Source organism: Sarcophilus harrisii, chromosome 1 (assembly GCF_902635505.1).
Source record: "Sarcophilus harrisii chromosome 1, mSarHar1.11, whole genome shotgun sequence".
Lineage (NCBI taxonomy): Eukaryota > Metazoa > Chordata > Mammalia > Dasyuromorphia > Dasyuridae > Sarcophilus > Sarcophilus harrisii.
Window position 1 is genome coordinate 168613839 of NC_045426.1, and position 72089 is coordinate 168685927.

General features: G+C 36.2%; 1 protein-coding gene across 1 annotated transcript; it reads right to left on the bottom strand.

The window, feature by feature from the left end:
* Positions 1–30767: 30767 nt before the first annotated feature.
* TMEM174 (transmembrane protein 174) lies at positions 30768–32396 on the bottom strand. Its single transcript, XM_003759458.4, has 2 exons — positions 31696–32396; positions 30768–31531 (listed from the first exon to the last, which is right to left on the bottom strand). The coding sequence occupies exons 1-2, from the start codon at positions 32325–32327 to the stop codon at positions 31426–31428; spliced, it is 738 nt and encodes a 245-aa protein (XP_003759506.1). The 5' UTR covers positions 32328–32396; the 3' UTR covers positions 30768–31425.
* Between the last annotated feature and the right edge of the window lie 39693 nt (positions 32397–72089).

Sequence of the window (72089 nt, forward strand, 5' to 3'; positions counted from 1 at the left end):
TGTTTTGAAAATAAAAAGTTTTATTACAAAAAAAGAAAACTATCTTTATGTGTATTTGGAAAAATAAAATACTATTGAGGGAAAAAAATAATAGTAGATTGTTGTTGTATCATTCAATTGTGTCCAACTCTTTGTGATCCTGTGGACTATAGCACGCCAGGTCTTACTGTTAGACACCTACCAACCTAAGGGACTCATATCTCCTGCCATTTTAAATTACTGTCTGTGAGGTTTTCTTGGCAAAGATAGAGAGTGGTTTGCCATTTCATTCTTCAGTAGATTACCTTTTGTCAGAACTCTCCACTCTGACCTATTCATTTTGGATAACCCTCCATGGCACAGCCCATTAAGCTATGAAAACTTCTCACTCTTCTAATCCCTGAGTCTGCCACAACAAGGTGGTGACCCAGGAAGGGAAAATGGATCACAGGGAATTCCAGTAATTTATTTAGTAGAAAACTAAAGCACAGTTAAATAAGGGCATTGCTATATTGTAAGCTCCCTCTGGATAGAGACTCTGTAATATCTCTTTAGGCCCCCCTTTTTAGGAGAAAATATGCTTATATATATATGTGTGTGTGTGTGTGTGTTTTCAGTAGTTACCTAATAAATATTTGTTAAATAAATAAACAAAAAAAAAAGTGTGGGAAAGATTAGCCAACAGTGTGTACTAAATAAGATCACTTTTAAGATTATATAATCTTTTAAGATTATTTTAATTATAAGATTTTAAGATTATAGATTATTTTGTTGGTCAAGCAAAAGTTAGCATTTAAGAGTTCAATGGATCTTAACATAAAAAGATTCTTAGTTGAGAAAAGGAAGTGTTGAACTAGATATGTATCATCAGTAGAACTGTTTTTAGTGTGCCCCCAGTTAAGTGGTAGCAGTTGGCGCCACAATTCAGAAATATATATAACCAACATAAGAAGAGATCTGAGCAAATTTCTCAGACAAATAGGGTAGTTTCCTGTTTCTGAAAGTCATTTCTTTGTTTAACAATGAACTTGCTCAACAGACCTAGAAATTATTACATATCCTTATATAGTCCACTTAAAAAAATAAAATTGGGAATACGTTTAGTAATCCCACTTCCCACATTAAGACAAAATTACATATGACCTACTTAAAGAACAATAGCAACATAAAGATACACTTAGTTCTATTCTGCTTTAAAAGGGCTCTGTTATTTTAATTAATGGAATTGCTCATTGCTGGATCTCATTATCTTTCTCAGAGGGCACTCCCTTAATTCTCAGAAGGATGGTGTTTTAATTACATGCTTTTGTATTCACTGGTTTTATAAAATTAATAAAACAACACACAATGTCCTGGTCCCCATCCTGTCTCCTCTGAACCCTCTAAAAGAAATGATGTCACCATCCTTGATTCTTTTCTACAGAACCTTTCACTTCAAAGGGAAGCTTCTACTGGCATTTGCTAGAAAATTGCATAGAGACTGAAATAATACCATCTTGCCTGCCTAGAAATACTTTTGGGGGGCTCTGAGCTAAGGGAATCCGTACAAATAAAATTTAAACTCAGGTTTGCCAGAATTATTCCCCTAGGTAACTATACACTGATGCAGTTACAGTAGGGTCTTGATGGTACCTATAAGGGCTAACATGGGGTCTTTTTCTTGTATATTTCAGTTGAGTTTCTCAGAAAGTGCTGAGCTGGTATTCATTCATTTAGTTGCCTGGCAGCACTAGTTATTAATTTTAGAAGAGAAAGAAACCAGATCAGCACAAGAGACAATCAGGGTAAAATAACTATATAGCCAAATGGAAAAAATACCAACTATCTGTCAACCTGGACTGTCTCAAGTGATTTCTTCAAGTCCCAGGTTTCTTTGACTTCTCTTCCCTTCCCCTTTTTTAAAATTTTCTTTTTTTTTTCATTTCTCCAAAGAAAATGGCTATTAACATTTTAAAAGGAAATAATTTAGTCCTTAGAGAGACATTTTATCAACCCACACTTTTTTTTTTAGCCAATGCTACTTTCCTAAATACTTACCTGATGTGAACTGCTGCATACCCTCAGGTTCAGAGGTGAGTGGCTATTTCCAAAGTTTGTATACTGGACCATTTCTTACTCAGTTCCTTTGCACATTAGAACCCAATAAAGAAAAAGCTTTTCAACCTACTTTTAGAAAACAGATCATTTTTTAAGAGAATAAATTCAGATCTGGAAGAGACTTTGGAGGTCCGTTATTCCAAATCTTTCATTTGACAGATAGAATAAATGAAGCACACCTTATTTAAATGAATTGGACAGTAAGCCATCAGGATCAAGGTAATACTGGTTGTACACTGAGTGGGTTTGCACTGAGGTCTTTTCATTGCAAATCTAGCAGTCTTTCCAGTACAACACACTGCCTTAGCTGATTTGGTTGAAACAGTTTCCCTAACTTATCAGCCCTTCTGAGTTTCTCTCATTTGGAACTGCTCCAGGATAAAAGAAGACAGGAGCAATTATAAGGATGTAACTTTAGCATGAAAAAGCTGGGATATAGTCAATTTTGGTTATTTTCTGCACTGTTCTGTTTCTAGGGATGAAGAAACTAGAATATACAATTTCAGTTATTGCCTGGACTGTTCTGTTCCTAAAGTGTAAGCTTCTTGAGGGCAGGAACTCTTGCCTGTTTTTGTATTCCCAGTGCTTACCACAGGAGCTGGCACCTAGTAGGACTTTAGTAAATGTTTATTGACTGACTGTCTTACCATTCACCTTATTTGGGACTCTAAAGGAAAAAAATGATAAGCAGAAGTAGTGTAATAAAAAAAAGAGATCATGCAGTCAAGGTAGTATGGGACAAGTGGGTAGTACAATGGACAGAGTGCTGGACCTGGAGTCAGGAATTTTCATCTTTGTAGGTTCAAATCTAGCCTCAAATACTTACTAGCTGTGTGATTCTAGCCAAGTCACTTAATCCTGTTTCCTCCATTCTCAATCTGTAAAATGAACCAAAGAAGGAAAAAACAAACCATTCCAGTACTCATCCAGCCAATAAAACCCAAATTGGGGTCGTGAAAAGTCAGATATGACTGAAAAACCACTACAAAGTTTGGTTGAGTGATCAGAACACTGGATTCATAATAGCTAGAATTTACATGATGCTTTAAGGCTCACAAAGAGCTTTTCAATACCATCTCACTTGGTCTTACAACCAGGGGAAGTAGATGTTATTACCGTCCTCATTTTACAGATGAGATTTTACCCAATAGTGAGACCAGCACAAGAGCTCTGTAGACCTTCAGTTTGGTAATCAGATTATTCCTTCTCCTCTTCTCCGATGCTTTCCTTCGGAATCTCCCAAACACTGAACTAACTCTGGCAATGAGTAGGCCAGTCTCATTATCAATGTGTCATCCCTGGAAAGTATACTATCAAGGTCAGAGAACTCATCCACGGTATTCAAAACTTCTTTATTTGCTGTAACCAGTGGTTCCATTGTTGGGTGCCTGTGAATCCTGGACAGTATACCAGCTCTGTGCCAGGTAACTGAATCATTTCCATTTAAATTGTCAGGAAGTTTCTGGAGATGAATTGGCCATTGAAATTCTTTTCAAATTAAACTGCCAACCATTCAAACTCTACTGCACAGAGCTCATCGTGGATGGGCTGGCCACGTTGTTCAAATTTTACAGAGAACACAGAGAAAGTTCTCATATGGTAGTCAGAAAAGGCAATCCAAGAGAGACTTAGGTCTCTCTTAAGAAGTTTGGAATCGATTGTATGATATGGGAAACACTGGCATAGGCCCTAGCATTCCCTGATCAGAGAAGGGATTGTGTTCTATAAGTAAAAGAGAATTGAAATAGCTCAAAAGAAATGTGGGATATGCAAATTTAGAGAATCCAAATGTTCACATGGATTATTTGTGCCTGGACTGTGGTAGACCATGCAAAGCTCATATTGGTCTGGTCAGCCACAGTGAAACATATTGTAACTTGACTCTTACATAGCAATCTCATTTTGATCCACTTCAAGGAAAATTAATGTTTTTCCTCCATAGAAGTCAAGGATCATCTGGACTTTTCATTAATCTTCAAGATTCTATGGGTACTCATACTTCAGCAGACAGTTTCATGAGTTGCTCTACTCAAAAAGGTAAAACTGGTGACTAGCCCTTTGATAATGAGGTGCTAGGCTAATTCTAGAATGATAGATACACAATCTGTTATTAAGCTCTATACTTGAGTACATTTCAGCTTAATATGGTCTATTGGAGTTTACATACAACTGTCACAATTGTTGAGGATGAGGGGTCATCTCCACAACATAATGAGGCATCAGAGTGTGACTGTGGTGGAGGACACATTGGTATATGAAGATTATTTACTAAGTAAAATTCATACAAAAAAGAAGAATAGAGACTAGAGGAAGATAGTCAAGATTAACAATAGGTCACTGAAGCATTTTTTGGTGGATTTCAAAAGAGGAATTTCAGAAAATGCTAGAATTTCATCACAAAGAGAGTTTTGAGAACTTAACACATGTATACCAGACATTCCCAACTTCTTATCAGTAATGAGGATAGACTAACATCAAATGGAAGTCTGAGAGAATTACCTCTTGTTTAGTTCTCTCTTATTGCTTGTCATTTCTTCTGCATTCATCTTCCTAATCAATCTGGACTCTTCATGCGCATGTGGAATTTTTTAAAACTGTCTGATTTATGATAGCAAATTGTCTTCTCAAGGAGGGAGAGGGATAAAAATGAGGGAAAGAATTTGGACACCAAAAATTTTGAAAAAAATGAATATTGAAAAATTTTTACATGTATTTGGGACATGTTTAACAAAATAAACATAATTTTAAGAAAATTAAGCAGAACTGCTGGTAGAAAATGGCTGCTGCTGTTCAATTGTTTCCAGTCATGTCCAATTCTTTGTGACCTCATTTGGGATTTTTCTTGGCAAAGATACTGGAGTGGTGTAATGGGCTGAAGCTCAAGTTGATGCATTGAGGTCCCAAGCACGCGTGAGGCTAAATAGTAATTGGACCATACTCTATTAATGTATGTGCTTGGAGAAAGAATGGTTCTCCCGCCCACTTTCTGTGCAAGTCCTGATGTGTTGTATAGGAAATGATGATTTTTGGTGGGTGGAGGCAGAGGGGCAGGAAGAGAGGCGGAGAGGGACTGCTGGCTATCTTCTTGTCGCAGCTGCTCACATTGCTATCGCGATCCCCCTTCACCTCCAATCCCCCTTCACCTCCGATACCCCTTCAGCTCCGATCCTTCTTCACCTCCACAAAGAATCAAGCTGTTGATTATTATACAGATTATACAGATGGGAAAGCATGGCTCAGAAAGACTGACATTTGGTTAGGGACACAGAGTCTGTCAGTGTCAGAGGGAGACTTGGTTCCAGGTTTCCTGATTCATTATCTATTACTATAATCATTAAATTGATTTGTTTCTGTTTGTCAAAGATAGCAATACCCAAAGCCACTCACTGTGGCTCTTAGATTAGGTGACCATAATTATTGTTGTTTGTCTTTCATTCTCAGAAAACTATAACATTAGGGAAATGATGCCATAATATGCAAATGAATCGTATTTAAGTGAAGGAGGGCTTTACATAGAGTACTGCACTTGGAGTCAGGAAGTTTTCACAGAGGAGAGAAATGGCAGATAATAAAAATTAGATTGGTCATAAGAAAGAGGCAGAGAATGGGGATTTAGCGGGGAGAGGTAAACCTAGAAGATGGAATCAGAGAATTGTTAGTAGACAGAGATTTTTTTTAATAGGATTTTTAGTTTGGCTGTTGAGAAGTGTTCATAGAAAGACAGTCATCAGAAAAGTCCATGGAAATGCTTTCAGTCCTTTAGAAAAGAGTCATTTAAGTCACAGACACCAGTGAGAAAAAAAATCTGCCATGCTGGAGTTTCTACATAGTTGTAAAAAGAACACCTTTAAAAGCTACATTTTGGCTCAGTTTTTTTTGTGGGATTTGGGATTCCTGCTGCTTCTTTCCATTTGAAAATTATTACTTGCTATGGAAACTGTGATGTTATAATTATAATTTTAGAGTTGGGAAGGGATCTTAGAGGTCATCTGCTCCAACCTCAGAGAGGTTAAATGAAATAATTGGTGTCACACAGGTTACAGTACTTGGCAGAGTCTGTGTTTGAACTTGGCTCCTCTGACTAATAAAGAATGATGATGATGATCATGATAGCTGGCCTAGATACAGTGCTTTAAAGTATGCAGACCTCTGTTATAGTGATAAGCTGGAACTGGCTTGTACGATGAGTTAGTTGTTAAATTTTCATTTTGAGCATTTATATCAGGAAAATGGGTATGTGATTCAAATACAAACTTTATTTATTCTTTTTTTTTTCTTGCTGAGGCAATTGGGGTTAAGTGACTTGCCCAGAGTTATACAGCTAGGAAGTGTTAAGTGTCTGAGATCATATTTGAACTCAGGTCCTCCTGACTTCAGGACTGGTGCTCTATCCCCTGTGTCACTTAGCTGCCCCAACTTGATTTATTCTTTTGCTCAAGGAAGAGATAGATAAATATTAATAATGCATATTAAACTTAAAAGTACGTCATGGACACATTCTTTTTTTGAATAGATTGTTCAATATTTACTAGTACACTCCTGACTATAAATGTTAATTTGTTGGATCTTAATAACAACCCTATGAAAATATATTATTTACTCCATTTTACAAATGAGAAAACTGAGACAGAGAGAGGTTGAGTGACTTGCCGTGAATTTTCAGCTAGAAAGTGACTGAGACAGGATGCAAGATCAGAGGTTCCTCACTTCAAGACCAGAACTCACTCTGCCGTGTTTAGTATAGAAGCAAGAATTTTGATACACAATATCTTGCATATACTAGAGTCTGACTCAGTCACAATCCTCTGAGTCCGTGATATATTGCACCTGACAGAAAAGACAATAGAATAGCCAAATCTTTCTAATTCTTCCACCAATCAGATGTCTTTGAACATACTCCAAGGTGGACTGAAATTGTATTTTCCTGCCCTCCTTTTTAGAAGGGTGTCAGTCAGCCTTATGAGTTATCATGGGCAACATGGAACAGAGCAAGGAGTGCTAGATTTGGGGCCAGAGGCTCCATATTCAAGTCTAAGCTGTTATTCACCACCTATACAGCTTTGGGAAGGTCACCTAGTTTCCCTGAATTAATTCCTTCATCTGTACAATGAGGGGTTTGGGCCAGATGGCCACTAACTAAACATGAAGTCCTTTACTCTCTGATCTTAGAGCTTGGTAGGCTCCAAGATCATCCACTGTATCTTGGGCTATCTCCAGTTGTCTTGAGTTTTTCCCTGCTGTTGGATTTTGATAACTGGAGGAGAGAGTAAGATTGATGACTTTATGCAACTTTACCTCATTTACCAGAAATTCATGAGCAAGTCATCACCCCACGATGCCCATTTCAAAATGAAAGACCAAACAACAATGGTTTTTATGAACAAGATCCCTGCCCTAGAGACATTTACACAGGATGTTTCAAAAATCTTAGTGTGGTTTTAAAACCTAAACTAGCTTAAAACCACACTAAGACCTTGGGGATACCCTGTGTAAACTCCCATAGTTTAACACTGCACTAAGACTTTGGGGATACCCTGCAATCTAGCTGGGGAAACACATGAAAAGAAAAATAACCATATGAAGTTGCATATGGGTTTCCTCTATGAATATGGTAAGTGCCCACTGAAGGGAGGGTCACCCATAGTCAACACTGCAGGGAACAATAAGTGCCAGCCAGGCTCCAGCATATATTTTAAAATCTATAGGGAACTAAAGGCCACATACTTACTTTGAAATGCTGAGGATTAACACATGGTCCAGATGCAGGGTGGTAGTTATTGGGTCTTAATTTTTAATTTGAGAGTCATGTATGTGTATAAATACACGCCCTATAGGATATGGGATGTTGTGGTACGTTGTAAAGTTTTTATTGTCACAAGTTTGACTCATTACTCATTAGTGGAGGAAACATGGGTTAGATATGGAAATCATCTGGAACATAAAGTTCTTCGACTTTGTGCCCCCCCCTTCGCCATTGTGTCCTTTGTTTATGGGACATATTTGTCTCATTTGGCTTAGTTTTTGTGGAACTTGGGGTTCCTGCTGCTTCTTTCCATTTGAAAATTATTACTTGCTATGGAAACTGTGATGTCAGATTAGCACAGGAGGAGCTTGGAGCCACTGACAAATGTAAGCGATTGTCTTTTCACTCCAGAGATTGTCATTTGTTGTTTGAGTGATGAAATGTCAGCTTTGTGGGCTGTCCATTATAAAGATGCATTTGATAAGGGAAAATATGGCTTATTTGCAGAGAAATGCCCATTAGCTTAATATGCACCTGTCTTTGAATCAGCAGAGTAATTTGCCCTAAACTTAGAGAAAAATATATTTGCTCAGTTTAGAGGCAGAGGATCAGGTTAAGAGTAGTGCAATACAAAGACAGGATTTGGGCTCAGAGGCCTTGGGTTCTAATTTTGCCACTTTCTATCTTGTGTGACACAGGCAAATTACCTGTCTGGGACGCCATTTCTTCATCTGTAAATTGAGGAGGTTGGACTAGATCAGGGGTTCTTCTCTTTTTGGGATCATGGACTCCTGTGAGTCCAGGAAAGCCCGTGGACCCCTTCTCAGAATAATGGGGTTTTTTACATTTATTTTTTATTTCATTTAATGTTTATTTTTCCCCAGTCAACATTTAAAATAATTTTTACAATTTTTTAAAGTTTCTTTCTTAAAATAGTATTTTATTTTTGCAAATACATGTAAAGATAGTTTTCAACATTCACCTTTGCAAAAAAAAAAAAAAACTTATGTTTCAAATTTTTCTCCCTTTCTCCCCTTCCTTTCCTCCTCCCCAAGACAGCAAGCAATCTGTCTGATATACGTTAAACATGTTAAATTCTTCTAAACCTATTTCCAAATTCATCATGCTACACACAAAAAAAAATTAGATTTAAAGGGGGGGAAACTGAGAAAGAAAAAATATAAGCAAACAGACAAAACAACAACAACAAAAGTGAAAATATAAACCAAAATAACCAACAACCAAAAGTGTTGGTCCACATTCAATCTCCATAGTTCTCTCTTTGGATGCAGATGATACGTTCTATCACATGTCTGTTGGAATTGATTTGAGTCGCCTCATAATTGAAAAGAGCCAAGTCTATCACAGTTGATCATCTCATAATCTTGTTGTTACTATGTAAAAAGTTCTCTTGGTTTTGCTCATTTTACTCAGCATCAGTTCATGTAAGTTTTTCCAGGTTTTTCTGAAATCAGTCTGTTCATCATTTCTTAAGGAACAATAATTTTCCATTACATTTATACTCTATAACCTATTTTATAACCTATTTAGTCATTCCCCAAATGATGGGTATCCACTCAATTTCCATATCCTTGCCACTACAAAAAGGGCTGCCACAAACATTTTTGCACATGGGGGGGAGGGTCCTTAAATTTTTTTTAACATTTGTTTTTAAAACTTTGAGTTAGAATATTTTTAACACTAAATCAAATACATAGGATTAAAAAGGAAATTAATTATATTGAAATAATTATTGATTTTCTAAAATTAAAATCACAGACCTCAGATTTAGAACCCATGAAGTAGATCATTTCAGCTCTAAAGCTAAGATTCTGTGGATATCTTGGGATGGGCAGTCAAGGGAAAAAGTCTATTTCCTACAAACGCCCAAATGAAAAGTATTGAAAATAACCTCTAAACCTGACTTTGGGGCATCAGGATAAGGGAATGTAAGTGCTTCTTTTGGTATATAAATGACTGAAATTGAACCATGTGACTTGTCTTTTCTGCTAAAGATGACTAAATCCTAACAGCATTGGTTTTGTGTACTATTCTATATATAACACTGACTCTCTTTAGTGAGTGATAAGTATGATACCAGAAAGGGTGAAAGAGCTCCATCTGGTGGAGTTGTATGGAAAGCTGGGATATTAAAACAAAATCCTAAGACTTGAATTCTGGATGAACGCTAGGGAGAATAATTTTATCAGATCCAAACAATAACCATGACAGCAGTAGAAATAGTAATAATAATAATAATGCTTTTTATGTCTCTAGAGAGCTAAGCACAGTGTCTGGCACATAGAAGGGGCTTAAGAAATCCATAATTGATTCTTTGACTAATAATAGCAATATGAATAGTAAGAATTTTATAATTAAGATTTGCAGGATTTGCTAAAGTGCATTTGGTATAGGTGGCTCAGGATGGTCATAGAGGTAAGTTTAGTAAAGTAAGAAGGCTTCAGTAACTCCATCTTTCAGCATCATCCCCATTGCTTTTTCTTTGATACAGTGCCTTTATAATACCTCCTCACAGTCCAGTGCCTGCTGATTTTTGTAGTATACCTCATGATGTCTCCATCCTCAGGATCTTCACTGAGCTCTTTAGTTCCATCAAAATTTACCCGATTTCTGCTCAATAGCAGGAGGAGTACAAAAAGGTTAATAATCATAAAATGAATTCCTGTCACTGTGTCCTACTGTTCTTACCTGCTACTTCTTATTGCTGTTATTTAATCATTTCAGTCATACCCAATTCTCAGTGACCCAATTTTGATGGTTTTTTGACAAGGATATTGAAGTAGTTCGGCATTTTCTTCTCCAACTCATATTATAAATGAGAAAACTAAGGCAAAAAGGGCTAAGTGATTTGCCCAGTGTCATACAGCTAGTAAGTGTCTAAGACCATATTTGAACACAGAAGACGAGTCTTTCTGTTTCTAAATCCAATGTTCTATACACTATACCGCTTAGCTGCCAGCTTGCTACTTATTTATAGAGATTAATTCAGTTAGTTTAGTTATAATAGCTAATATAATAATAAGCTTTTATACATCTATATTATTTGTTTTGAGATACACATTTGTGAGATTTATATATAATAAACTATATGTGTCTAAGTTATATGTCTCTCTCTGTATATATATATATTAATGCATACATACATGTGTGTGTATTGTGTATGTGTGTATGTATGTGTATAAATAGTAACTTTTATTATAATCATATAACTATTATCTCATTCCAGTTCTCACAAAAACCTTGGGGGGTTGTGATGGTTATTCATCCTTGTTCTCAAAGAGAACCAATAATATCAGGAGGGTGATGTCTTGACTTGAAAGTGAATTGGATTTAAGTGAAGCAGAGGTGTGCAAAGTCACTAGCCTCACTTTCTCCTCCAGAGTCATCAGAATCCAATAATAAGACAAAAGTCTAAATGACTGGTGATGGCCCAGGATGCTATAGGGGATCTTGGCCTTTTGAAGCTAAGATCTTTTCCAGGTCTTAGTTTGTCTGAGGCAATACTCATTCAGTAGATAAAAGCCAGGTAAAAATTGAGGTAAAAGATAGTCTCCTTTGCCTTCACCGAATCAGTCAAGGAGGGGAAGACTTCAGAGTTTCTGGAAAGAACAAAAATAGCAAAAAAATTGCTATTTATACTCACTCTGAGCCATTTAAACTCAAACCACTCTGGGGGAGGAGGATAGGTGTTATTATTATCGCCATTTTACAGATGAGGAAACTGAGGCAAATAGAAGTAAATGATTTGCCCAGGTCACATAGCTAGTAAGTGTCTGAAGCTGCATTTGAATTCAAATCTTCCAGATTAAGTCCAATACTCTATCCCTCTAACAGCCTCAGTCAGGTCTCAGAAAGTTATGTAAAATGGGTGTCCAGTAGCATTATTTCAGGGACCTTATCTGGAAAGCCAGAGCTATCAATGCCTGTCAGATCACACTATATAGACAGCTCTCTATTATCCCCTTCTGTTTGTGGTTTTTAAAGAGCTTCACTCTGTTAGTTTTCTTTTTCTTTTTTTTTCTTTGGTGTGCTGGCTAGGACTCACTGATTGCCTACTGATTTTTTCTCCTATCCATCTATATCCTTAAGGTACTAAGAGTGAAAATTAGAAGAAAGATTCTTTTTAGGCATGAGAGTTTTTTTTCTTTTACTTGGGACAGGGAAGGAGAGTAGATACCTGTGTAGGACAGTACCTATTGCAGTCAGTAGCTCCTACTTTTTTTTAATCAAGAGAAGGCAGGTAGTGACTGACATCTCCATAAAATTCTGTCCTGAGATTGGACACCATGGGGATTTGGAGGATATAGTTCCCTCAGTCACTCTTGTATTGTGCACATGTCAAACTCATTGAACACATCTTTGAGAACTAACCAGCTAAAGAACTGATTTAGACACGTGGAGGTTTTGATTCATTTCCCCTGGGTTTCTTGGTCTATCTGCAAATTATGGTAGTAGCAGCCTTTAACTCTTTCAAATCAAAAGACTGAACTTTAGTGAATTAGCATCTAAATTGTGTTAAATATAACCCTAGCATCCCCAAGAGTTATTTCATTCCCAAAGGTTCCTAATAGCTATTTAAGTGCTAAAAAAAAAAATTATGTTGATTTAGTCACATGTGACTCTCTGATCCCATTTGGGGTTTTCTTGGCAAAGATACCAAAGTGGTTTAGCCATTTCCTTCTCATTTTATAGATGAGGAACTGAGGCAAAGAGGGTTAAGTGGTTTGCCCAGGGTCACATAATCTAGAAAGTATCTGAGGTCAGATTTAAAGTCAGGTATTCCTGACACCAGGGTTGATGATATATCCACCTTACCATCTAGCTTTTCTGCTGTAAAATAATGGCTTCTTCAATTATAGACTCTGGGATAAACTATTTTTATTTTGTACTTGTCAATATCATCAAGTTCCACCATATGAATTTAATGCTCTTGTTTCCATAACAACTAAAGGCCTTCGAATGGAAAGATTCAGGAACTAAAAATCCCACAGAAACCTAGCAAAATAAGACAAATATGTGGTGGGCACAAAAATCCAGGGGTGTGGCCAAGTCTAAAATGGAAACCTTTGCCTCAGCAGATCTCCATAGCTCATTGATGTTCTTCTACCAATGATGGAGAGTAGATGTCATTCACTTGAAAAGTATAAATTTGTTTGTTCTCTTTGACTGAAACCTTATAACTGGCATAGTTATTTGTAATTGGCATTTCAAAGTTCATATTTTTGTACCCCAATGCCCCAGAGGGATTCAAAACAAACATTTTCTAAAACATTCCAAATTTTGAGGTATACCCTTAAAACTCTACTGTAGGGAGAGTGAGAATAGGATGTTAGACCAGGGTTAAAACCTGATAGAAAAAAAACATTTTCCAAAGTAACCTAGCATAATGGGACAAATCTCCCAAAACCAAGTTGGCCAGTCTGATTCAAAAGTCAAAATTGAGCCATATTTAACAGATGTCTGTGCTGAAAGAGATCTCTATCCCATGAACATTTTCCCAATTGCTAATCATTCTCCTACAGTCTTACACAATACAAATGGTGATAAGTATTGGGGAAGACTGGTGGGATTTTACAAAAACAGTTGTCCTTTCTTAAGTTTTTAAATACATGTGGTTTCCAAGATAGATTCCTCTGATCTTTTGTAGCTATACATTTAAATTCCTTTGGGTAGTATGTTAGGGATTGTGGAGTACCAATACTGAAAGTTCAAAGAATTTATGATGATGAAAAATGACTTGTTTGTAAGATGACAAATATTATTAAGTACTTATAATGAGTTATGCAATGGGAATCAAATAGAAATAGAACAACAGTTGTGATGGGAAAGAGTTTACATTCTAAAGAGGGAAAACAACATATAAAAAAAGCAAAAAGAGAGAAGAAAAGAAAGACAAAAGTGAGTAAGGAGGCTAGGGAAGGAGAAGGGTAAAGAAAGCCCAAAATGATGCTAATAGAGCAATGAAGACATGACTGGTCTTACCACTCTTGTTATATGGAGGTTCTGGGGTAGAGAGACCACAGGGACAGAAGTTACTGACAGATAGAAGTCTGAATTCTAGGAATGGGATGTTTCCAGGATGAAGAGTTAGAGCAATGGCAGAAATCCAAAGTACTTCCTGGAAAGGAATGGGGGGTAAAATTCACCATTTGAGGAGGGTTAGCAATATGTACAGAAATAAATATGAGCACAAGTATAGGACAATATGGCATAGCAGATAGAGGGTCTTGAGCTAGATAGAAGAATTTCAACATTACCTCAGGCACTTATTGGCTATGCTACTTTGGTCAAATCAATCATCCTTTTTCTGTCTCAGTTTTCTCATCTACCAGTAGTTTTGTCTGGTTGTTGCCAAGACAACTTTTGGCCAATGATTTGCAGAGGAGAACAAGACACGAGATGAATGCCTGCTAGCTGGGAAGAAATTGGTTTTCTCCCCCTTCCTAGACAATCCCACCCACCTAATTTCTTTCTTTCTTTTTTTAATAATAACTTTTTATTTACAAGTTATATGCACGGGTAATTTTACAGCATTGACAATTGCCAAACCTTTTATTCCAATTTTTCCCCTCCATCCCCCCACTCCTTCCCCCAGATGGCAGGATGACCAGTACACGTTAAATATATTAAAGTATAAATTAAATACAAAATAAGTATACATGACCAAACAGTTATTTTGCTGTACAAAAAGAATCGGACTCTGAAATATTGTACAATTAGCTTGTGAAGGAAATAAAAAATGCAGGTGGGCATAAATATAGGGATTGCCACCCACCTAATTTCAACTCCAACTCTAGGTCTGCCCAAATCTGGAACCAGTGTGGTTGGAATGTCATTGATAGACTAGCCCCACCCTCCTATAGGATTGTGGGAGAGTGAAATAGGATTGTGGAAGTGACTTGATGGGAAAAGGACTGCAATGGCCAGGTGTGGTGGGAAGGGAAGTGCAATTTCCAGGAGTTTATCAATACAGTGCTCCTGAACCTGAAAAATTATGATTCAATTATGCAATCATGATTGCTGGAATCAATGAAGACTCCTGAGAACAGAGTCCATAATCATTTATTCTCCCTTTCCCCTTTTTTCCTTCTTTCCTGGGATGCCAGGAGGCTTATCTCTTTTTCTTAAAAATCTGTTTATCTTTTGTTTGTACTTTGTCTCTTAAGTGGTTAACCATTGTTTTGTTACTCTAGGTGTGTAGTTTCTCAAATTATCTGATTGGGGAAATGGAGAGGAGGCAAGAGGAAAAGGGTGCTAAGTAGAGGGTGCAGGAATGAGATTTAGAACTGCATTATATTTCCAGAACACTGTTTCTGGCTGAGGGTTCAGAATTGTGTGGTGAGGGTAAGGGAGAAATATTGATTTCATTTTTACAATTTCCCAGGACAGGGATAAGTAGTTGAAAGAACCCAAAGTTAAGTTAATAAGGCAAAAGACAGCTCCTGCCTTCAAATAGCTTACACTCTGAGAAGGGAAACAGCATGCAAACAAATATACAAAGTAAACTATGTACAAGATAAATCAAGAAATAATTAACAGAGGGAAGGCAGTAGATTTCAGAAAATTCCAATAAAAGAAGGGATTTTATTTGAATCTTAAAGGAAGTTAGTGAAATCAGTTGGTATTCCCGACATAGGAGACAGCCAGCTTTGAGCAAAGATTTTTGAATCACAAACACACATGGTTTGTTCAGAGAACAACAAAGAGATCATCCTGGCTGGAGCCATAGATGCTCTGGAGGCGGTGAGGGAAAGAAACTAGGGATAGGGAGATGACTTAGGAAGCTATTGACCTGTACAACAGCTCTCACATCTACTTTTGGTTCACATGGCCACCACCCAAATCTATCCTTCATAGCCTCTTGCCTATTCTACTACAGTAGCCTCCTAATTGATCTCTGCCCCAAGTCTCTTCCCTCTCTAATCCATAATACTAAAGCTAATAACAGCTAGCATTTACATAGTGTTTACTTTGTCCCAGGAGCTTTCTCAATATTTGATTTTCACAACAACACTTGGGAGGTAGGTGCTTTACAATTAGGAAAATTGAGGCAAACAAATTTGTTTAAGGTCACATAACTAGTGTCTGAGGCTGGATTAGAGCTGGTGGTAATGAAGCAGAAAGAACCTGCCCCAAACATCCTTTGAGTAGTACATTGAGTTAGAAAATCACAAATTAGCATTATTTATGTCAGGATTTTTAAAACTTTTCCCATTCCTACCCCAAGAAATTTTTGCGTGATCTTGAGTATATAGGTTTACAAAATAGGAATACAAATCAAACATTTGTCGGTATTAAATCATAATTTTACGACCCCCCCCAAGTTCAGTTACAAGACTCTATATGGGAGTGAGAACCACAGTTTTAGAAGCTGGCATCTATGCTACAGTGTAAGACTGCTATGAAATGGATTCTTCTATTCCACATGGATGTCATAGCGATATTCCTAAAACATAGGTCTGACCATGTTAATCCATCTCTCAACTACTTCATTACCCATCAGATCAAATACAACCTCTTTTTTTTTTTTTTTTTTTTTAATTTAATAGCCTTTTATTTACAGGATATATACATGGGTAACTTTACAGCATTAACAATTGCCAAACCTCTTGTTCCAATTTTTCACCTCTTACCCCCCCACCCCCTCCCCTAAATGGCAGGATGACCAGTAGATGTTAAATATATTAAAATATAACTTAGATACATAATAAGTATACATGACCAAAACATTATTTTGCTGTACAAAAAGAATCAGACTCTGAATTATTGTACAATTAGCTTGTGAAGGAAATCAAAAATGCAGGTGTGCATAAATATAGGGATTGGGAATTCAATGTAATGGTTTTTAGTCATCCCCCAGAGTTCTTTTTCTGGGTATAGCTGGTTCAGTTCATTACTGCTCCATTAGAAATGATTTGGTTGATCTTGTTGCTGAGGATGGCCTGATCCATCAGAACTGGTCATCATCTAGTATTGTTGTTGAAGTATATAATGATCTCCTGGTCCTGCTCATTTCACTCAGCATCAGTTCGTGTAAGTCTCTCCAGGCCTTTCTGAAATCATCCTGTTGGTCATTTCTTACAGAACAGTACAAATACAACCTCTTGTTAGAAACTCTTCACAACCTTACTCAAATCAACTTTTCCAGTTTTATTTTTAAGCTTTAATAGGTTAAAACTCAGAATTTTTGGATACTCTGCAAATTATTCCTTTTTATGAATTCTTTGGTCCAGCAAAACTGGCCTTCCCAGACATTCTAGCTCCCATTCCTGTGCCTGGAATGCTCTCCATTTTCATCTTTATCTCTTGGAATACCTAGTTTTCTTTAAAGTCAAAGGTCTTTCCTGATTCCTATAAGATGCTTGTACCTACTACCCACCCACCCAATTAAAGTGCTGGCATGTAATTGCCCTTTAATAATTACTAACCAGATTATGTGATGGACTTGGCTTTTCTCAACAACACAGTAATTCAAGGAAATTCCAATGGACTTGGGATAGAAAATGCCATCAGCATCTAGAGAGAGAATTATGGAGACAAAGTGGATCGAAGCATAGTATTTTTACCTTTGTTTCTTTCTCATTGTTTTTTTTCCCTTTTTGGTCTAATTTTTTCTGGTACAGCATGACAAATATGGAGATATGTTTAGAAAAATTGCATATGTTTAACCTGTATCACACTGCTGGCTGTTTTGGGGAGGGGAGAAGTAAGGGAAGAAGGGAAAAAATTTTGGAACAAGGAGTCTGGCAAAAATGAATGTTGGCCATAGCATTCTCATTCTCTCTGTTGTTGTTGTTTGCTTGCATTGTTTTTTTCCGCAGTTTTTTTTTCTTTCTTCTTGATCCAATTTTTCTTGTGCAGCAAGATAGCTGTATAAATATGTATACATATATTAGATTTAACATATATTTTAACATATGGACTCTGCCATCTAGAGGAAGGGATGGGAGGAAGGAAAGGAAAATTTGGAACAGAAGCTTTTGCAAGGGTCAGTGTTGAAAAATTACCCAAGCATATGTTTTGTAAATAAAAAGCTTTAATAAAAAAATTTTAAATGAATGTTGGAAACTCTCTTTACATGTATTTAGAAAAATAAAATATCATTGAATCACCTCCCTATTCCTGGTAACCATGTCCCTCCCACTATAAACCAAGATTACATTAGCTTTTTTTTCTTCTTCATTGCACTCATATTAAGCTTTCTGTCCATTAAAATCCCCAGTTTATAATGCTCTCTGTTCATGCGTCCTTCACCTAATATTTGTGGAGCTAATTTTTTTGAACCCAAGTGTTAGACTTTATATTTGTACTTACTACATTTCCTCTTATTTGTTTTGGGCTGATACACTCTGGAAAATCAAGATCCTTTTGGAGGCCCTCATCCAATGCATTAGCTGTCCCTCCCAGTGTTCATTTACACATTCAATGACTGAACTCTCATGCTTGGACTTTATCCAAGTCATTGGTAAAAATATTTAACAGCACAGGGCCAAGTATAGATCCTTGGAGTCCTCCACTGGACCTCTCACTCTGGTGACATTCTGTCTACCCAGACCATTCTGAGTCCATCTGATCACAATAATCTGTAATCCATGTCTCTTCATCTTCTTCATGAGAATACTATGAGATACTCTATCAAAAGCCTTGCGAATATTTTATTAAACTATATCCAGTCCATTCCTCTAATCTTTTAATCTAGTTATTCTGTCAATAAAAGATGGCAGCATTTTCAAATACAAATGTCCTAGAAGCAGAGGTGATGGCTGAAAGTCAGATAAGAAGTTGGTGCTACAAAGAAAGAAATTTGAGATTATTATACTTACTGACCCTGGGTGTGTGTGTGTGTGTGTGTGTGTGTGTGTACAAGCATTTATTAAGTAGCTATGTGTGCTAGGCAGTGTGTCATGCATTTTACAAATATTATCTCATTTGATCTTCACAGCAACTCTGGGAAGTAGTTCTTATTATTCCCATTTTAACACCAAGAAAGCTTCCATCAGCCAGCACTACACCATCCATATGTGGAACCATTGGTTGCTGCAAATGGTGAAGTTTTGAATGCTTTAGATAAATTCATTCACCTTGGCAGTATACTTTCCAGAGATCTAGACATCGATCTAGACATAATGGTGTTTACAATTGAAGAAACAAAGATAAATAGAGGTTAAATGATTTGTCCAGGATAACACAACTAGTACTTAAATTAGGCTTAAATTAGGGGAAAAATTGGAACAAAAGGTTTGGCAATTGTCAAAGCTGTAAAATTACCCATGCATATAACTTGTAAAAGAAAAGCTATTTAAAAAATAAATAAATAGAAAGAAAGAAAGAAAACACCACCACCAAAAGTGAAAATACTGTGTTGTGATTTACATTCAGTCCCCATATTCTTCTTTCTGGATGCAGATGACTTTCTCCATCACAAGTTTATTAGAACTGGCTTAAATCACCTCATTGTTAAAAAGAATTGATCATCACATAATCTTGTTGTTGCCATGTACGATATTCTCTTGGCTCTGCTCATTTAACATCAGTCCATGTAAGTCTCTCCAGGCCTTTCTGAAATCAGCCTGCTGATTGTTTCTTACAGAGCAATAATAGTCCATAACATTCATATACCATAATTTGTTCAATCATTATCCAACTGATGGGCATCCACTCAGTTTCCAGTTCCTTGCCACTACAAACATTTTTGCACATGTGGGTCCTTTTCCCATTTTTTATGATCTCTTTGGGATACAGACTCAGTAGAGATACTGCTGGATCAAAGAGTATGCACAATATAAGGTTATATTTAACAAGTAGAAGTCTCAAAATATATGTGCACCATTAATTCTTTTCTAAGTCTAGTTTGTTGTTCAATCACTTTCAATTGTGTCCAACTCTTCGTGACAGCAGTTTTTTGTTGTCAAAGGTTTTCTTGTCAAAGATACTTGCATAGTTTGCCATTTCCTTCTTCAGATTACAGATGAGTAAATGGTGGCAAACAGGATTAAATGATTATTTCCTTTTTCAGATCATTTTACAGATGAGGAAACTGAGGCAAACAGGATTAAGTGACTTGTCCAGAGTCACACAGCTAGTAAGTGTCTGAGACCAAATTTGAACTCAGGAAGATGAGTCTTCCTGACTCCAGATCCAGAGATCTATTCACGGTACCATTTAGCTGCCCCACTTAAGTCTAGAAAATCAACAGAACAATAAACCTAATCCTGGTTTGTAAAGATGTGGGGATTCTAAGATGTAAACACTCTAAATGAAAATTTAACAACCAGCTTGCAAAAACAGGTAAGAATAGACTTTAATACACTCTGGTAAAATAATAAAGGAATACATTTCCTTATGCAATATCCACAGTTGGTAATAGGAATAAAGAAAAGAAAGTATAAGAGATAAAGCAATTAGGGCAATCAGAGAAAAGCTAAAAGAATCTGATTATGGAAACCAAGTAAGGAAGATAATTTCAAGGAGGTCATGGTTAACAATGTGAAATGATGCAGGTGAGTCAAGAAAAATGACTGGGGAAAAATGCCTATCATATTAGACAAGAATGAGTATGACCTTTAAGCAACAATAAATCAGTTTTTCAAATTATTTTTCCTTGTTGAGAGAGTTAGGGGACCACTATCCTTCAAATCTGGAAAATCCAGGTAAAAATTTTTGGCCCTCCCTTCACACCAGAGAACAAGTCTGATTTTTTTTTTTTTTGGTTTTTCTTTTATGTGTTGCATACAGAACCTTATTGTAAAATTTGTGTTAAATATATAGTCATAGATTTTGTATTATCTGCCGGCCTTCCACAAAACTCCCCCAAAATTCTCATTTAATTTTTTATAGCAATCCAAGTTATATATTGAAACCACAATGGAGAAAGTTATGATGTAGAAGGAATAATTGTATTAGTTAGTTATAACCAATATCTTTTCCAGACAATATATGTTGGTACATAAGACAGAAAACATTTGATGTTTACCAGAAAACTCATCAAAAGTCTCACATTTGTCACTGCATTTTCTGTTTTGACCTTAAGGCTAAGATTGTGAGTGAAATAAGAATTAGATACCTCCATAAGTCAGACTTTTATCCACATTCGCTTGCAATTGCTACAAATGCCCATCTCCCAAACTCTCCTGGCATCAAGACCTGTCAGAAGTAGTCACTTTGAATCTAATAGTGAGACAATATCTTGTGTGTGTTATATTTGAAGTTAGCTATAGTTTTGTATTTTACCCAGTATTGTTTAATCAACTATGTTGTCAAAAAAAATGTTATGGATTGTTTTCCCACTTCCTTAGTGTTTAATTTAGAATAAGTTGTTTCATATTTTTGAAAATCCAATTATTTTTTCTGAGTTTTTTTGTTTCCTTTGTTTCCTTTTTAAAAAAATAAAAGACAAACATCTTTTTAGGAAAAAGGAAATAAATATTATGTATAATAATGTATTAATATAACAAAAACAAGGCTCTAATTAAAACAAATAACCTAAACTTTTTCTCTTTTTAAACTATCATGAAAATAGAGGATTTGTCACATTATACAAAGCAAAGATGCAAAAAATTAATTTTCACATAACCAAGTTCAAGATATAAATTTATATAAGGATTGTCTGTCTAATAAGTGAATACTATAATAATAATAATAACAAGCAAATATTTGCCTACAGAACTGCATCCCAGCAATACTGTCTGGATTAGTCAGTAGATGACTGCTTAAGAGAATCAATAGTTCTGTGAAAATACAGATGGTTGTGAGGTCCCAATTATCTCCCTGTAGCAATCATGTGTTGGAATCCTGGATTGCCTCTGTGCCTGACACAAGATCATCCTGGATAGAGTGGGTGTTTAGCCAACCATGATGGCCTCTACCCCCTGTGGGGAAATGACCCTTTGCCCTTCACAAGAAAAGAAGACTGGCCTGTTGAATAGACCCTGGATATCTGAGATTTGTGTTACTACACTAAGATATACCTGTCAAGTGAAATGGTTTATTTGCCCAAAGTTGGCCCATTAACCAAGGATCACTCTATTATCTTACCTGGCTGTGGGAATGTGGATGGGATTCTTACATCAGCCCTCTCCCAACAGGAGAAGAGAGAGGAAACTACAGAAGCAATATCGGGAGAAAGAGCTGAAGGTCCAAAGGGGGAACGTTCAGGGGTATGATCCTTAGATAGGATGGAGGGAAGGAAAATGAATTGACAGCTATGTTAGGCCAACCTTTGGTCAGGCATTAATTAAAGTTAAGATCAGAAATCTGAACTCTGTAAAATAATTTCTATACTTTTTTTTTAAAATGTGGGGCAGGCAGGATATAGGGGTATTGTGTCTCTTAGTTTCTTTTTTAAAAGTCTTTAAAGAAAACAATCCAGTCTTGTCTTCACTGACATAGGAGGAAATAGAGTCATCCCCCCACATTCAGATCAGCCTAGAAACAAAATCAATCTACCTCTAGTAGGCTGGATGTGGAGATACCATTGGGAGAGTCAGAGAGACTGGGGTAGAGAGAGAAGGCAAAAGCAGTGCACATTGCCCACCAGGCTTCTGGGAAAAGTAGTAACTTAGGTCTTTATACCCTCAGATGTCTAGGTCACACTTCCTAAAGGGACTGTCAGTTTTATATTTCATGCAGAATTTGTTTCATTAAATAAGAAATGTTTTCAAGATGTAAAGACAGAGAGCTGTTTATTGGGATAATTACAGTCACAGGTTCAATTTTATTATAATTAATTATTCTTTCCTTATTCTTCAAGTAAGTAAACTCTAGGCTAATGTCAGATATTAGCCAGTAGATAGACTTCGGCTATAATATATACGTAAAAAAGTAATGTTTTTGTAGTCACATGTAGTCACCAGTTCCAATGATCTTATGATGAAGAGAGCCATCTATACCCAGAGAGAGGTCTGTGGAAATTGAGTCTGGATCACAACATAGTATTTTCACTTCTTTTGTTATTGTTTGCTTGAATTTTATTTTCTTTCTCATTTTTTCCCTTTTTGATATGATTTTTCTTGTGCAGCAAAATAATTGTATAATTATGTACACCTATGTTGGATTTACAAATATTTTTTACCATGTTTAACATATATTGGATTATACACCATCTAGAGGAGGGGATGGGGGAAGAGGGAGAAATTGGAACACAAGATTTTGCAAGAGTCAATGGTGAAAAATATTCTTGCATATGTTTTAAAAGTAAAAAGCTTCAATAAAAATAAATAAAAGAAAGAAAAAAACAAAATATCTGTGAGTACCTATAATGAGCCTTGTTATTATTACAATGTTAGTATGTCTATGTATACATAAGTGTAAGTTTGTGTCTCTATAACTTTGTTTTGTATGAGTAGAAGAGGTGAAAATGGAAATTACCCCAAGAACTACAAAGATAATGGTAAGGTGGGAATACAGGCAGGAGTGTACTGGTAAATGTTTAACAAGGCACTCCTTCCAAAGATTATATAATGATAATGACTAATAATAATAATTATAGCTAGCTTTTATATAGCACCTACAATGTGCCAAGTACCGTGTAAAATGCTTTGTAATTATTATTTCATTTGATTCTCACAACAACTCTGGGGAGTGGATACTATTATTATCCCTATTTTGTAGATATGGAAACTAAGGCTTTGAGAAATAAATTTGCTCAGATGTTCTGACTAGTGGTTCTCTCCATGTCATATCCACAGCCATCATTGAACAGAGATGGTTTCTGATTTTTTTTACCTTAATTTGTAAACTGATGAAGTTCCAGATCTATTTTTCCATATTCCTTCCCAAGCCCCAGTTTCATGCACATCTGTAAGTATGTATGCTTTCTCTCTCTTTGTCTGTTTCTCTCTGCCTGTCTCTTGATCTCTGTCTGTGTCTCTGTCTCTTTCTGTCTCTGTCTGTTTCTCTCTCTCTCTCTCTCTCTCTCTCTCTCTCTCTCTCTCTCTCTCACACACACACACACACACACACACACACACACACACATGCTAATTATACCTTGCCTAACTTTTGATGAACAAAACAAAATCATTTGTTATAAGCAAACTTACTAGAAACTGGAAAACAAATTTCAGTATATAGCCTTCTTAAAAGCTCCCAGCACACTCCCCCCTTCTTGAGATCATAGATCTTCAGGAGATTCCAGGAAGCCCAGGTGAGAGAGTTTTTCCCATGGAGGAGTTTCCATCATCCCCTCAGTGATAAATTCTGTAAGGACAAACCCACCAGCAGCCTGGGAAAGGTTTATTTAGTGGGCCTGTCTGTGTTGGTTTTATAGCTGAATGCTGACTGCTTGGGACATAAAGCACTTTATGATTTATAAACAACCACTGACAAGGAATCTATAAATCCCATTTTACAGTACAGTAGAATTTTTTTTTAATCCCTTTCAAATGCGGTGTTGTAAATATTGTCATTGTCTGCAGAAAAGCTTAAAATTAAAAAGCCCTGGGGGATTGAGAGGTCAGTGGGAAGCTACACACATAGCAACTAACAAGCAAGAGTTAAACTGTACCAGGTAATATTTTAATGTTTTTTTTTTTTTTTAAACCACTCTGTCCAGGAAAAAGTCCTCCAAGAATACTTTCTGGGCCACATGTTTCAAAAGGTCACCCTTTTGAAGATGACAGTGAAGGTTTTATGGCTCCTGCCGGAAGGAACAAGTATGTCTCAGGAAGCTTTGGGGCTTGGGCCAAAGTTCTTAACTGGCGGAGCATTTCTGGCTCTCTGGAGCCCATTCCACAAATGATATTCCCCACTAATCGCCCACTGGAGATTCTCGGATATACTGCATTTTTTTCCTGCAAGTGCTTAGGGGGAGAACTAAACATTTTATGCTAAAAGTGAAAAATAGTTTTTTTTTGTTTTGGTTTTTTTATATTCAAGGGAGTCCTGGAGTTTCAGGGCACAGAAGAAAAGAGATCTTAGCAGGACAAATAGTGAAAACAAAACCCCTTCTGCTTGGGAGGTGAACTTGAATAAACATGAACCTGCTACTACCTAGAAATTTCCTCCTTGTCTGTTCAACTCAGTTTAATCTGAAGTATCTAGAAATTGGAGGTGCTTTTTAATATAGACTTGTCTTGGTAGAGGCTTTTTAAAATAATAATAGCTTTTAATTTTTCAAAAATACAAAAATAAAGATCCTTTTCAACATTCATCCTTGCACAATCTTGTGTTCCAAATTTTTCTCCCTCCCTTCCCCCTTCTCTAGATAGTTATTTATCCAATAAAGGTTAAATGTGTGTAATTCTTCCAGACATATTTCTACATTTATCACGCGGCACAAGAAAAATCAGATCAAAAGGGGAAAAAATAAGAAAGAAAAAAACAAACAAACAAATGACAAAAACAACAAAGATGAAAATACTATGTTGTAAGCCATATTCAGTTCTCATAATCTTTCTGGATGCAGATGGCTCTCTCCATCAAAATGGGAATTGGCCAGAAACTGGTGAAAGCTTTTGAAAAACAAAAATAATCCCAGCCTTTTATTATGATGTGATAAAAGAGTAATAGATCTAGAACTGAGAAAGGCTGAGAGACCCTTTCCCTCTCCACCCTTTCTTTACCAACACTCTCATTGTAAAGTGAGACAACTTAATGGGGAAGAATCTTAGGCTCAGAAAAAGTAAGTTATTTTGCCCAAAGGTAAGCAAGAGGAAGAAAAATAAAAAGACTGAAGAGATAATGCCAATAAAAAGGAACAGAGCAAAAATTCAAGCCCAAGTCCCATCCGATTCCAAATCCAACATTCTTTTCCACTGTTCCCTTTGTATTTGAAAATGATATTATTGAAGATATATGAGGGTTTTTCCCCATTCTTTTTATTTCTGGAACTTGGTACACTGTCTTGATAAATGCTCGTTAACTAATTGTGGATGGAAAAATGGTGGCCAAGCAGCAATGATACCTCTTTATAACTGACACTAATAATATATCTCCAAAGTGCAGAACAAAAAATATTATCTATGGAAATATCTTTAAAAGGATTACACATATTTAACCTACTTCAGAGTGTTTGCTGTCTTGGGGAGGGGAGAGGTAAGAGAAGAAGGGGGAAAAATTTGGTACACAGTCTTACAAAAATGAATGTTGAAAACTATTACATGTATTTGGAAAAATAAAATATTTTTGAGGAAAAATGAACTATTATCTTCAAAACAAAGTGCTATGAGGGTGGAGAAACATTTAATGTCTTATGTTACAATTTTGTTGAAACTGAAGAAGAGTTTAATTGATTTGCACAGAGTCATTTTCTAAAATCACATCTTAAGAAGAAATGTCCAGATTAACTGGAAGTGGCCACTCACATCCCGAAGTAAAACTCAGCCTGGTTTTTCCCTTATTCAGTGTTTACCAAAGACTAATTATATGAAAGGTATTATGTTAACTGCTTGAAGTACCGGTACAAAAAAGGAGCAGGGGGTGCTCCAAATGAGCAGATGACATATACAGGGCAGTTTTATGGGTGGGGGAAACAAAAACAATTGTGAAAATCAGAGAAAGGAGGCTTCATAGAAGATGTTTCCATTCTAACCAAACTGACCTACTTTTTGTTAGTTTTACTTGGTATTCCCCATCCTGCCTTCATGCCTCTGTACAAACCTTACCTGAAATGCATTCCCTATTCACTTCAGCTTCCTGGAATCCTTAGGTTTCTTCAAGATCCAACAAAAGTACCTTCTCCAGCTGGAAGTCTTTCCCAATCCCTCTAAATGATCTTTCTTTCTCCTCAGATTATCTTGCATGTATATATCTGCATAAATGTTGTAGCTGTTCCTCCTCTCAAGTAGAATATAAACTTGAGAGTTTTTGACAATTTGACTTTTATTTTGTTTTTGTATCCCCAACTCACAGCACAGTGCTTTGTAGTAGTAGTCGTGTGTTTTGTTTTTGTTCAGTCATTTTTAGTCATTTAGTCATACAGAAAAGGAAACTGAGGTGAACAGGGTTAAGTGACTTGCCCAGGATCACACAGCTAGTGAGTGTTTGAAGTTGAATGTGAACTCAAGTCTTCCCGTTTCATTTTCTTCATCTATAAAATGAGCTGGAGAAGGAAATGCAAATCATCCCAGTATCTTTGCCAAGAAAACTCCAATGCAGTCATGAAGAGTTGGACATGACTGAAATGACTGAACAATAACAATCTCTCACATTACAAGCCAGCATTTTATTCAGTGCAAAGGTTTTTTTAATGAAAACCTATTCTTTTTACAAAGGAGGAAACTGGAGGTGACTTGCTGAAGATTATTCCAATGTAGAATCTGTATCCTCTGGGGCCAAATATAGTATTCTTTTCACTTTATCCACACTACTTCTTACTGTTTGTTGTATGGTTGATAGAACAATTCAACAATTGAGCTTCAGCTAAACCTTGAGGAAATTTTACACTAAGCCTTGAAGGAAGATAAACATTTGTACAGGGAGAATGGAAAAAGGAAAGAGCTTCAGGCCAGGGGGACAGTCTATAAAAAATGGCAAGTTTGAGGACAGCATGGATTCCCATTTGGCTGCAACAGAGAGTATGTATGCTGTGTACAATAGGCAGGGATCTACCATGTTGGAATCATACTGAAAAAAAAACGTGCCAGACGGAAAAAAAATGCATTTTTGCCCTAGAGGTACTTAAGGACATACCTAAAAGCTTTGCAAAGCAAAGTGATATTGTCAGACATTCCTGGGGAAGATGATTTGACCAATTCTGGAAGCAATTAGAGAAATGAGAGAGTGAAAGCCAGGAGACCAATAAAGAGATTATTATAAAAAGACAATGATTTCATCCAACTAATTCAAAAAGTTGCTGATGGTTAATGGGTCACCTTTGGAAAGCAATCATATCACAGGGCAAGTATAAATTAGTGTATCAGCACAAATATCAGACTTCCTGGTTCTCAACTGGCTTTCCATTTTGGAAAGGGCAAGATGGAATAAACTCAGGCTGACTGTTATCAGTGAAGAGGAGGTACCAGATGGGAAAGATATGGAAAGAAATTACCCTTATCCAAATGGAAGTCACAGTAAGGCTGGGAGATATGTAGACCTCTAAGGGCAGGCAGTATGTAATCAAGAATGCCATCAGTCCCAACAAATATCTCTGTGGATTCACATTTTTAAAAAGTGCTCTTTGATGTGTATGTAGCAAAGCCACCAGGAGTGGCTCAGATTCCCTTTTCTCTATCCTTTATACAACTCTCAAAGTTACTGTGAAGAGCTTCTGTTAGGCAGGAGGGGTGGGGGAGAACCACTAACAAACCATGGCTCTTTAGCATTAGAGAAACACGACCCAAAAGAGCTCACAATAAACAAGGCAGCTGAGGAGGAGTAAGCCGAGGAAGCACAAAAGGTCAGAGAGCTGAAAATACAGACACACAGAGACCTAGATCTTCATAAACAAGAGGTTTATTTTTTCAGGCTGTTTGAAAAAAAAAAAAAAAAAGCAGGGGTGGGGAGAGGGAGGTATTGGAAGGAATAGTTTTGCAATAGAGATACTTGGTGGATCTGAAACTCAGTCATGTAGTCAGAATTCTAAGTAAAATAAAAGAAAAAAGAGAGAGACTGAAATCTCTAGAAAGCCCTACACCCCAAGCCCCATTTCCAGGAACTGCATACAAGGTAATGACGTCTGCCTCTGCCTCTGCCTCTTATCTTGGGCAGGCCATGCTGACCATCGATGGTAGGAGAACCGGAAAAAAAAAGTCATGCTCTTTTATGAAAATATATTCCTATTAATGTGGTGTATCTCTCATGATGATTTCCTTTCTTGCCTTCCCTTCTTCAGTATAATCTCCTGGTTTTAGGCCAAAAGGCCCTGCCTGACAGAGCTCACAGAAGTTTATTTTAGAAAAGGCAAATGTTAATTTCTAAAGAAACTGGACTCCTTTCTACACAAAGACTGAAACTCCTTAATAGTGTTTTCTATTTAATATAGTAGGCACTTTAAAAATGTTTGTTGTGTTGAATTTATTTGGAAAGCAATTTCTGTCCATCAAATCACATTTTAAAATTAAAATTCTATTGTAAAATTTGAAGATATAGTCCTATGATAAAATATTTCATCCCTCAGATGTAATTTTAATCATATTATTAAGGCAGCAGATATTTTAATTTTTTAATTGATAAGGAAATTATAATTTCCTGATAAAATATTAATAAAAATACCCAATATAAGTCACAAAATATAAATGCTAAACTAAAACTTGAAAGTTTTGCCAGAAATGTCTTCTCTTAAATCAGGGGTGTTAATGAGGTACTGAACTTTTCTTTTTCTTTTTTTAATTCCCACCAATTTTTATTTTGCTTTCATAGAGCTCTCTGCTGTGGGAGCCACCACATTCCCCAAGATGGAACACCTTCCCCTCTTTCCTAAAAGGTAGTGGTTCTATTTCCACCACCATCTCTTAAATGTTTATATGTGTCTTTTTCTGTGTATAATAGACTATCTCTAATTTGAGGCTGCTATTCTGTAGTTCTGTGAACAATATGTAGGTGTCTAAGCCCTCTTTGATCTTTAAATCTATGATTTCCAAAGAAAGCCAGATTCTGCTCATCTGGATCCAGCTCATGGAGTTGAGGTTGGGGGCACTGAGAGAAGCTTGTGTTTCTGAGGATCAGGGTACTTGCTTGAGGTTCATAGTTCCATTGCCTCCCCATTATGGGGGTTGTGGTTTTGGTATACTTGAAATCCCCACAGTCTCAGCAACTGCAGGGTTTCTGGGATTTGATTTCCTGGATTTTGCCAGAGGAGTAGTTCTGAATGGAGATTGAGGGCCAATAGAAGAGTGAGGCAGAGGACCCCAAGATCCCCAGTTGAGAAAAAAGAGTCTTCCGAAGGCCTGATCATAGATGGGGCTGGAGTGTCCATGGAGAAAGGGACTAATGATCAGTAGGGGTGATCATGGTCCAGACTGAGGAGGGAAAGATAGGAGACCATGTGCTCCTAAGACAGGAAATTCTTCTGAAGAGAGTCCTAATGCTTCTCTAACTATTGGTTAGTGTTCTGAGGTTGAATTCTTTGGGAAAGAGAGCAAAGCAAGTCAAATGGTCATGGGGTCTCATGGAAGGTGGGGACTCCATCTACACCCATCATGGGGCAAGGGGGAGGTGTCTGAACTTTTTTAAAAATCTGATAATTATTTCAATATAATTGAATTCCCTTGCAAACTTTGTGTTTTATTTTATTCATTTAAAAATAATATCTAGGAAGGGATACATAAGGGTTTTTTTTTTCAGAATGCAAAATGTTCCATGATTCCAAAAAGGTTAAGAACCCCTACAATGAGGATAAATGCACATGTTCCCTTGTACTGTCTATTCCTCAACATTTTCTCTCGCCTCTGCTTTATTGTGTGCAGAGCACTATGCTATGAAAGAGGGAAATATCAAAATTTAGGTAAGATATACTATGTGCCCTTGTGGAATTTATAATTCAATAGGGAACTGTCATAAGTCAATAAGTGTTTGTCAAGTTCCTATTGTACACTAGGCACTCAGTTCTCTCTGTCTGTTTTTCTGTCTCTCTCCATCTCTCTCTGTGTGTGTCTCTGTGTGTCTCTCTCTTACACACACACACACACACACACACACACACCCCTAATACAACATTTAACCACTAGGTGGTGATGCTGACCAATTGCCTGATTGTGCTCAGTAAAGGCTACTTCATTCAGTCATTCATTGGCAGTGTATCTGTGCTCTACTCAACACCAGAGAGTGTCCTGGTATAACATAGAATTCTTTCAGTCCCTCCGAAGCACAAAATTTCTGTCTCTTGGTTTCATCCCCTTATGGGAGGGAATGTAACCTTATTAATTCAAGAGTTTAATGTGGATTTACCCATTTAGACACTTAGTTCAGCTTTCTATTTCTATTCTGGGAAGATGACTCTCCTAAACTCCTTCTTCCTGTATTTGAATTGAAGCTATTCACAAAAAACATACCGGATGCAGTTTTTTTAATCATAATATGAGTACATAAATCCAAATATATCAAACATCAAAGTAACCACTATAGTCATCTCCTTTCAGCCCTCAAGTCCCTCAAAGATTAGGCAGCCCCAAAACCCCTTAATTGGGAGGCAAGCCAAGCCCCAAGAGTTAAAAGAAACATATTTCAGGTGCTCAGATGCAAACCTCCTGTTGCAGAGAGGCAAAGACATTAGCCATTCATAGAATCCCATGCCTGGGCTAGAATCCTATTAAGAACAGAGTAGAAGCTCTTACCCTGTATGCTCTTGCCTTCCTTCTGCCTTATCAGTCCCACAAATCAAGGAAATCCTTTAAGTATAAAAATCAAAATTTTCCTTATGATCATGAGGGTGACTTGTGGGGCTCCTATAAAGAATTAATTGTTAAAATCCTTGCTTCCCTAGAAACTTGTAAGGAAAATTGAGGGTATCCTTCATGAAGAAACGAAGACAGGAGTGGGAATTCTCCATTGCCATATAAGGAGATATTTTTCCCTTCAACCCTATCCATGAATAATTGAAAGTTCAACTATACCACTAGGGGGTACTGTGGGAACCTGTGGTCATATTTAAACCCTTTAGTTAGAAAAATAGTGGTTTTTAGTGCTTGGTTCCCTTAGAAATTTCATTTCTAGCATGGATTGGAATATATTTCCTCATATGAGGGAGGGGATAAGCATTCATGACTGTTGTCTTCTAGCTGTATCTCCTCTAGCTGTTCAGCATCAGTAGTTGACCTAAAAGTATGAGCAGAAAACACAGTCAAATTTAGAGCTCATGATACAAGTTTACCCTAACCTGTCACTTTTCTCAAAGGCATATGAGCCTATAGACTGCCTATCCTAACTGTAGGAGCAGCATTCCCAAGCTCCCAATTTTCTCTGGGTACCAGCCACCATACCTGTTTTCATTTCTGTGATCCATGTCCATATAGGTGGGGTAGAGCTCATCGTCAATAAATGCAGCATTATCATGAGGATAGATGGTACAGTACTGAGGGGGACTCGGAACAGGCACTATTGGCCCTCCTGAGTTTGCAACACCAAAAGGGTTCACCACTGGGGGCAGATAAGTGGCATTTACCCCGACGGTGTCCTGAGACGCATAAGGAGGAATATATTGCACCACAGTTGCCCCATGGAATGTTATAGGTTGGTTGATCCCCGTGAAAACAAAGGATTGTCCACTCATAGTCTGGTCTGTGTCCAGTGCTCTTTCCTCACTTTCTTTGCAAGACTGACAAGATAGCATTTTAAACTTGCACACGGCGATCAGGATGAATGTCACCCCGACTGAGAGCAGAATCGGCCCGAGAAGCTGTGTCCACTCAAAATGAGAGATGCCTTGGTACTTGATCCAGCCCATCACTGTGAATGTGATTCCCACCAGCCCCAAAAAGATACCTGAGAAGAGTAAAGTGGCTCCTGCCTTATCATCATCAGACACCTGGATGTCAGCTGTACTGGGTGTATAAGGAGTGACCGAAAAGACATTGAGAGGGAAGTCTTCCATGCAGTTGCTATTCTGCTGCATTATTCAGGAGAGAGTCCTTTCCTGATCAAGTAAAAAGAGAACTCACAGGAGATCCTCAGTAGCATAACAAGAATCACAGGTTCAGATTAGTTATGTAAGAACTTTGTGCTCCCGTGGTTAACAGAGTATAACATACAACAGGGTCAACTTTGTTTGGAAGAATAAAGGTCTGAGAAGTGAAGCCTGAAGCATTACCTTACTTCTAATTTTTTTTTCTTGTCCCACCCTTGGCTTATGAATTTTGTGTAATTATTTTGTGACAATTTATTATCTTATTCCTTATTATTAGTGCCTTGTTCCACTAGAGTATATATTCAAATCAACAAATGTTATTGAGCCTCTTACTAGTATCTTGAGTCTCCTGGGTAACTACATATCTAGCCAACAGAACAGATATTTTCTACAAGGTCAAAGATTAAAATAAATAGAAACATTTCTCTGAGAAGTTTTTAATTCTTCAGCAATATCAGTAATCTCAATATTTAGATATTCAGGTTTTAATTACAGGAATCACATGACTGTGGTTTTCATAATTTTTGAAAAAATCCTTTAGTATTTGGGAAATATGACAACTAGGTATAACAATAGAAGTAATAGAAAACTTTTAAGGAATTTTTATGTTTTGATGGGGTTAGAGAAGTGCTAGGTAGAATATAATGGCATCAGTAACAGCACCATGAAAAAATTCCACTTCCTGTGGCAAAAGAATTACTAATCTCCAAGGATAAAAATAAACAGTACACTACTATTTTCTATCTTGCACTCAGACTAAATTTCAAAAGTGGCTTGGTTTTCATGGTGTTTTCATAAATATGACGAGGGAAGCCTACTTCTTGCTTTTTTTCTTTTGCGAGACAAGCTACTGAGCTCTAAGTATGTCACAAGTCTCTTTAGGTCTCAGTTCTCGGAACCCTTCAGATTTTTCAGGTTAGAGCACTGCTTTGGATGAACTACAGCCTCAAGCCCTCAGCAATAACCGTGGAAGATTTTGCCAGCCAGGTGATTCATAAAATCAGAGCAAGAAAGAGAATCCAAGTGTAGGTACAAGTGTATGAGTTTTGTGTATGTGTGAGTGCTCACGTGTGTATGTGTGCCTGGGCAAGCCAGAGAGACAGACTGAAAGACAGAGAGAAAGTTGAAATACAATGCTATGTAAAGAGTAGAAATTGTTATCAGGTCCCTAATACTCCTCAATTAATGTCTCTCATTAACATAATAGTGGAGGACTATACAGAGCACTCATGGTTAAATATTAAGAGAGCAGAGTAAGAACAGTCTTACTTCATCTTTGTTAGTCTTTGTTAGCCACTAGAATGATCTCAGGGCTTCTGAATGCCTGGGCTAGATCTGTATCTTCTAGTATATCTCTTGAGTTTTTGTCATCTGTTGTCATTTCTGTGATCCACATCCACAGAGGAAATGATGGTACCATCACTAGGAAGACCATTGAGCCCTCAATTGGTTATCTCTTCCCATCTCTCTGTAAGGGATGAGATCTCTCAGCTACTGCCACCTATACTTTGATGAGCCCTAAAAACATTCATAAGCCTTTTTAAAACTCCCTGTAGTTTTTACTATATCTTTTGATCCAGCTAGGTTTCTCCTGGGTCTATATACCAAAGAGAATCATAAAAAAAAGAAAAGGATCCATATGTGCAAAAATGTTTGTACTGGCAAGGAATTAGAAATTGAGTGGATACCCTTAGTTGGAGAATGGCAGGATAAGTTATGATATATGAATGAAATGGAATATTATTGTTTTTTAAGAAATGATGAGAAGACTGATTTCCGAAAATCTTGGAAAGACTTACATGAAGTGATGCTAAGTGAAGTGAGTAAAATCAAGGGAACATTGTATATAATAATAACAAAATTATGTGCTGATTATATGATGGACTTGGCTCTTTTCAACAATGAGGTGATACAAGGCAATTCCAATAGACTTGGGATGGAAAGTGCCATCCACATCCAGAGAGAGAACTGTGGAGACTGAATGTAGATCAGAGCATAGTATTTTTATCTTTTTGTTGTTATTTGTTTGATTTTTCCCTCTTCTGTTTTTTTTTTCCCTTTTGATCTAATTTTTTTTTCCACAATATGATGAATATGGAAATATGTTTAGAAGAACTGCACATGTTTAACCTATATGGGATTGCTTGCTGTCTTGGAGAGGTAGGAGGAGAGAAAGAAAAATTTGCAACACAAGGTTTTTCAATGTTGAATTGAATGAATGATGAATGAATGTTGAATGTTGAAAACTATTTTTGCATGTATTTGGAAAAAATAAAATATAATTTTTTTAAAAAAGAAAGAAAGAAAATATCTCCTGGAAAAACAAAAACCAAAAAACCTCCCTGTACAGAAAATGCTCCTTGGCAATCATAATAAAACAATGTGAGATAGAAGGCTCAAGGACAACTTTTTGACAAATATAGTCCTCAATAAAAAAAAAAAAAATCTTTTTTGGCTCCCAAATACTGTGAATATATTGAGTTTGTCCATAGCTTTATTTCTCTTACGCTAGGAAGATTTCTTTATTTTATGAAGTGAACCTCTTTTTCCACCTCTTAATGAGATATAAGATCCCTTTTTCTAGATTGTATGTAATTTCCAGACTAAAGTCTTTCAAATTTCTATTTAGTCAGAGGGTTACCCCTCCAAAGAACCCCAGGAGGCTTCTCAACAATTTTATCCAATCAATTTTCTCCTTAAAGTCTTTCCCCTTGCCTTTAGAGAATTAAGGTTCCATCCCATTCTGAATGCCCACAGTCACTAACACAAGGGAATCAAGTCATCTAAAACACTAAAGTTGCCTGCTTGCTGCAGGCAAGAGCAGAAGGGTTATGTGGGTGATTACATTGCATTCTTATGCCCCGAAGGCAAACCCCCAAGGGGTTTCAATTCAGTACGATTGGTTTTGTGCTACTTCCTACTGTAAAAGAGTTGAAAAGCAGGGAAGCGAGGGGGGGGAGGGGGGGGGGAGGGAGATAAAAGGAAATTCAGATTTTTTCTTTTATAATGGAAAATCTAATTTGAGTGGAAAGATACACTTCTTCAAAGTCTCTTTCTTCTTAGCGTATTATCTACCTCCAGCCACTCTGCTTTAGCAAGAAAGCTCAGTCCTCAAAATTCTTCTAAATAAATTAGGTTGTTCCATTGTAATTTGGAGAATGGAAAGGTAAAAAAAAAAAAAAAAAACAAGATGGGACATGAGGGTGTAGACAAGCTCCTCCCTCAATTAAAACGGTTAATGAAGACAAAACTGAATAGGAATTCCATGATTAAATGTCAAGAAATTTGACTTTCAGGTACTAACTGTAATCTTTCCTCAGATCACTCTTTTCCAGATGTGGAATTTTCCCGCAGCTGGGTTTTCTAACACCTGACATTCTCTAATAGTCGAGCACAAGCACATCTGGCTTATTCCCCCCAGAAAGCTAATAGCTTCTCAAGAAGCTCTTCTCCCAATGTTATTTCACTTGTACAAGGCTGTCCTGAGTAAAACTGAGGTCTAAGCAATGGCGACTAAAGTTCCCTGGCTCTCCCGCCTCAGGTGCTTAGTATGTTCTTATCTTTGTCAATACTGCCTTGAAAAGTTCTGATAAAGTCATTAATACAAAGGTTGAAATGATTGATGAGGCTTAACGTGTTACCCAGTCAATGCTTTTTTTTGGACTTTATGGGGAAAACAAAACACTTCAGACCAAAGGGATTGCTCTGTGTTGTTGTTCTTATTGTTCAGTCATTCAGCCGTGTCCGACTCTTCATACTGTCCAAGGGGGGTTTTTTGGTGTGGATACTGATGTGGTTTGCCATTTCCTTCTCCAGGGGTATAAGGCAGACGTTAAATGACCTGCCCAGGATCCCAGTTGGTAAGTGTCTGAGGTCACATATGGACTCAAGTTTTCCTGACTCCAGACCCAGTAGTCTATCCACTGAACCACCTTATTATCAATTGTTCTATAATTGAATGAATTTCAGGCAACAGCAAATCAATAGAGGGTGAGGTTTGAGGCAGAATCCTGGTAGATCCAGCAAATAGAATTTCTAGCTAGAAAAGGACTTTTTGTCCTTCGTTTTCAAAGAAGACCAAGAACATCATGGGTGGTGTCGACTTGTACAATTAGATTTAGGTGAGGCAGAGTTATGCAAAGTCATCAGCCTCATTCTCTCTTCCTGAGTCATCAAAGTCCAGACAAAAGTCCAGAAAACTGGCTGTGGCCGGGAGGCACTGAATGTCCCTAGCATCTTCTTTGTCTGAGCAAGCTCTTAGTGCTCCACAGTGCCTGCTTCATGAGCACAAACATCATAAAAATGAAATTATCTATTTCTTATCAGAAAGAAATTAACTGGTCACCAAAATGGAAGACATTTTAAAATCAGTTTTTGGGTATGGTCCAATAGGCAAATTGATCAAGCTGAAGATCAAAATCAAACCCGATTTATAAGTGTAAAGATAAGAAGAAAAGATAGTATGCAATTACAACAACTCCAATCTGAACTATTCAAACAAATCTATTAATGTGCAAAAAAGGGAAATGAAACCAAGAAAATACACGTCCTTTTGATTATTTAACCAATATAAAAACAATACCAAAATATGGAATCCAAAAGAATACAGAAAGATCTTCAGCTAATGAACATTTGATTTCTGCCAAGTGGAGAGATATGTCAGTCCAAGTCAACACAGGTTTAAATATCAGTTCATTTGTGAAAAGTTATGAAGTATAATAGATTATGAGCAGTATCATTTCATAAAACAATTAGAGAAAAGGGAAGGAAAATGAGTTTGTAGAAAGTTTGGTGTGAGACTTAACTGAATCAGATAAATGCAATGGTATTTGATGATGTAGATGACCCCAGCATGACAGACTATTGCTTATAAATCCCTTCTACTCAGGAAGGTTGAAATTGTTTAAAATTTCTATACTAAGTCTTGCTCCAATATGATGAACCTTAAGAAGTATAACCACTGAGCTACCTTACAAGAGGTTTGAAAATGACTGTGTTAAAGCTTCTATACTGATCAATACTGAAATTGGTCCCACAAATGGAGTGCTGCACTTCCAGCCTGGGCAAGATAGGGAAATCCAATCACAAAATAAACAAACAAAACAAATAAAATTACATGAAAATGACAATAAACATGAAAAAATGCATTTTTACAACAATTTATTTTTTCAATAAGAATAGAACATGGCACAGTAATTAGAGCACCTGGCCCTGGATTCAGGAGGACTTGAGTTCAAATCCAGCCACAGGCACTTAACATTTACTAGTTGTATGACTTTAAACAAGTCACTTAACCTGAGTTGCCTTGTTTCCCGCCCTCCCCCCCCAAAAAAAATAGAACCTCTATATTTGTATTAAAATATCTTAGTTCCTGAAATGCTAAGTAAGGAAGTAGAAATGGCACTAAAGAAGACCCAAAGGACAGCTGGGCCAGACTAAATATACATGGAAGAAATCTATGATGAATGAGAGTCCTGAGGAATCAATTCTTAAAATACCAAATGACTGGAAAAAAATGATGACTAGGTATTACTACCAAAAAAGGTATCATTAACTGCTCACCAATATACTAACTTTCTCATCTCTATAAAAAATTTTATGAGAATGATTTGAATATGTATCAAGGGTATCCATCATGAAAATAAAGGAACAGACAGGTTTATGCAGATTGTGTTTTACTGTGAGCCACATATCCACAGTCTCAGTAGCCTATCTAGAATATAAGCCCTGTCTACTTAAAAAAAAAATAATGCAATTAAGTTGATGGTAAAACTGCAACCCACATGGCTTTCTCCAAATACAGAATCTCACACATACCTGTTAAAAGCATACATTTGGTATTCTATCTCCCATTTCTATGTCTCAACATAAACTATGTCCAGTCCTTGACATGCACTCCCTTTTTACCTCAGCTTTTCAAAATATTTATCTTCATTCAAGACAGGTCAAGTTTCACCTGGGTCCTGAGGCCTTTCTTGATCCTCATATTTGACAAGGCTCTCTTTCCCTTTCCCTTCAAATTTATCTTGCATTTACCTCTCTGTGTACATGTTTCACCTACTTTCCTCCCCTCCATGAATAAAATGAAAGCTCAAGAAGCATTAACTATTTTGTTTTTGACTTTGGATTTCCAATATTCAGCAAAATGCCTTAAAAATAATAGAAGCATGTGTTTCCTAAATTAAATTGAATTCAAGATTTCTTAATAGACACAGCAGGTATCTTTTTCAATATCTAGAAAAACATAAAATAAAAAGGTGTAGTGTGTGTGTGTGTGTGTGTGTGTGTGTGTGTGTGTGCCTTTATCTTGGAAATTATTGAGATTAGGATACAAATGGAAGAAGGGTTCAGTAAATATGATGAAGTCCTCCAGATGCTATTGTTTGTGAATGATGTGGTACTGATTCATTTCAGATTCTTCCTAAGATCTTCCTAAGGGAAGGGTTAGGATTTGGTCTAATGATACACAAAGTGAAAACCAAGAGAATGAAGAATGCTTACTACATAGATTAGATATGCTTTGAAGGGATAGACTATTGAGCTGATATATTAGGATATGTGTCTTAGCTTGCATATGGACAATGAACTAACACAGATTTGAATTAAGAGGAAGAGAGTGATTTGGATTGTTTTTGGAAACTCTGAAATAAGACTGTACTGATCCCTAATACAAAAATACATTTTGGGGGTTTCCTCTTCTTTTGTTTAATTTTCAAATATTTGGAATTTAACAAACACCCAAACAAGAACATTTCTATATGCATATACTAGACCAGAAAGAGACTAAATGAAAAATCTCAAATATCTATTACCTGGAACCTGCTTTTTAAAAAGAGTATGTAATAAATTCCACATAGTACTTTCAAAGCTGTCCAGTTTGTCTGTGTTTTCTCCTGAAATTCCCTCTGTTCTCTTCTGTGCATTTAAAATAAAACAATTCAATGACCCTTTTTTATATTCTTTTTTGTTTTAGCAACCCTTGTTACTAGCTTCCCCTCCTCCAAAAATGAATAGAAATAAAAGAACAATTTTTATAATAAATAGTCAAGCAGAACAAATTGCATTGATTAAGAGTTCTTAAGTCTTTCAAAGTAAAAAACTCATTAATTTTAAAAAAGCAATATTCTTCTGGTTGGGACAGTTAAGTGGTTCAGTGGATAGAGAACCAGCCCAGGAGTCAGGAAGATTAATTTTCCTAAGTTCAAATTCCACCTTAGACACTGACTTGCTGTGTGACCCTGGGCAAGTCACTTAACCCGGTTTGCCTTAGTTTTCATGGAAAAGCACTTTAGTATCTTTGCCAAGAAAATCCCAGCAGAGTTATCAAGAGTTGGACATGACTCAAAATGACTAAACATCAACAACAAAAATGACAGCTTTCTCTATGCCCACCTTTGCATTAAAATTAGCAAGCATTAAAGCATATATAGATTTAATTTGGAGACATTTATTGAACTTTGCAAAGAATTTCTCTACCTTCTTGTTCTCTTCTATAAATGTTTGTGAATAAGTTGCAACTATGCCCTCTTCAGTCTCAACACCCCAGCTGAGCTAATGAATAATAGAAATGGTTAAACCTCAGATTTCTCACCTTTATGTTAGCTGCCTTGGGTGCAAAGCTAATCTTTGTGTTAAATGGCTCTTTTCTAGATCTTTTCAAATTTGCCTACATTTCCAAATAAGAAAAAAAATTTGCTAAACAAGATACTACAATGAACACAATATAATTGATCCTATATGACTCTATATTGTCAAACTTGGGGGGACGGTGAGTTTTATGTTCAAGAGTGCAAAGATAATGAGGTAATGAGTAAAGAGAAGTTTCCCTAGTTATTACATTTTTGTTCCAATTTCACTTTATTAAAACTCCCCTAAAAAGAACCTCCAAACCTGTGTTTTAGTCATTTTTTTCAGTCATGTTCCATTCTTAGTGACTCCACTTGGGATTTTCTTTGCAAAAATCTTGGAGTACCTTATGTTTCCTTCTCCAAATCATTTTACAGACGAGAAAACCGAGGCAATCAGAGTTAAGTAACTTGCCTAGAATCACACATCTACTAAGTATCTGAGGCCATATTTAAGCTCAGATTTTCCTGACTCCAGATATAGCATACTATTCACTTCATCTCCTAGCTAACCCCAGCTAACCATTTTCAAAAAGCCTACTACACCTTTTAAAGCAACAGTGAAACGTACAATTCTGTAGCTTTCTCATTTCTTTCATATTGAATTTGATTTAACTTTTTGAAATCATCACTTTTATCAAGAAATGGAACCAATCAAAACTTAGTGGTTTGATTGAATATGAACAAGAGACATTTGAAATTTTATTTCTTGTTCTCTTTGGATATATGAAGAATAGGTAGAAAGGAATCAGATTACCAAAGACATTGACAATTTTTGTTACTGGAAGGAGTAGTGTGGATGCTTTGTCAAAATACATAAATCATCTATGAGAAGACTGGACGCATTATGGAGAGGCAACTCATATTTCTGATCTGCTGATATGCTGATATCTTCCATCCTCATTTTAGTAAAGTTTCATGAATTGTTAAGATGTGTTAAAAAAAAAAAAAAGAGCATTTTCCCCAAGATGAGTCTCTGAATTTGGCTAGCTTTCTCCTTGAACAATAGGATATTGTTTGTCCTTCATCCCTGAAGAAGATCATGATATCAGGGAGGTGGTGCTGTGACATGCAAGTAAATTGGATTTAAGTGAGGGAGAGCTGGGCAAGGTCACCTGCCTCACTTTCCTTCCAAAGCCATCTGGGTCCAGTGGCCAGATACAGAAAATGGCTCTGGATGCAAAAGGAGGTGTTAGCCTTTTTAACCTCATGTCTTCAACAGGTCTCAGTTTGATTGAGGCTGCACTCATTCAGTGATTAGGGCAATGGAGAATGAAAAAGAGACTCATCTTCACAATTTCAAATGCAGCCTCAGACCCTGACTAGCTGTAGAAATCCTAGGCAAGTTACTTAAACCTTATTACTTGTTTTCTCATCTATAAAATGAGCTAAGGAAAGAAATGCTAAACCCAACCACTCCAATATCTTTGCCAAGGAAACTGCAAATTGAGTCACAAAGAATTGGACATGACAGAAATAACTGACCAACAATAATAACTTCCTGACTCCAGATCCAGTATTCCTATCTACCACATCACCTAGTTGCCCTCTGTCTTTATATAGGGAAATACAACAATTCCTCAAGCTTAGGAGGCTTTTGGGGAGATTCTGGGAGACATGGAATTGGAACAAGGAGAGAGACCATGTCTTGAAAAGATTCCGTGAAGAACTTCTGGATTCTGATCTTCACTTTTTATCTGAATGAAATACTAGTCAATCTTAACCTTTAAGAAAAACTAAGAACTGTAAAATCTTGGGCAAATCATTTACCTTCTCAGTAGTCTAGGAAAGTCTCTAAGATTGTAACTTGCAAAAATGGTGCCAACTTGTGTTGGTAGATGAGATTTCTCTATAGCAATGAAATATCAAAGTTCTATTCCCTATTTCTATGATATTTTATTTAATTTCATTGAATTGTTTGAATTCATTTAATACTCCAAACTAATTTCCCTGGCTAGTAAAAGTGAACATATGGGTGGGAGTTAGCAAAATTCACTAAAAAAAAATTTGTACTTATAATAATGCACAGAGTAACTTGGACCTGGATTAGCTTTTCCGAGATCCATATATGCAAGATAGAATTATCCATATGCTACATATCAAAGCTTCTTACACTGAAGGTCACAACCCCATATTGGGGGGGGGGTATGAAAAATTTAGCAATAATAAAAGGTATCAACCATTCTACCAAGATTTAATTCTTTATATAAAAATAAATAAGCACATTATTTCATTAGTATATAAGTGGTCAAACTATATGTAAACCAAAGAATTGTTTTAAAATAAATTTTTATGATTTATTATCAGCAAATATTTGATTTGCATGCTATCTACCTGGGATCATGTAAAAATTTTCTCTAGCAAATTACAAGTGATAAAAGTTTAAGAAGCCCTGCTATATGTGAAATAAGGGTGCTATTATTTGCATTGTGTAACTACAAGATTATTGTGAAGAAAGAACTTTGTAGAAAGTAAAAAATACTAAGGAAAAGTGAACCATTGTAATAATACTAGTAGCTCTTCTAAATCTGGAAATATTACTGAGCATTCAAGAATAAGATATTCTAGGCTAATGCTTCTGGTTTTCTAAATATAAAAATAAACTGAATTCAGTAAGTTTAAAAGTCACTTGGCACACTTAAGAAAGTTCTAGTAGAAAAGGGGAAGAATAAATATGACTCACTCATAGCTTAGGGTTTCCAGACCTTGGAGTTTATAAATCTTAAGTCTTAAGTGGCCTTGAGAAAGCTAATGAGACATATTCAATCCTGTACTCATTGCTGCTGTTACTAATAACAAGGGTAGCATTAAGAGTCAAAGGAACTGGCATATGGGTAAGGAGGAGAAATAAAAAAGTCCACACCAGATACAGTCAGAGAATCTAGTGAGAAAGAAGTAAGATTAAAAAGTAAGAATGATATAGGAAAGGCAACAATTGCTGAGCAGTGGAAACTTCCAACCCTCCTTCATTTGATAAGGTCTCAAGTTATAAAGCTAAATAGCACAGAACCTGGGTTTTTCTTTTTTTTTTCCCAAGGGAAAGGAGGAGGAAAGGAAAAAATGTTTGATAATTGAAAAAAAATTGTAAAACAATAGCATTTAAATTTAGTTAATTTAAATTTATATTACCTATAATTTAAAAAACTAAATAATATCCCTTAGTGTAGGATTTCTTATAGTGTTTGACAAGAAAATCCACATAAATAGCTGACTCGAGAAAAGCAATAACATCTCTAAGTAAAAATTTATTAAAAATATAGAAACATAAAGTGTCCAAACGTAGAAAAACGTGATTTACTTATATTTATTGTTGTAATTTATAAGTACTATTATTGATAAAGAGGAAAGATTTTTCTTTATATAGATGTTTTAGCTAGAATAGGAAGAAATGTTTCAATGAGAAAGGAAGATAGCTTAATAAAGGAAGCTGGATAGCTTAAATGTTTTAGCTAGATAGGAAGGAACCTTAAAAAAAAAAAAAAAAAAAAAAAAAACAAAACCTCTGCTAATTGGACCCAACAAAAATTTGTGGAAAAGTTAGAGATGAGTGGTAGAGGAAAAAAATGGGAAAAAAGTGAGGATTATGCAAAAAAGATTAAGAGAATTAACAGTTTGGCCAAAGGACCACACACACACACACACACACACACACAGAAATAGCACCTTGAAAAAACAGTATTCACTAAAGAACTCTTCAAATAGCAGAATGAAAATGGAAAATGGAAAAAAAAAAGTGGTACAAAATCTCACTAAAAGAAAATAATTTCTTAAAAATTAGATTTGAGCAAGTGAAACTAATGACTCCATAAGACATCAAGAAACAATAAAACAAAGTCAAAAGAATTAAATAAAAAATAAAAGGAAATGTGAAATACCTTATGGGGGGGTGGGGAAACTGACTTGAAAAATAAATTTGAGAATTATTGTATTATCAGAAAGTCATGATAAAAAAAGAACCTAGATATCATATTTCAAGAAATCACAAAGTAAAACTCCCCTGATTTCTTAGGTCCAGAGGATACAGTAAGAATTGAAAGAATCCATTAATTACCTCTTGAAAGCTATCTTAAAATAAAAATCCCAGAATATTATAGCCAAATTCCAGAGCTGCAGGTAAAGGAAAAAATATGGTAAGCCAAAAGAAAGAAACAATTCAAATATCATGAAGCCACAATATCACATAAGATTTAGTGGCTTCTACATTAAAGGAATATAGGACTTGAAGAATAGTATTCTAAAAGGAAAGACATTAGAAATACAATCAAGAACAACTTATCCAGCAAAACTGAGATTAATTCTTCAGGGAAAAGTGATATTTAATAAAATAAAGGATTTTTAAGTATTCTGGATGAAAAGACCAGAGCTGAATAGAAAATGTGACATTCAAACACAAGACTTAACAGAAGCATAAAAAGTAAATATGAAAGAGAAATTGTAAGGATAATAAGGTTAAAATGTTTACATTCCTATATAGAAAGATGATTCATATTACTCCTAAGAACTATATTATTATTAAGGCAGTTAAAAAGAGCTTCCATAGACAGAGGGCATGAGTGAGTCAATTATATTGAAAAATCTTTATAAAAAAAAGAAGAAAAAGAATGCATAAAAAAGAGATGCACTGGGAGAAAGAGGAAGGGGTGGGGGATGAGAAAATTGTTTCTCACATAAAATGGTTTATAAGGCTGGTTACATTGTATAACGGTAACATTGTATAACAAGGTTATAAGGTTACAATGGAGAGGGAAATGGTATTATGGTGAGCAAAGCTTGAACCTCATTCTCATCAAAATTGGTTCAAAGGGGGAAGAATTTCTATATACTTTTTACCCAACAGTGAAACAGGCAGGGAAAAGGATAAGAGAAAGAGAGGGGGAAATGATAAAGGGGAGGGCACATTAAGGAAAGAAGTGGTTAGAAGCAAAATAGACTTTTGAGGAGGAACAGAATAAAAAGCAAGGAAAAAAGAAACAAGAAAATTGGATAGATGGACACACTATTAGAAATTATAGCTGTAAAATGTGAATGGCATGAGCTTATTTATAAAACAGAAGCAGACAGCAGAATAGCTTAGAAACCAAAATCTAATATATTATTTACAAAAGACACACTTGGATCAAAAAGACATACCTAGAGTTAAAATAAAGGACTAGGAGATTCTAATATGCTCCGTTTGAAGTAAAAATGGTAAGGTTAGAAATAATGATGTCAAAGTAAAAACAAAAAATAGACATAATTAAAGGAGATAAATCAGGGAAATTACATTTTGCTAAAAGATCCCATAGAAAATGAAAGCTAGCTAATTGGCAAAAGTATCAACAAGGATCCATGTCAATCCTTATAGTGATGTCATGGCCAGTGCAACATCCAATACATCCAGCAGTTATACCGTGCTGTCTCCAGGCCTGATGCGTCACAGTAAAGCAACTGCCTCAAACTTTTATTCCCAGTTACCGCGGCTGAGCCCCAAGTCATTAGAGGAGGCTTTGTTCATTAAGAGACCACAAATACTCTTGTTAGATGTGACTTGTTCCTTTTGGTCTCCAGGTTAACTTCCAATAAGAAACAGTCTCTCTCTCTCTCTCTCTCTCTCTCTCTCTCTCTCTCTCTCTCTCTCTCTCTCTCCTTCTCTCTCTCTCTTTCTCCTCTCTCTCTTTCTCTCTCTCTCTTTCTGTCTCTCTCCCTCTGTCTCTGTCTCTTTCTCTCTCCCTCTGTCTCTGTCTCTGTCTCTATCTCTCTCTGCCTCTATCTGTCTCTGTCTCTCTCCATCTCTATCTCTCTGTCTCTGTCTGTCTGTCTCTCTCTTACACACACACACATACACACACACACACACACACACAGCAGAAGAGTTACTAACCTCTTTTTGAAAGAGAAAGAGAAGAACTAGAAGAAGCCAAAATGGCTCTAAACTGAGAGAGAGCTTTGGGGGAAAAAAGTCCACCTGAGTTTAAAGCACCTTTAATGTTTTTGGCTGTGTGATCCTGGACAAAAACTTAACCCTCTTTGTGCTATTTTCCCAATCATTGCACATAGATATAGATTATCATAATTCAAATAGGTTTTCAATGAGATGTGGTTTTACACTGATATAGACTCATCTACCCATGTAGACCCCAATTCTAACGCTTCCATGCTCAGTAGATGATTTTTAAGAACTAGTATGGCCAATGCCTACCTCATAGCATTGAGGGAAGCCCTTTGCAAAATGCCATGAAAATAGCAGTTGGTTTTAAAAATAGATGAAAAAATAAAAAGTTATTTGTAAACTGTAGGATACTAAGTAGATTTGAGGTAAATTGGTTATTGTTATTGAAGGGGGTGGGGCTTTGATGTTGTCACTAAAACATCTAATTTAGTTTCTGAAGGCAAGAGGTTAACTTCAGGTTCCTAATCCCTGTGAGGAAAGCCCTGTGTATTCTGAGAGCTCTCTCTGTAAGGACCATGCTTTCTCTCTCAGAAGGAAACTTAATTTTCTTTTGTTTTCCTTTTCTTTTGCCCATTGTTGTCTTTAGGTTGCAGATGGCTTTGCAAGTTTTGAGACAGTAGTAACACATGAGAATTTTATAAAAAGATTGTTGTTTTATGGTCCACTGGGCTCTTCTCAGCAAGGCAGTGATCCAAGATGGTTCCAATAGATTTGGGATAGAAAATGCCATCTGAATCCAAAGAGAGAAGGAGAGTTATGGAGACTGAATGCATATCAGACCATCCTATTTTCACTCTCTTTTTTTAGTTTTGTTTTTTTCTTTCTCATGTTTTTTTCTCTTTTGGTCTGATTTTTTTTTCTCAATATGACTAACATGGACTTATATTTAAAAAATTATTATACATGTATAAATTTTATTGGATTGATTGATGTCTTGAGAGGGGAGATAAAGGAGGAAGGGAAGGAGAAAAAATTTGGAACTCAAAATCTTACAAAAATGAATGTTGAAAGCTATCTTTATATATAATTGGAAAAATAAAACGCTATTAAAATGAAAATAAAATAATTGTCCTTATTTGGTTATTTCAGTTATGTCCAACTTCTTCATTTGGGGTTTTCTTGACAAAGATATTGTAGTTGTTTGCCATTTCCTGATCTTCAGTTTATTCTTACAGTTATTTTCACAGATGAGGAAACTGAGTTCTGAGTCACTTGGCCGATAAGAATCTGAGGCAGGATTTGAACTCAAAAAGATGAATCTTCCTGACCCCGCTCTTTTCCCTGTACCACCTAGCTGTCCTTATAAAATATCTTCTTGTGAAAGTTGCAAAGCCATGAATATGAAAGTGAACATAATCCTCAGGCCCACAAATTATGAATGACCTATGTCATTTTGGAAAAATAAAAATTTCAGATTGTTTATGAACTGTATCCCATGGATTTAATCTAAAAGCAACTTCACTCACAACTGTCCCTCCTCTCCCATGAAAGGGCTTCCTCCAAAGATAGCACCCTACTTGTACCTCCATAAAGTCCCCAGGATTTATTTATTTAAAATTCTCAAGGCCCTAACTGTTCACCAATAATCTTGTTCCTTTTTACTTAATTGGAGAAGTATTCATACTTTGTAAATAGATCACTAATATTAGAATTAGTTTAACCTCTTGTTGACACATTAAAGCCTCATATCTATCACTGAATACTATATCAATTAATAATAATATGCAATTATTATATAATCTACTTTGATTACATAGGTTTGCTCTAAGCACTTTACAAAACACTTTAAATATTTCCTCCTCACAACAACAGTGAGAAGCAGGTAAGATAATTATTATCTTTGTTTTACAGAAACTGAGGCAGAGTTTAAGTGCCTTGTCCAGTGTTATATACTTGGAGAAGGAAATGGCAAACCACTGCAGTGTCTTTGCCAAGAAATATTACAGTTGAACATGATTGAAGGACTGAACAATAACAATATAGCTAATCATCATCTGAGGCTAGTTTTGAACTCAGTTGTAGTTGATTCCACCTCCAGGGACAGAAAAGAAGGGATATCATTTTCATGTGAATGAGTAACAAAGGAAGGAAGCATATATAAGGAAAATCAATTTTCCTTCATTCATAATTTTACTCAGGTCTGAGTTTTACTCTGCTGTTTCCTCAAGTAAGTTAATAGTAATGGAAGGATCTGGTGACCAGTTGTAGGAATATAAATTTTGTAGCATTCCTTTCCCCTTGTCTCCCCCTCCCCTTACCTATGTAGAATATATGGAGCATGCCAAGGAAGGATTGACATAGACAAGGATACACAGTTTCTTTCTGGAGCTAACTGCCAGGTCCATTTACCTTGCTTCAAGATCCCATCAAAGGTCCCCATCAATGACTATATAACTGAGACCGAGGAAAAAACAACCCTTCCAATTTCCATTTGTTCCAAGACCCCAAATTCCAATTTCTATTTTTTCGGGGAGGGAGGAATTTAATCATTTTATTAACAAGGCCAACAGGTTATTAAAAAGAATGATCATTTGGCCATCCCTTTTTGACCAAAAACACTTTATCCAGGGTTTCTTGGGACTTAAGAGGGGAAACAATGGAAAAGGGGAAAAAATGAAAAAATGGATAGGGCAATCCCCTTTGATAACATTGACAAAATCAAGGAGGGCAGTCATCTTTGATAAGTAGACCTTATAGATAAAAGACACAAAGGAAAAAATAGATGTCTCCCTTTCTCTAGATAAATCTGATGCAGTCCTGTAGCTCTGGTTTGTTCTTCTCCATCTCAGGTAACTTGTAGAAATTTCCTACAAAATTGATCTCAAAACAATTTGCTTTGGCAATAAACAGGTAAGATAATGAAAGATAGCTCAAACCTTATAGAATTTTTTATTAGACCAGGAAATTCAATTTTACCTACCACTAATATCCATCACCTATACCACCTATCTACATCTACAAACAGAAATCAGAAGCCAATATTGTAAGATGTGTTCCAATACAAAAATGAATTCATCTAAAGTTGCCAGTTTTAAAGTTAACAAGAGGTCCTGAGATAAATACAAAATACATTGAGTAACAAAGTAATCTTAGTTTAAAGTTTAAACAATGTATATACATATACATTGTTTAAACTTTATATATATATATATATATATATATATATATATATATATATTTTAATTTTTGGCTGGGGCAATTGGAGTTAAATGACTTTCCCAGGTCACAAAGCTAGAAAATGTTAAGTGTTTGAGGCCATATTTGAACCCACTTTAAGAAGTCCTATTTCAGAATTTCTTTTTCTCCTTATGAATAGAAATGTGAATTGAGCATTTTATGAAACTGTATTTTTCACATTTCTTTTCTCTTCACAGTAGGCCTAGGCACGGGAAACAAAACAAATTCAAACCGTGTGTGTCTGAGGCCTCCTGGGCTCTATTCGGGCAAGTAAATGAAATTAAGGTAGATTGAGGTACAAACTTTGAGGAAGATCTGTTTATTAACAGTGATGTGTATAACTATTAACAAAGTGGATCAGACTGGCCATTCTGTAAGGCCAGTATCCCCAGTGAGAATGAGGGACCCTCTTTGTTGATACATAGGAAAGAAGGAAATTATGCAACATTACAATTGGCTATAACAAAAAATGGTTTGGCATTCAAGTGCGGCTAATCACATTCCTCTCTTACAATTAAGGAATGAGAATTATTTTCTGCCAATTATAATCTTTGCTAGGGGATAAGTACTATCAGACTTGCTGTCTCTTTAGCGGAGATCAAATCTCTCTAAATGCACAAAGACATGACATGTCTTTTGGAGGATGTCACCTTGTTAAGCTCTTTGGTGATTACAGGTAAATGTCCCAGGGGTAATTGTATGAAATGATAACAACTTTCCTTTAAACTTAGAAGGAAAACAACATTTCTGAGAAGGTGATTTCAAGGAGATACTAACTTAGTTATAAAAATAATATAGCATAAAATCAATACAGTATAAATCCAAGGTAATATTGATTTTGATATTTTCATACTTTGTATTAAGTGACTTCTTAATTTTTTATTATTTGTTTTTATTAATTTTTATTAATTGTTTTGGAAGGAGGCTATTAATTGGACATGTAAATGGGTCCAACCATTCTAAACAGTAATGTGAAATTATATATAACAAGTCACTGGACAACAAATATCTTCTGAGTCAGCTAAACTACTATAGGCCTAGTTCCAAAAGAGATTGAAGAAAGAGGAAAAAACTTGATATGTACAAAAATAATTTATAATTATAGTTTTTCCAGTGGCAAAAAAATAAACCCTAGAAACTCAGGGGAAATCTATCAATTGGGGAATGGTTGAATAAACTGTGATATATGAACATGATGGAATATTATTGTGATGTAAGAAGTGGAGAAATGAAAGATTCCAAAGAGACTCGGAAAGATTTATATGAACTTGATACAGAGTGAAGTAAGCAGAACCAGAATAATTTCTGTAGTAACAACACTACTAGGCAAACAAGGCAAACAAATTAAAAAACTATAAGAACTCTATTCAATATGATGACCATCCCCAATTCCAAAGAATTAGTGATGGGATATGTTATATACCTCCTCACAGACATAATGGATTTAGTGCACAGAAAGAGATTTTTTTTTAATTTTTTAATTTTATTTAGTTTCAAATTCTCTTTCTCCCTTCACCTCCTTCCTTAACATATATATATATATATATATATATATATATATATATATATAATCTGGGAGGGGAAGATCCTCAGGGTTTCTGGCCAAAGCAGAAGTGACTGATATTTATATTCAATCTGAGTCAATCAAGACCCAAACAATGACGAGGGTCCTATTGGTAGCCATTCAATGAGAATCAGAGTAGTTTTGGTTTAAGGCATGGTCCTTAAGAAAGAAGTCTAGTCAGTAAACCCCAAGATATCTTGGGAAAATTCAATGATCCAAAAGGAAAAAAATGCTTTTAAGAGCATCTGTAGGTAAGGGCATGATATCCTCTATGAACAGAGGAAGAGAAGGGAAGGAGAAAGAGGGAAGGAGGAGGTAAGATGGGAGGGAGCGAGGGAAGAAAGGGAGCAAGGGAGTTTCCCAAAAGTTTCAGTTTGTTGGCCAGCTTTACTCACCAAGATTGTTGATTGTCCTTTGTTCTCAAAGAGGACCATGACACTAGGGAATTGATGCCATGACATGTAAATGACTTGGATTTAAGTGAGGGAGGGCTGTGCAAGGTCATCTGCCAGAAACATGTTTTTTTTGAACACTGCCAATGAGGGAATTTGTTTTGTTTGACTGCATTTTTGTTACAGGTAATTTGTTTTTCTTTTTTTTTTCTCCATTGAGAAAAAATGTGGGAGGGAAAGAAAATGTATTTCTTTCATTAAAAAATTAAATTTTAATTTAAAAAAGGCAAAAGGATGACCCATAGACATTTAGTAGCTGTTGATGGGCTTAATATTGTGTTTTGTTTTTATGGCGTTTTTTTGCTAAATATTTCTATGCTAAAAATAGGTATTGTACAAGCATGTATATCTGTCTTCAAGAAGATCCAACTTCTTTAGGCCATGGTTCCCATGATTAGTGCAGCAACTTCAAAGAAAGGAAGAGGGGCATCATCAAGATGTGGGAGTTTAGAACTAAGTTCTAAATGAATAGATCTATATATCCACATATCCAAATGGTGTGGTAAATGTTTAATCATTGGCTTTCCAAAAAGGAATGACAGTTTTTTAAGTTTAATCTGAATTATTAACATTCTTTCCATCACTTTCTTAAATCCACGGTGAAGAAAATAGCAAGTCAAGCCCTGATTTGTAATATTTGCTGGTTTCAGAAGTTATGTTTATACTGAGTGTTTGACAATTAATTCTAGAGCTGGTACTGGCTGTCCCTGGAATGCCCTTGTACACACCCTTTGACAATGATCCAGGTCCCAGAAAGAGTGCTAGAGCTGAGATAGAAGGTGACTAAAATGATTCAGAACTTGAACTGATTCACAGACCACAGGATCAGATTGGGACAAGCCCAGCTCCATATTCAGAGAGAGACTATCAATACCATGTGATAGTCAAATCCATGGAGCAGCTAAGGTGAGAAAAGAGGTCTATGAATACTTTAACTCTTAGTTATTTCATGCTTTATAGCATTTCTTGAGCTAGAAGACATCATTCAATCAATTATCTTTTTCAGAAAAAAAAGCTGGATATTGCTGCAAGTAAAAAAAGCCTGAGTTTCAAGGTCCCAACCAGACTAATAGGCAGTTTGCCATGTCAGTTCAAAACAGGAATTGATCCCAAGAACTATAAATAGGAACACAAAAGAGTGGGGTCACAGGATCTCATTTCCAGTATATTGTATGCAGCTGAGGCATGGGGAAAGTTGGAGAACGAAGTCATGGGTAGTAAACTGCATAGAATGTGCTTACAACATTTGTAAGTCTGCCATGCTGGGTATTTGTTATCTCTGTTCAAAGTGGATAAGTGGGTCACCCTCTTTCCTAGAAGGGACATTCAATAGCTAAGGGTCCTTAGATAAGTGGCAACCCCATCAAGCATAAGTTTTCACATTTGTAAGATGATAATAACTGTAGTGTTTACCTCTAAGTGTTACTACTAAGAATAAAATGTGATGTGATACCTTGGAAAACAGCCATGAATTGAGAGTTAAAGACCTAGATTTCCATTCTTCCCCCTACTACTTATGTGACCTTTGGGAAGTAATGTGGTTTCTTAAGAATTCAGTTTCCTCATCTATAAAAGGGAGGGAATTAGATATTCTCCGAGGATACTTTCAGATCTAAATAAGTGATCTGCAAACTTTAGAGCCCATATCAATGGCAGCTATTTTAATTATTGCTCCTATCCAAATTGAATTTGAATTTTTAATAACTTTTGATACACAAGCCAGACAGATGTGGCTCTTGGCTTTTATTCGTGGAACTAATCACCATTTATGATGATTGTGAAAAATCCAACATGACTTTAAAAATCTTTAGTGTAACAAACTATGTGGCTACAACATGGATGTTATTTCATCATACTCTATAATATCTATGACTTTCTTTTGAAAGAGTCATATACATCTTTTCTGCTGCCTTCATCTTTCTGTTTCTATCTCTGCCATTCTGCCTGCCTTTCTCACTCTTTTGCTCCATCTCTCATTGGCTCCTTCTCTCTTTTGTGGGTCTCTTCCACTTTTTTCTCTCTTATGCCTTCTTCTTACTCTCTCCCTTTTGTTCTTGAATACATCAGTGATCTTGGATTTCATCATCATAGATTATTCCTCTAGTAACACAGATAGAAACACTATAACATCTCAGTGGATAATGTTCAAGAACTGTTTTGGTCAAAGAGCTCATCTTCCTGTAGTCAACTTGCTGATGAGGCAAGTTCTCTCTATGAACTAGTCATAATTTAACCCTGAAGTACATGTCTTTATTATGTTTATTGAATAGGAGTTTTGTTTCCTGTTTTTCAGATTTAAAACATGACTAGAAAATATTTAGTTACTGTTAAAAAAAAAACCTCTAAGCTTAAATTAAATTGGTTTTAATTTGTGTATTCCTTGATTTCTCTTTTTTGTGCCAATGGTATAGGGAAATGCTTTTTTTCTAGTGTGAGAGAACAGTGATCTTCATTAAATCATGTAACGCTTATATAAAGTGACATATAAAGAAATATTATCAAATCATATTCTCTAGAGAGGTTTAAGAAAAAAAGACAACCTAATCGTCTTCTTGGTAGAATTGGGTGACCTCACACTCAATTATTTTCCTTCTCCTCTCTCTTACATCTTCAGTTTCTTCCTTCCATTGGCTTCCTAGTCCTGCCCAGCTGTACCAGAGTATCTAGCATGTTTCATTTTCTTATTTCATTTTCCACAGCATGGTGGATGATATGGGGTGTGTGTAGTGCTTAGAAAGGACTAGCACCTCTGGTGTGAGGGCTTTCAAAGCCCTTTTCAATGCTGCTCATTGCCTTTTGATTGTCTGCGTGCTACCCAACTCTTCTTACCTGTGGCTCTAAGGAGCTATAACACCCAGTAGGCTAAACTGGGTTGAGGGTACTCAATGGGTCTCAAAGCCATTGATGAGTTAAGGAAGTGTCTGTCCCAAACATGTGAAGACTTTGCCTGGGGGAATGGGAGAATAATACCTATTTGTTCCAGTGGCCGTATAGGCCACTCAAGCAGGCTCTATGCTATGCTTAGAGCTTGGTTAAACATTAAAGATTTCCCACTGTATCCCAGATCTTTGCCAGTCATTTTAGTTTTGTCTTGTCCCTGGACTTCGGTAACTCTGGAAGAGTGAGATTGACAACTTTGTGCAATTCTGCCTCATTTAAATCCAATTTAAGCATGAGTCAAGATATTACCCACAATATCATTAATTCTTTTCAAAAAATGAAGGATGAACAACAACACGGATTGAGACGCAAAATCAAGAAGGTCTAAGTTCAAATTCTGTCACAGACAATTAACAGCTGTGTTAGAAAAATCCCTTAATATTTTTCAGCCTTAATTTCCTTATTTCTAAAACCAGGATAATAATGTCACATACTTTACTAGGTACTGGTGAAGATAAAATGAGATAATATTTGTAAAGTGCTATGCAAGCTTTAAAGAGACCTTAGTTGTTGTTGTTCTCAGAGAATGTTGATCTCTGCAGTTTCCCATGAAGATTTCCCATGAAGTTCCTCTGTTTGTGCAAAGCCTAAAGGGCCTGGCCCTGACTTGTTAGCAGAAGTGGTCACCTGCACCTTATTATTCTGCTTCCTCTGCCTCTAGACTTTGAATTTATGTGGCAAAGTTCATTCTAGAAGTCTCACATGCAGGCTTGAAAGTTAACCATTTATCTCTAATAAATAGTCTCTTCTTAGCTCAGGGATCATCTACCCGTATTCTCACAGTGTGGCAGCACTGACCAAGGGAATAGGTAGGGAATGGGCAGGATTACTCTCAATTTTCATTTATTTGTTCATGTATTCATTCATTCATAACAAGGATCAAATCTTACCAACTGAAAATCAGCCAATCTTGCCCAGTTTTAAATCAGAGTGGAGTAGCGTTATCTGGTAGGTGGGATTTTGGTCTGGGTGTTACAAAATTAATTCTATTTTTAGCTAATTCACAGGATGGCATAACTTCTCTGGATTTATAGACAAGGGAAAAGTTCTCAGCCTGTTAGTAGGTACTTGTACCTGCCAGCCATACTGTAGACACTATTCCCTTTTTGAGCATCTTGCCTCAAGAACTTGAAGGACACTTGACCTATTGGTTGTAAAACTTGGTCTTGCTTCTTCATTCAATATTTTAAAACTTCAATGCATTTTCTTAATGAGTCTATTTCCTTCAGCCATGCTGATTGTGACAAATCTTTTTTTAACCTCTCAGTGCCCCAAAACAATTTTATTTTTTAAAAAAATAGTATTTTATTTTCTTAAATACATGCAAAGATAGCTTTCAACATTCACTTTTGCAAAACCTTCTGTTCCATTTTTCTCCCTCCCTCCTTCGGGGGGGATATTTCCATATTCATGTGACAAATCTTTTCATCTTGTGTAATTTTGGTTCATGTTCTTATGGGACGATATCCAATTGTCCATAATATGACCCCTCTTGATCTCTTCACATTACCTGGATGACAATATAGCCTATAATGCCTATCTGTTGTCTCACACTCCAGAAACTTAACTGGCCTATTCTTTTTCTAGTCATGCATCTATCTCCTTGAGGTCATTATTTACCCTGATTCATGTGTAATGTATTAGAGTCTGTTGATTATACTCACAAAGATTTCTATTGCCTTTTGGGTGACCCATAGTTTTCATTCTTCAGAAGCTTCATTCCATTACTCATAACCATATAATGTCACTAAAAAAAAGTGGTTTCTATAAAATGTTGAATTTTTTTTCTCAAGAAGTAACATGGAGGTTCTTGAAAGTATTTTAAAACTTTTTAAATACAAGGCAATCCAATCTCTTCTACCTATTCAATTTCACATCTAGTTCATTATCCATCTACAATATCTATTCAAGATATATGTACTGATGGACCATCCATTCAATTATATACTTGGCAATAGACATTTTTTATATTTTCCCACTCAGTTTTTCCTATGTGCATAGTAAGGCTGAATATTTTTGAGTGACTTTATATTTCATTTAGGAGTCTCGGCAATAACCCAATGTTTGATGTAATTAGCATAATAAGGACTTATAATTTCACTAGTATGAGGAACTCTCTCTACTAATACAAGTCAGCACCTTCTTTGCGATTTATAGTCTTAATGAGTTGCCCAAAGCACTGAGAAGTCAAGTGATTAGCCCAGGATCACACAGCTAGTCAGGACTTGAATCCAGGGCTTCTCTCCTCTGAGACTAGCTCTCTGTTCATTATACCCTATTAATCAATACAACACCATACATAGATGGAAGCATTTAGAAGATTTCATAATAGATAGGGAAGTCCTATTTTATTTGGAGGGAATAAGCTCCAAGATAGTGGAAAACATTTTTGGCAAGCATATTTCACATGACATGTTGAAGAATAGAGTCATATTTAGAGGCAAAGGATCTACTTGATGTGTTCTCAAACTTCACCATATAGGAAGCTGATTGCATTCTGAGATGATGTACTATTTAGGAAAACTTCAATGAATCTGGAATCAAAGGACTTGAACTCAAATCTTGACTCTAATAATTGTTGTGTACATGGCTTTGAACAAGTCATTTCATGTTGGGTTTATTCATTTTATAAAATAATTGAACAAGACTAGATGACCTTTAAGGTCACCCTAGTGACTCAGGAGTAGACTTAATATTTTTTCACATGATCTATTGTTGATTAACCCCTTTCTTCTAATAGGTATTTTCAAAAATCATTTTTGTCTCAATTTAATACATTAAACTCTTACTGAGTACTAGGTACTGAAGATAGAAAGAAAAATTCCTTGAGACAGTGTATGGAGCACTAGGCCTTGAGTCAAGAAAACAAAGTTAAATCCAGCTTCAAACACATCCTAGATATGTGACACTGGTAAGTCATTTATCTCTGTATGCCTCGGTTTACTCTATTTTAAAATGAAAATAATAACAGCACCTATCTTCCAAGATTGTTGTGAGTATCAAGTGATAGAAAATGTGCAGGAAAAAATTTAGCACAGTCCTTGGAACATAGTGGGCACTCAATAAATGCTTGTTTCCTTCATTCCATTGAAAGGATACCATCTATATCCAGATAAGTAAATACAAGGTAATTTGAAGAAGAAGAAATAACTAACAGCTAGGAAAAGAAATAGGGAAGGTATGAGTAGGAAGTAGCCTTGGAAGCTGAGTAAATGAGGGAGCACGTGCAGGTTTCATGCTAAGTGCGAAGGATACCAAGAAAAGTAAAAGACAATTCTTCCCCTTGAGGGCTTACAGTCTAATGGAGGAACCAACATGCAAACTGCTGTGTAAATCACGCTATAGACAAGATAAAATTGGAGATAATCAACAAAGAGAATAACAGTCTCTTAAAATGTTATCTTCTTTCAAGTCCTACTTAGTTCAGATGCTATCTCTCTCACTCTCTATTTGATATTCCCATCCTTAACTGTTAATGTTGCTGTTCTAAGTTTTTGAAGAGGACCAGTGATATCACAAGGTGATATCTTCACTCATACCTAAATAGGATTTAAATGAGGCAGATCTGCACAAAGTCATCAGCCTCATTCTCAGGCAAAATAAAATCAAGATGATTGAGGATGGTCCAGAATACAGTGAATGCCCTCTGTGCCTTGATGACTGACCAAACTCTAAACACTCCCCAGAGCTTCAGCCACTGTCATTACCATTGAAACAAATTGTTCTCTTCTACCCTTCTGCTGGTAGAATATATATACATATATATGTATAATATTTAAAATAATACAATGTGTAATATATAACACACATTGTACATATTAATATATTGGCAATATAATTATATATTAATGGTATAATATAATAGTTTATAATAAATAATAACTCTTTTCCCTAATATTGTAGAATATTAGGTAAGTTAAATTAGCTAACTTATGTGTTATGAGAGTTATAAATAAAAAAAAAGTATGCTCTAAATGAAAGACTCCATTTTTGTGGAATCAAAAGGGGAAAATGAATTTCATTTATTTATAAATAGATTGAATGTATTAAGTAGTACTAGGTTTTCTTAAAAAAAATAAAAACCTTCTGTCATGACTACCCAAATTGGGAACCATGAATCAGTCATGTTGTGGAAGGTCTTGGAAAGTGGAGGCAGCATCAGTGTTTCGAGTCCTGTTTACAAATGTCAGAGAGTAAAAGGCTTTGGTAGGATTTTCCTTGACCCCTACATGCCTTTTGTTCCTTGTAAGTCATAGCATAATTCCACTCAAATATTTAACAAGTTCCTCAAATATTCAACAAGTCAAGAGAACATTACGTTCCAAAATTCTGTAGTTTCTAGTTTCATTTTTTTTTCTCTCTTCATGCTAAGTGTCTGTATTTTTATATTTATGGTATTCAAGAAGAAGAAAAAGGGAAGGGAATACTTTTTATCCAGGGAATGGCATAGAATTGAATGAGGTTGGGAAGATCTGATTTCTCTCCTCTTACACACTTAAAAAAATAAACAATAGTTAAAGAAACATAGCAAAAATTCAGCTCCCCAGGGAGACCTTAGAGACCTGCAGGCTTACAGAAGGTCTCTGAATCTAAAGATAATCTGGAAGGAAAAGACAAGGCCTCTTCTCTCGGATCCTGCTTAGATACTGCTCCAATGCCTATACCCAGCTACCAAGTTTTCTCCCTCTTCACATTTTCCTAGGGCCCCTTTATTCATCTCAATATATTCTACCTTGGCTTAGATTTATTGTCTTGGTATAGAGCCATAACCATAAAAGACCTCAGACAAGTTCAACACTCTTACTTTACAGATGGAAAATTTGGGCCCAGGGAGGATTTGACCAAGATCAAGTGGCAAATTTGAGATTCAAACTAAAACATACAAATTCCAGTACAGGGATATCTTATTTTTCTGTGTTTTTATTGTGCTTTATAGATAATTTTTGTTGTTGTTTTTACAAATTAAAGGTTTGTGTAATCAAGCAAGCCTAACAATATTTTTTTTCTTTTCTTTTTCTTTTTTCTTTTTTTTTTTTTTGGCAAGGCAATTGGGATTAAGTTACTTGCCCAAGGTCATACAGTTAGTAAGTGTCAAGTGTCTGAGGTTAGATTTGAATTCAGGTTCTCCTGTTGCTAGGGCTGGTGCTCATTCCACTCTGCCACCTGGCTGTCCCTGCACCATTTTTCCAACAGCGTGTGCTCATGTGTCACCTCTACATCACATTTTGTAAATTCTCACATCTGTTTTATGATCTGTGATCGGTGATTTTTGATTGTACTATTGCAATTCTTTTGAGGCACCACAAATCATGTCCATAATAAAATAGTAGACTTGGGGCTGCTAGATGGCACAATGAATAGAGCAACAACCCTGGCATTAAGAGGTCCTAAGTTCAAATCCAACTTCTTCTAAACCCTGAGCAAGTCACTTGCCCCATTTGCCTCTCAAAAAAAAAGAGAAAGAGACAGTAAGCTTAATTGATAAATGTTGTGCTCTACTGACTACTCCACTGTCCCTTGTCCTCCCATCTTTCTCCCATCTCTCTTTAGACCTCCCTATTTCCTGAGACACAACAACATTCAAATGAGGCCAATTAATAATCTCACAATGGTCTCTAAGTGTTTGAGTGAAAGGATGAATCAATCAGTGAACCAAACTTCATTATTGGTTTATTTTAAGAAATTGCCACAGACACCACAGCTTCAGCAACCACCACCCTGATCAATCAGCAGTTATTAACATTGAATCAAGACCCTCCATCCATAAAAAAAAAAAATTGAGATTTGATAAAGGTTCAGATGATGGTTAGTTTTTTTCCTTAATCAATATTTTAGTAAAGTATTTTACTTTACTTAGTATTTTATTTTACTTAGTAAAGCATTTTAAAATTAAGGCATATATATGAATTTATATATAATATATACATATATATATACAGGATTTTTAAAGACATAATATTCTTACAAACTTAATAGACTAATTATAGTATAAGTATAATTTTCATATGCACTGGAGAACCAAAAAGTTGTGTGATTCTATTGTGATATTCACCTTATTTCGATGGTCAGGAACTGAACCTACAAATATCTTGGGAATATGCCTGTAGAATGTAAATTCCTTAAGAGCAAACACTGTAGGATGGGGGGACTTTGTTTAGTGTAAGACTATAATTGAAATCATTTCATAAGATCTTGGTTCAGATTCTTCAACTAGGTAAGAATATGTTTCAATCAATTAATCAAAAGATCTTAAATCTGAAATATGAAAAGTTTTTGAAAGTCATTGAATTAAGTGAAATGACAATAGACAGAAAGTCTTTCTTCCAAAAATCTGGGAAACTTGGTTATGTCTCCATAATCTATAAATTATCAAGTTGAGAAGATGGAGGAATTATAAAAATTGGAGCATCTAGTTTTCTAACATACTTTAATGGAACAAAACTAGGACTGAATTGTGGCAGAATGGGGAGATGTCAAGGAGAAGAATTGGCTTTATAAGCATCCGAGCAGAAGGTCCAGTCTACAGAAAGCACCGAGGAAGGGATTAGCTCTTTTCCCCTTTTTCCCTCTTGATACCTGTCTATCTAGAGATAATATTATATATATATATATATATATATATATATATATATATATATATAATATGCTGTTTCACTAGTCAAATCGCTCCAATAAACTGTATAGTATTTAATCTACAAAGAGGTCAGGGACAAACTGGAAATATATAGAAATGAAAAGTTTTGACTGAAAACGCAACCTCCACTTTAATAGTTAATAATTCTTAATAATTCTACCTAACTTTAGAGGTAGCTAGTGACACAGTGGATAGAGCATTAGGCCTGTATCAGACACTTAATAGTTATATGACTCTTGGCAAGAGATTTAATCTCCATTTGTCTCAGTTTCCTCAACTGTAAAATGGTGATAATAGCACTTATTTCACAAGGTTAGTGTAAGGATAAAATAAGATAACATTTATAAAAAGCACTTAATATAGTGACTGACACCTAGTAGGCACTGCATAAATGTGTATTCTTTTTCCTTCCCCCTTCCCTAACTGGGGGTTTGGAATTAACTAGTAGCATTTTGTCTAAAACAAACATCCTAAAGCCATAGTAGAAAGAATCACTTGGACCTTAGCAGCCATTATGTTGAACTAGGCTTAACAGAGATAACTATTTCAAGCTTACCAGAGCTAGTTATCATAAGGAAGTGTTACAAATTGGGAAGTCTGTTGAGATCTTTTTCACTCTCTAGGAATATATGTAATTGCTATTTAAAAAATGTTTTGATATTTTGTTTTGTTTTTTAAATTTTAAGCAAGATTTCCCATTTATTAGGGTGATTCAACACAATTCCAATAGACATGGGGTAGAAAACACTATTCCATTCCAGAGAGAGAACTATGGAGAATGAATGTGGATTGCAGAACAGTATTTTCACCTTTTTTTTTCTTTCTCATTTTTTTTTCCTTTTTGGTCTGATTTTTCTTGTACAACATGACAAATATAGAAATATGTTTAAAAGGAGTGCACAAATTTAATCTGTATCACAAATACATATTTTGTTGCATCTCTATTTTGGAAGCTACATCGAGTGCACAATCAAATTTTGCAAAGGAAAAGTCACACATCAGTACTCCTTCCACTTTAGTTTTGCCTTGTAGTCTTTTCAAGTTGAAATATTTACCATAAGTGTGGTAGCTGACTTTGATTCCATGTTTGTCCTCCTTGAAGGCGTTTGACAACATGGCTGAAAACATCATGCTAAAAAGCATAGGAGCAATCTCAAGAGCATTGTCCATTGTCCAGAGCCTCCTCTTCCCCCAAGAATAATACTGTGGAATCGATGTACAATGCTGATGAACTTCTCTGGGCAAACGAATTTTGACATAATTTTCCATAAGCCCTCATGACTGACAGCATCAAAGGCCTTGGTCAGATCTACAAATGTATACAGACCTCTGTTTTGCTCCTGGGACTTTTCCTGAAGTTGTCAGGCAGTAAACACCATATTGACTGTCCCTCAGCCCCTTCTGAAGCCACACTGGCTCTCAGGTAGATGATCTCTTTTTAGGTATGGGGTCAACCTATTTAGGAAGACTCTGGTCAGCAATGACTAAGAGCTCTCTCTTACCCCACTGTGATTGTCCCAGGACATTGTATTCCCTTTATCTTTATAAAGATGGACAATGGAGGCATCCTTAAACTCCTGGGGGATAATTTTCTCTTGCCATATAGTCTGGAAAATTTCACTCAGCTATTGTATGAACAATGGTCCCCCCCACCTTGTAAATCTCAGCTGGAATAGATACAAATAAACAAAAGACAGTTTTTCTTTCAAGGAGCTTACAATCTAAAGCAGAAAAGACAACACATAAAAGGAAGCTGAAAAGAGAGTGGAGGTAAATGGAGAGAGGAGACTATAATGATTCATAGAGTCATAACCAAGGTGAGCTGCTGATGGAAAATGAAATTACCTGGAAAATTCTGACAGTTCAGAGCACTCTATAAAGGAAAGCTTTGGGAGGAGTTTAGTGTTCTAGCCTCCCATCAGAAAAGAGAGGCATCTCAGGGAGTTGAGAAAGTGTCAAATATCAAAAGACTGAATCAATCAGTATGGTGATAAGGTTCCAGGTTAGCATGTCTTGAGGGGGACAGGATATCCCCAGCACCAGAAATCAAGCAGAACTGCTGATTGAAAATGGAGCATTTATCATTGCCATAGTATCCTGCGGTTAATACTGTTATTGCTGTTTCTAATTTGCATTGTTAGAATGAATCAAATTGCTTGGTCAATTGTGGTATTTATTGCTCTTTGGTGGTTGGATAAATCTTGGCATTCTGGAGTAACATTAGGAAGATATGAGAAGAATATGATGCTTCAGCCCTTATTAAATGGTTATTGAGTTTAGACTGAGGAAGGGAAGCTCAACATTCCAGCTGTTCAAGAAATTACCTCACAAAAAGCACATTCACTGGTAAAGACCGAACGTACTAGCAACCTCCATTGTATTACTGTACTAGCGCCATATTCTGAATTCATTCCATCCCTCTCCAGTGAGGATTTATAAGAAGGTGAGGTTAAAATGAGGAAGTTTCAATATACTTCCTATTCAGCTTCACAAACTCTCATTTATTGGTAGAAAAAGTGTCCAGGAGCCATATTTTGCATATTTTACTAAATTTTCTTACATAATTCTAAATAGTTTTCCAGAATACTTGGAACAGAACTCAATAGAACTCAATTTATAGTGAAGAGGTCTAGATTTAGGGTAGTCAAGGAATCAAATGATGAAAAGGTTTAGAAGAGTTATGGCAAAGAGTACAATAATGAATTTACAAGGGAGGTTTAGTGAGATGGCCCAGTAGCAGTTAAAATTGTGTAACATAAATTTGTAGTCAACCATCTGAAAATTGTGTGATTTTCTCCACCTTCATTTAGTATATGTGTACTAAGTCTGAGACTTGGGAGGAAGCAATTGTTGGGATGATAAGGGGATTGGGGACTGAATAGAAAAAGACAGTTTAGAGTTGAACTAGTTCACCAGGGAGAGAGGATGAGAAAAAGAGGAGAAAGTGGCTATGCAGAGGTAATTGCATGGGAGAGTAGTGAGCTAAAGGGAATGAGTAAAGGTACAATTGTTACTAGAAAGGGTAGTCAGACAGACTGTGTCACTAAAAGATGGAATGAGCAGGAGAAGAAGAAGAGAAGTCTATGGAACAGGTATTCCAAAAGACACATTGGAAAGTGTAGGTGTAACTTGAGATGGGAGTGCATGAGGTCATGGGAATAAGGAACTTCATTAAGGGGGATAAAAATGGGGGTTTGAATGATGATCTATAGTGGTTCAGAGTCACTGGGATATGTAGGTACAACCAGGTATGAGCATGTTCTTCCCTGAATGGAAGACGCCAGTCCTCTTTCCAGAGGAGGCTGAAGACAAGTGGTCAGATATGAAGTACTATTTCACTAATCATCTTCCTCCCAAAGGCTGGAGATTGGGAACTAGGTAGCAGGAAATGAAATAGTGAATTAATAGGGAAGGTAAGAAAATGTTTTGCACAATAATGGTGGCAGCAGTATTCAATTAGAAGTAGTGAGGGCTGTGATCCCTATTTGACTCCAATAGTTTAGAAAGTAGATTACTTTTTCCTCTAATAGAATACTACTTTAGAGAGTTTGGTGCTTTTCATCACTGTGATCAGTTAAATTAATGCATTATTATATTCATTTGTTAAATTATTAATTAATGATTTTAGTCATTTTAATTTAATAATAGTTACAATTATTAAATCAAAGTGGCTTAGATCTGTGTTCTTTATTCTTCATTCCTTCATTCCACTGTTATGGGAGTTAAAAAAAATCAAATCAAATTTTTGTTGCAAAGAGAACAGCTTAAGGATGTTATTTTGTTGTTGTTTTGATCTGAATCTTTTCATCTGGCATAGTCATGAAGTGCCCCATTGACAGGAATCTAGAATAGCAATTAATGAGGTATACTTCACTTCCGTGGGATGGGTAGTAAACTAACCTTCTTATATGGATAGAGATGCTGATACCATATCATTAACATGCAAAACATTTTCTTTGAGTTCTTTCTCCAAATGTTCTGAGCCATCCTCAGATTCTTACCATTTATAAGACAGCTGGCCAGAGTTAAGGGTAGAGTCTGTGGATATATATTCACACTGTATAAGACTGACAGGCCCATGTGGGGATCAACCCTGACGCCACATTCTAACCAACTGAGCTAACTACCTCCAACTTAGGCTAAAAATCAAAGTAAGTGCCTTGAGCTCAAAAGGCTCCACCGACCTCGAGACTTTCCAAACCAAAATGGGACCTATGAGAAAAGATGAAAGGAGTTAAAATTATTTAGACTGGCAAAGAAGCTAAGGGGAAGGTAGGGAGAACTACCCAAGCAGACAAAAGGATTGTTGTTATACTAAGGAAAATCTGTGCTTTTCATGATTTCCCAAAGGATAGAGTAAGACATGTTCTCAAATGACAAGAGGAAAAGATTAAGTTCAGTCAGAATCATGGGATTAAAAATAAAGAAGCTTCAGACAGTAAGTTATGTGAGCCCCCAAAAATGCTTCTGAAAAATGGGAAAGTTTGAAAAAATAGAACATTTATTTCCCTGGGAGCTTGTAGATGCCTGGATGAGCCTAAAGAAGTGGGAAGAATCTCATCTGAAGATCTTCCTTTTTATATTAATACCACTATCTGCCCCTTGTACAACTGACTCCTCTTAACTAGGTTTCTATGATATACTCATAGGTCTGAACCAAAATAAGAGGGAGCAAGAGCTTCTATAACAACTGCTCTATGCCAGACACTTTATGCTTACAAATATAAATTCATTTGATTTTTATGACAGTCCTGCAGGGAAAAATTATTATTAATCCCATCTAAAAGTTGAGGAAACCAAGATAAAGTTAAGTGGCTTTCCCAGAGTCACACAGTTAGTAAGTGTCTGAGATTAGATTTGAACTCAAGGCTTTCTGATTCCAGGTTCAGGTTCTACCCACTGTCACTTAGGACCATTTTTTTTTCCCCCAAGTCTTTGCCTTTCGTTTTTCAGATATATACTGAAACCAGTAATGGTTTCAATGATCCTAACCAATTTATTTTTTTAGTATTTTAGTAATTTTTTTGCATATTTTACTAAATTTTCTTACATAATTCCAAATAGTTTTCCAGAATACTTGGAATAGAACTCAATTTATAGTGAAGTCTAGATTTAGGGTAGTCAGGGAATCAAATGATGAGATTAGATTCAGGGAACCAAAATGAGATTAGGGTTGCTGGTGGTCAGGGAGTTTAAATGGTGAAGTTAGTGGCAGGTTCGGGGTTCAAGGAACCAAATGAAGAAGTTTGGCTCCCCTAAATCCCCTAGGGATTCGGTGCATGGGTAGGGAGTTTTGGGAACCTTCCTTCTGGCAGCTCTGAGATCCTTCGTAAAGGAATTTATGAACCCAAAAAACTAGACTGATAAAAAGAAGTTTATTATTGGCATTTGGGAAGTCAGCCTTTGCTGTGCATGAATATTCCTTAATGGCAAAGGTCCTGACAGAGATATAAAGTCTCGTTAGGGAAATAGGTGAGGATAAAGAGAGGGTAGAGCTGGAAGAGAATATCTTCCCAGCAAGCAGAGTTTTCTAATATTCCAGGAAGAGAGAGAGTTTCCTTGGCATGGAATGTTAGCTCCTCTGCAAAGAGAGGATTTAAGATTGGCTCTTTTTATAAGCCTTGGTTACAAGCTGGGGTTTGCTCTTGATGAGGCTGGGTACAGCTTGAGCTGTATTTGAATAGAATTGAATGAGTCTCTTTAATTCAATAGGAAGCTTAATCAGTAGTGAGTGCTACCAATGGCATTGGTACCTGTTTCTCAGGATCTTTTACAGAGGTCAGGATTCAAGGAGAATCTGTCCCTCAAGGAGTTTTAGTGTTTCAGGGTTCCCTTCAATAGCACTGCTAACTATTGGTCTTCCTCTGTTCCCATAGCTGCTCCAGTGTGGATGACTTTGGTATATTATCCTGACAATTTTCTGACCCACCCTGTTTTTATAATAGGCACTAAAAACAGAAGTATTAACCATAGTCCTAACTGCTACCAGAGTTCAGGGATTTCTTCTTTGTGCTCGAAAGGACAAAAGTTAGACAACACCAGCTAGGGCAAGAATTTGCCACCACCCAGAAGATATCTTGAAATCCAGTTCATTGCTTACTTTTGGACTTCCCTAGGAGTACATTTGTGCCAGCGTTGGCCAATGGGGTTCCAGTCCTCAAATCATGTTCTTTGTGCCCTCTCCGATACTAACCCTTCATTGGGAAAGGGAGGAGGACGTGAGCCATTTCTTCTGGAAATGTGTGATAGGATGCTGTATCATGGAGGGGGAAACATCCTTGACTCAGAGTATAACAAGATATTCTGTGACTGCTTCCTATCAAGCTTGCTGGGTAATAAAGGAAAGCCGCTTAACTGGCTTCTAAGCAGGAACTAAAAATACTTAGAAAAGTCTCCAATGTAGAAAATTTCTCTCTCTTTCCTGGGGATTAACAAAACAATAACTAAATTAGCCTCCAGGTAGAGAGAGAAAAAAAGCACCTGGGGCCCCCTCTTCCCAAATGGCCTTTACCTGAGGCCTTGAATGCATGAATTTACTCTGTCCATATTCTTCCTTTCTCTTAGGTAAATGATAATTAGAGAGGGAATAATCAGGCTACAATCTAGTGAGCTTCAAAAATTCCAAAAAGCTGCCAGAGGCCCAGTGGCTGAGCTCAGGAAAGAGTCAGCCCTTACCTGGATGAGTTATCCCTGAATCACAGCAGCCAAGACTTCCTTGTGTCCTCGAGGTAAGGGAGTAATTCTTCCACTGGCAATATTACATTCAGAAGCAATCTTGGTGGGGAGAATGTCTGTAACTACTGCTTTGAGTTTGAACTGACTCCCTAGGGCCGAAGAAAGAGATCAAATTTCTCCACTGGAGCCTTTGTATATTCTTGGTTCTGGTTCAGTAGCCAAGGAAAAGATATTTCTTTATCACAAAGTAAGCCTGACAGGAAACAATTACAGAATACCTGTGCATGTTCTGAATCAGGGACAGCTCTCCTCCATTATATATCACCATACCCTTATAGACTTAAGAATCACTCAACCCTTCACTTGGATTGGCAGAAGGAAAATTATTCAGAATGCTCTGAGGACCTGGCCTCCACTGTTCAGTCACCTGTTACACAAGCAAACCGATGGGACATTTGAATTTAAAGCAAGTTTAATATAAGGCACATAAAGAAAGGTAGCTAAGTGGTGTAGTATCTAGAACACCAGACTTGGAGTTAAAAAGACCTGAGTTCAAAAGTAGTTTCAGACACTTACTAGGTGTGATCCTGGGCAAGTCTCTTTTAACTCTGTTTGCCTCAGTTTCCTCATCTGTAAAATGAGCTGGAAAAGGAAATGGCAAATCACTCCAGTACCTTTGCTAAGAAAACCGCAAATGGGATCATAAAGAGACAGACTATTCTATAAAGAATAGAAAAGGGAAATGGTTATAAGTAAGATCCCTCAACCTGAGTTCCCTTTCTCCCTCTTGAAATCTGGGTCATGGAATCCATAAGAAAGAATCTAACAGGTCAAGTCCTAATTCTTGGGTCTTCATCTACCAGTTAGACTAGTCCATTAATACTTATCCTCATAAGTTTTTCCTTTTTTTTTCTCCTCCACATAGTATTTCCCTCCCTACTAGCTCCTGTGGGTCTTTTCTGGGAGTGTATCAGCCCCACAGAATTTTGGGAAAGTGAATCCTTGCATGACAATTCTTCCTGTCTAATAATAGATGGGAAGGGAGAGGCTAGTGCCAAGTCTTCCTGTTTTGAACATTGACCATCTCCCTTGCCTATTACATTATTGCAATAAATGCATATATTGATTATTCTGATTTTTAAAAAAAATTTTCTATATCACTTCTTATAAATCCTAGCACATTTGCCATATTGTGGTGGTGACTATAAGAAGAATTCACACTTGGTAAATTTTCCAGATAATATATATTTTTTTTATTTAATAGCCTTTTATTTACAGGATATATACATGGGTAACTTTACAGCATTAACAATTGTCAAACCTCTTGTTCCAATTTTTCACCTCTTACCCCCCCCACCCCCTCCCCTAGATGGCAGGATGACCAGTAGATGTTAAATATATTAAAATATAAATTAGATACACAATAAGTATACATGACCAAAACATTATTTTGCTGTACAAAAAGAATCAGGCTCTGAATTATTGTACAATTAGCTTGTGAAGGAAATCAAAAATGCATGTGTGCATAAATATAGGGATTGGGAATTTAATGTAATGGTTTTTAGTCATCTCCCAGAGTTATTTTTTCCAGATAATATTTGAGATACTATAGAAGCAATAGCAGCCTTGCATTTAGCTTATGTCTATTTTCTGCAAGTCTACAGGAAACAGGATGTCATATTAACATGTTCATTGACCAATAAGAGTGATCTTTTCTATGGCACAACCATTGAAGTCTTCTAAACTTCAGAGACCTGAAAAAATCTTAGCAGAAAGGAAGCCCATGCTGCAAAGGCTATGACTTTCTTGTGAAAAAATAAAAATAAAAAGCAAGTTAACTAAATACAAATCTCAACTATAGAAATATCATAAAACTACTTCTGGGAGTACCTCAGTTCCATTTGGCTGAGACTTCATTTCAGTCATGTCTTTTTATATTTCTTTTACTCAGGCAATCCCCTTTGTGAAACCGCAAGGCTTATGGAACATAACAAAATCATTAAGAGTTCAACTTAAGGAATGCCCAATGCAAGTCTCCCAAAACCTCCTCCCAGTTTTCTGTATCAGGGTGTCACATGAACAGTTCTGAATTCCTCACCCCATTCCCTAAAGATCACGGGAAATGAAGACTAAAAGAATAATCAGCATGACTAGGACCTATTAAGAGCTGTTTCTGTAAATCAGGGGAAAGGTGGCAAGCACAAGATCCAGGTACATAGTACAGCCCTGAGACAGCAATCCTGGTTGCAGCAGCTGGCACCTAGGGTGTCATAAATCAAAAGTCAACATTTATTGATGGCCATATGGTAAAGCCTTCTCTGTCCTCAGCTTCCAACCCTAAGCCTAATGATTCATCCAGAAGAGAAAGGTTTTGAAACACAAGAGCAGAGAGGAGGAAGAAAAGCTCGTTGATTGATTAACTGTTTAATTGATTCATAGGCAAGACAACTAGATGACTCAATAGATAGTACAGCACTGGGTTTGGAATCAAGAAGAATCATCTCCATGAGTTCAAATCTGGCCTCGGACAATGGGCACCTCACTTGATTCTCTGTGCCTCAGTTTCTTTACCTGTAAAATGAGCTGGAGAAAGAAATGGCAAACCATTCTCTGTGATTTTAAAGAAAACTCCAAATGGGGTAACAGAGTCAGCATGACTTGATTTATCATGGCTCTTTCTCCTTTCTAACACTCACTACAAGTCTGTATTCAAGTCTTATTGCCTCTGTTAGATGAATTATAGCCAGAGTGAACAGAAATGAGTGGCTACAGACAGGGAACAGATTCCCAAAGAGATGAAGAAGGGACAATCCTTAACACATACCATTACTCCCCATCTTTAATCATTCTTACTTTCCCCTGGAGCTGGGGAACAATAATTCAAATAGATGAGAAGATAATGCATAAGCTTTCCTTACAGTATTATTCACAATAATTATTGTGGGACAATGTAATCCATTTAGATAGCCATTCCCTCACTATTTAATAGGTGAGTTTTTCAGATTTTTGCTATTGTAATTAAGAGAATTATGAATATTTTATGCAGATAGGCTTTTCTCCCTTTTTAATAACACATATGGGATATGGTCCTAGTAGAAATATCATTGAGCCAAAGGATATAATCAGTTCTATAACACTCATTATATGTACAGATTATACTATTTGTAATTCCAACAATAAAATGGCATGTCTCTTTGTATTCCCAGCAGTTAACATGGTGCCTGGTGCATAGTAAGAAGAATATTAATTATTGAATTAATATTAATAATAATATTGATTGGTTATTGATTTACTTAACCTCTCAGACCTTTAGGCAATGGTCTAATCTTACAAATTGAAGAGAAGGTACCAATCTATATTGGTAGAGTTTCCTTACCTAACAGTTTCTCTACCAGGGCTTCTTAAGCTTTTTCTACTTGTGACCTTTTTTTTACATGACCCTGGGTATAAAGATATATAAAATAGGTATACAAATGAAACCGTTATTGATAAAGAATCATAATTTCATGATCCACATGTTCACTTATGAGACTCCCATATAGTTCCAGGAACTTGGGGTAGACATTTTTAAGAGGACCACAAACAAAAGATATAGACCCAAGTAGAGACTTAACAATGAAATCTTAAATAACAAATGGGTCAAAAAAAGAAATCCTAGAAACAAAACTGTTATTGTGATGATGATATAACGTGATATCAGTGAAACAACATACCAAAATTTCTGAGTTGCAGCTAATTCAGAAAATCATATCCTTATAATCACATGTTAATGTGATAATAAATAAAAAAGAGAATTAATGAACTGAATATATTTTTTTTTCCTAAAAAAAATCAGAATTTCAATAAATAGAATCTCCTGGGAGACCTATTTTGCATGTTGGGATACCATACTTTTGGCCTCTTTCTGTTGGAGAATGCAGCAGTATCATTTTGTTGTTCAGTATTATTCAATTCTTCATGACCTTATTTGGGGTTTTCTGTGCAGAGATATTTTTTAAAGCTTTTTTTAATTTTAAAACATATGCAAAGATAGTTTTCAACACTCACCCTTGCAAAACCTGGCGTTCCAAAACTTTTTTTCTTTCTTCTTTCCATCTATACCCTCCCTTAGATGGCAAGTAATTCAATACATGGTAAACATGTGCCGTTCTTCTCCATGTAGTTCCAAAATTATCATGCTTCTGTGCAGAGATATTGAAGTGGTTTGCTATTTCCTCCTCCAACTCATTTTACAGGTAAAGACACAAACAAACAGGGTTAAATGACCCAGAGTCACCCAGCTGGAAAGTATCTGAGGCCAGAGTTGAATTCAAATTTTCCTGACTTTAAGCCTGAAACTCTAGCCATTGTACCACCTAGCTTACAGATGATGAAACCAAGTCTCATCACATAAAAAGACTTACTAAAAGTTCTGACAAGTAGTTAGTGGCAGGTCTCAAGGCTAGAACACAGAACTCTTGACTCTCAGGACACTGTTCATTTCTATACCATGTTTACTCTTTAGTGGAAGAAAAAACAGAGGTAGGAAATGCTAACTTCAGGAAAAATGGTCACAAGGTAGAAAAGACCCAATATTAACTCTCTGCCATAGACACTGACATATAAGTTAAGATTTTATTCTAAAGACAGAAAATCTGAGTGGGTATTTTAGTATCTAAAAGATTTAAGGAAAGAAAGTAGAAGCTTTCTCTAGAGAAGAGAGCATGTGCAGGACTAAGGTAATAATAAGAGGTTAAGGAAAGTATTTCCTGATT

Excerpts from the sequence above, each read along its gene's own strand:
- TMEM174 (XM_003759458.4), bottom strand. The coding sequence starts at position 32,327 with ATGCAGCAGAATAGCAACTGCATGGAAGACTTCCCTCTCAATGTCTTT. Across the intron at positions 31,532-31,695 it reads GATCACAGAAATGAAAACAG|GTCAACTACTGATGCTGAAC; the intron begins GTATGGTGGCTG and ends TCATACTTTTAG.